The sequence below is a fragment of the Dipodomys spectabilis genome, unplaced genomic scaffold (genome assembly GCF_019054845.1).
Source record: "Dipodomys spectabilis isolate Male_0828 unplaced genomic scaffold, ASM1905484v1 ptg000783l, whole genome shotgun sequence".
Taxonomy (NCBI): Eukaryota; Metazoa; Chordata; class Mammalia; order Rodentia; family Heteromyidae; genus Dipodomys; species Dipodomys spectabilis.
In genome coordinates, this window is record NW_024871460.1 from 16,696,993 (window position 1) to 16,769,081 (window position 72,089).

Sequence of the window (72,089 nt, forward strand, 5' to 3'; positions counted from 1 at the left end):
CAAACAGACTGAGTCCTGTGACACACAGTACTGCTAGCTCATCCAGGAACTGAGGACCACTGACAGCGAGTCTCTAAGAACGAAATGTGAGAAGTGAGCAAGTGATTGACTTGTCAATATTCTCATCTCTCCTTTAAAATCTAACTTATTTATATTATTATACCAGTAACTTACATTCTTTACTGACAAATAAAGGTATCAAGATAAGCAAGCATCTTTAAATGCCTGTAATCTTACTACCTAAATATAACTAGTGCAAACATTTTGGCACAACCTCTCAGAATTTTTTTAAATGCATCGTTATAGATGCAACATTTTTTTTACAAAAATAATATCCCTTTATGCGCGCTATTCTAAAAATCTTCTTAAAATATATGTGAACATATTGGAACATATGTGAACATATTCTATGCACATAAATCAGTATCATTTTAATTACTACATAATATTCATATGAAGAATGTAATGTAATGCTTGACCTGTGTTTCAGTTTCTTTCGTGTTAATAAAGAACTGAAAACATTTAGATAAATGTTTTTATATCTCTTCTTCTATATAATAGCCAAAGACTTTGCTCAGTTTAAATTCTTTCAAGAAGATTTTTGTTGTGGTGGTTGTTTTTATTGTTTAGAAGACAGGAGACATATGACCAGGATAAATATGCAGAAATGTGGTTCTGATATACATTTCTATGGGTACTTTATCTATAGGATGTGCCAGCTCCCTCATTTTCTGGGTGTTATCATTCTCTTTAAACTATCATAGTTTGCTTCTTAACTGTCTTATTTCCCCCTGATTTGCCACCTGGGAGGCAACTGGGGCTAAAGTCATCTTGGTTATAGCACCCATTAGACCCATTAGCTCATCTGTGTCTCTCCTTGCGAACATGTTTCATTTGACAAAGCATTATTTTCAGTCTGACCTTTTTCTTCCTTGCTGTCTTTGTAACTTGCTAAAATATTTGTGGTGAGCATCTGCCTCTCCTTTACTAGCTGGGATGAATCCAGGCATGTAGCTTTCCTTCTGTACTTAAAAACTGTCAGATTCACCATTTCCTGTTTTAGCCCGAAGAATCTGTTGAGCACTCACCTTTGGTCAGAGTGTGCAGTCCTATTGCTGATACAATGAACAATCTGGCAAATTATCTGAGGACCTTACACAGAGTTACGCTTTGCCATATGTTATTTTATATGTATTAAGGTGTTTTAATTGTATATATGAAGGGGGTTCAGTGTCATAGTTAACACATGCTTACAGCATATACTGACAAACCACAACCTCCTTTTTATCTACTCCCAACCTCTAGTACTAATTTTTCTAAGTTAATTTATACCTTTTCAAAATTCATGTATGAGATTCACTGTATTTAATGTTGGTATAATTTGTGGAGGGGAAGGGAAAAAACAAATCGCTTAAATAGGGATACAGGTGGACTCATTGCAACAATGAGATGTACAAGTCATTAGGTCGAAAAACAAACTTTACAACTTTGGCTGGGGGGGGATTGGGGAGGGAGATGGGAAATGATGGGAAGGGGAAACAAAGGAGGAGGCAACAATACTTGATAAGAAATGTACTCATTACCTTGCCCATGTAATTGTAACCCTTCTGTACGGTATTTTCACAATATAAAATAATAATAATAATAAATTCATGTCTGTCAAGTTCACTTCACTGAATACAATGCATGTCCTCCAATTCTATCCATTTTTCTGAAAATGACAAAATTTCCTTATTTATATGGATAAATAGTATTCCATGGTTTATATACCCCATGCTTTCTGTAACCATCCACCCACTGATGGACAGATTGATTCCAGATCATAGCTATTGTGAATAGTGCTGTAATGAACATGAGCACACGGGCTTAGAATGTGGCTCAAATGCTTCCCTAGCAGGCAGAAGGTCCTGAGTTAAAACTGTAGTGTGAGGGGGGAAAAAGTGGGCTGCAGGTATGTCTTTGGTATGCTGGTCTCATTTTATTTGGATATATATTCAAATACGAGATATCTAAGTCAGCTTCTTGTTGTCTAGGAAAAATACATATTCATCCATCCCTCCACTCATTTACTTATCCTGTATCTACCCATGTTTGCCAGCAACTATTCATTTGTAAGTCTCTTCACTCTCTAAGGGAAAAAATTTAGCGAACATTACCCATAAGTAAAGCTTTTGGTTTTTTAAATATTTCAGCATGCTTTATTATTTTTATTTTCATTAAGTAGTTGCAAAAAGGAGTTACCATTCAACAAATCAGGTTATGAATAACATGAATTTTGATCCATGTAACCACTTTCATCATTCTCCCCCATCCCCCAGCCTTATCTCCCCTCAATTTTCTTAATTTTGTGGGATGTGCACTAAATTTTATGACTGTATTCTCCTCCCCCCTTCCTCTCTTTATTCAAGTCAGTCTTTTAATGCTAAGGAGTTTATCAACAAAGACAGATGAGGAACAGGTGGGTGGTGACATGCTTAGGTGACGAGTAACAATATGTTCATGATTTTTAATAAAAGAAAAAAAAATATGATTAAAGTAATTTCTTCAAATACAGGACAGCCAAAAACAAAATCCATCTGTAATTATATAACTCAGAGATAATCAACAGAAACCATACATTTAATTTCTATTTTCTGAGTCTTTATTTTCAGCCTCATCCCAAATAATAGCTGCTGAAGCATCACTTCCAAGGGAGCCTACAGGATGCAATTGAAAACATCTCTAATGTGGTCATTTGTATGAAATGAATGATAATAATTAAGCCCAACAAAGGACAGTAGCCATCTGAGCAATGATGAAAGGCGGAATGAGGGAGTTAAGGAGAGGGAGGGGAGGAAGAAGTAACAAAGATAGAAGGTAAGATCTGGGAAATGAGAAGAAGAAATAAACAGAAAATGACATATGAATGAATGCAAACAGCTAATGGTTTAGAACAACAAAAGGAAACATACAGGAGAAAAAGAAAGAAGAATCCAGCATTACAGCACATTTTTCATCCCTCCCCCTCTCTCTTTTGCCCTCACTCCCATCCATGGGCCTGGGCACTGTCCCTGAGGCTTCTTTTGCTTAAACCTATGGCTCTCTGCTCTCCTTCCTTCCCCTCCTCTCCTTTCCCTTTTCCTCCTCTCCTTCTCTTCTCTTCTTCTCCGCCCTCTTTCTCTTCTCTCCTTTCTTACCCCTCCTCCCCTTTTTTTCCTCTCCCCTCTTCTCTCTCTCAACCTCTTTTTGTTTCAAACCATAAGCTATGAACCTTGTTTTTAATTCTTTTACCTAGTATACTTTGTGTTATTGAAGCAAGAGTTTGCTTAAAAACACTATGGCAATTTCCTTTGTATAACCGTCTGAAGCAGATCATCATCTTAATCCATCTGACCTACTTTGTGGTAAATGCATAAGAACGGGGGATCTGATTGATATAGTTTATACTACTGATTCCCCCCCCCCTCCAAGCTCTTGGTAAAATATGACTAGCAAGGCTCAGAAAATATTTGCTAAACTGGGCTGGGAAGGTGGCTCAGTGGGAGAGCGCTTGCCTTGCATGCCTGAGGCCCTGGGTTGATTCCCCAGCACCATATAAGCAAAAAGAAAAAAAAGCCAGAAGTGGCACTGCGGCTCAAATGGTAGAGTGCTAGCCTTGAGCTGAAGAGCTGAGGGACAATGCCCAGGCCCAGAGTTCAGGTCCTATGACCGACAAAAACAAAAACCAAAAAAGATTTTGCAAATCCAACCTTTCTGTGACTTTTTCAAATCATATTTAATTGACTCCAATATTTTATTGAGTGTCCAAGACTGTGCAACACATTGTGCAAGGTACTTACATTGGTTCAATAAAATTATTACTTACTTTCAAAAAGATAAAAGCTTCTAAAGGCAAAGTTAGACTGCGACAGAAATAAAAAGTAGGCAAGTAAAGTTGAACCATTGTTTGCTGACAAGATGTGGGGGATGAAGCTGACAGCTTCAAGCTGGCTACAGATCTGCAATCCCTTCAACAACTCTTACATCCAAAAGCCCAACAAGCTAAACCCAGCATTTTACTGTTGCTGTTTTAAGATCAAGCACAATGACTCATAAAGGCTGTTTTTTTCCCCCTTTCACCGTCTTGTTCTCTAAAGAAAGGCAGGGAAAGTAACTCTGTTTGAAGAGTCACAATTAAATTGGAGCCATCGCCATATGTTAACTAGATTGTTTGGGAGCTGTTGCAGATCATTTAAAAATCTACCGAGTTTAACTGGACATTTAAACAACATTTAATCGCATTGCCTAGTTTTGGTTTGGTTTGGGTTTCTTTGCCCTTCGTTATTTCTTTTTGAGAGTTTAGTTTTTGTTCACTCGGCAAAAACTAAGTTTTGCTTTAACTTCAGTACTATGTGCACTGCCAAAGAGGAAGATTTTTTTTCTATTCTCTCCAATCATGATGCTTCTTACATTGAAAAAAAAATCATGTTCCCTTCCCCCTGAAATTGTTGGAACAGTAAAGCCACTCCAAATAAGTCTAAATTTCATAAGTTATCCAGCTCCAAAAAATACCAAGAGAGTAATCTTTTGCTTCTTAGTCATCCTGGGAATAAATGTCACAACATATGACATGCTATTGGGAGAGGAGACAATATTAACTAGTTATGTGACATACCTCTCGCCACTCCCACACGTGGGACATGGAGAACAGAACAGTGAACACAGCTACTAATCTAAGCATATCTCTCTTAAATAGTGTCGTTACCTCCCAGAATGGCTGGCCCTCTCATGGTCTCCTTATGTACAAGTAAGCCAGGGATTCCTATAGTCTCTTCCGTACTCTTTTTAAAATATAAGGAATAATTATTTCCTATTTTTCCATCAGAAAAACAAATACCAATTAGAAGTTATGAGCCTGTACATTATATGGAATCAGATGACTTCTCCCTCTGGTTAGATCTTAGAGGGCTGGAAGTCCCTGGTTTTAGGCCTTTGACTGCTTTTATGCTTCCTTCCTTCAAACTACAAATGTCCCTTTCTTCTCTTTCAGCTGTGTCTTTTCCAATTTTTCATCTTTTATTATATGCTTCCTGAACTATTTTTAAGATTTTATTTCCAATCGTTGTAATAGAATTATTTTTTTTTGGGGGGGGGGGTCCAGTCATAAGACCTGAACTCTGGGCCTGGGTGCTGTCCCTCAGCTCTTCAGCTCAAGGCTAGCACTTTGCCACTTGAGCCACAGCACCACTTCCGACTTTTTTTCTTTTTGCTTATGTGGTGCTGAGGAATCGAACCCAGGGCCTCAGGCATGCAAGGCAAGTGCTCTACCACTGAGCCACCTTCCCAGCCCCTATTTTTATTTTTGTTATAACATTTGTAAATTCTAAGCACTCTCTCTAGGATTGTGGCTATTTCTTTTTTTAGTACTCTGTTCTTGTTTCATTGATCCGGTATCTTTCCAAGGATATCAAATAATACTTTCAAAAAGTCATTCCCTGTCTGAATTGGTTTTGTGTCTCCTAGGTTAATTTTTTTTTTCTATTTCTTTCGGTTGTAAATCTTTTCTATATATACTTCCTCAGTTGTCTGTTGTCTTCTCTAAATATACATTCCTCAATTGTCTGTTGTCATTTTAGGATGAGACCAAAAGTTTTATAAGCTTTGCTTTTGCTAGACAGTGATCTGACTGAATCATTTTATTGGCCACTGCCATATTTCAGCATCTTTTTTGGTGGTGGGCTGGGGTGGGGTGTTGTTTTATGCCAGTCCAGGGGCTTGAATTCAGGGCCTGGGCACCGTCCTTGAGCTTCTTTTGCTCAAGGCTAGCACTCTACCACTTTGAGTCACAGCACCACTTCTGGTTTTTGGAGATCAGAATCTCATGGATCCCCATTTCCATATAATCTAATCATTCTTTTTAGATTTTGAAGCTAGGGAAGTGCACATCTTTGGTTGCCACAGTCTCTCTAATCTTCCATTGTTTTCAGGATGTCTTAATCTATATTCTGTAGTATAACAAAACACCTGATGCTGGGTCCTACTGAGATCAGAAAAGTTATCACCGTGTTCCAAGCTCACATTGCTGTTTTACAGGATCTGAACTACATAAAGGACCACTGCTTTAAGCTACTGTAGTATGAAGTCATTTTGTTACAAAAGCCATTTCATACAGCCTTTGAAAATCCCCTTGGTGTGGAAATTTAAGGGTTGAATGCAGGTACATGTGTTCAATTCCCCATCTTTAGGAATCCTTAATTGATTATTTTCTGAATATGAGATACATTCGGTTGGGAATCATAGAGTCATGAATAGATACCCTGTCAAAACTTAGTTCTAAAAATTTATCCATTTATTTTTAAATTCATTTCCTTGATTATTACAAAGCAACAACTTCACCAAATTCATAGCTGTCAGCCTATGGTGATCCCTGTTGGTCAAAGAAGCAATTGCTATGATGATACATAGCACTCCCTGTGAAGTGTATGTTTATTCTTGATTCCTTAACTAAGAAAATTATGCATCTTTTTATCCAGCCTTTTATGCCTACCCAGTGTTCTTATTAGGGAATCCTTTGGCATCATTAACATTATATTAAAATCATTTTCTCTATTTTTTTGCTAATTTTCCATAAACAGGGATAAAGTTTTTTAACATAATAATATCATAGAGTCCACAGTTCAGCATCTTAAATCAAAATAGTAAGTTCTATGATCTAAGGTCTTAATTTATATTTCCTTACATGTATAAAGCCTTGCTTTGTTGGCATTCATAAACTGATTTTAGTTTTATCAACTTTCAAAACATTAGCATTTTTTATCATCTGAAGTTAATCATTTCCAAGTTTGATCACAAAAGAAGTGAATGGAAATACTTCAGTAATCCATTGAGCAAAACAATGAGCCTTCCATATATATGAAGAAAAACTGTGGTGCTTTTGGCTCTGATTATCAAACCAGGATACCACTCTAACCAATAAAACAATGACTGTAATCTATCCTAATATAAAGTCCAGGAATACAATCATAATTACTTACAAGCTTATAATAATTTTTCTCAGCACTTAGATTTTGCTAAATATATTATGATTAAATGTGCTTATTTTAGCCCTAAATTTGATAATAGCTAATTCACAGCATTTTCAGGCCATGTAAAAGATTTCTGAGCAATATAGAGCAGACAATGAAAGGAGAATGCAATCATCTTGTAACCTATTAATAATCTATTTTATTTTTATTTATTTTTTATTGTAAAGTGGGCTTAGAGTTACATAAGTCAGATATTGAGTATATTTCTTTTTGACAATGTCACCCCTTTCCTTGCTTTCTCTCAGTTTTTCCCCTCCTGATCCCCTTCCCTAATAATGTATTATAATCTAACCTATTGAAGTCTATCAATAGCTTGGTGCTTATTTTATATCCATCAATGATAATCACAATTTCCAACCCATAAACAAGAATGCCAATATCTTGGATGTAGCAACTTGTCAGGAACATATGAAAGACATATCATCTGGGAAGCATATAGAAAAAAATCAAGTCTCCATGAGAACAGGTGCTTAAAAATGGCAAAGAAAATAGAACATGGCAAGAGTCCAAAGAAGAAACTGATGAATAATAATAAAAAGCTAGCATATGAAAGCTTATTTGTGTGTGTATATGTGTGTGTGTGAGAGAGAGAGATGAGGGAGGGGTGCCCGTACCAGGGCCTGAACTCAGAGCTTTGTGCTCCTGCTCTTCTATGCTCAAGGCTGTCTAAAACTTGAGCCCTGCTGCCACTTCTCCCTGTTTGCTGGTTAATTGGAGATAGGAGTCTCATAGGTCTGTCTGCCTGGGCTGACTTTGAACAGCAATCCTCACTTCTCACCCTCAGTTCACACCCCAACAAGTATGAAACACCAGGAAGAGTTTTGCCAGGTGCCAGTGGCTCACGCCTGTAATCTTAGCAACTGAGGAGGCTGAAATCTGAGGATCGTAGTTCAAAGCCAGCCCAGGCAGGAAAATCTGTGAGACTCTAATCTCAATTAACTGCCAGAAAACCAAAAGTAGCACTGTGGTTCTAGTGGTAGAGCGCTCACCTTGAGCTAACAAGCTCAGGGACAGCACCCAGGCCCAGAATTCAAATCCCATGACTGACCAAAAAAAAAAGAAAAAAGAATGCTTCCTACTTTACCTCTGCTCACCAATATTATCAGATAGAAACATTATCATCCTTGTTATAAATATAAAGCAACTGAGAAATTAAGAAATTAATTAACAATTAACAAATTAATACTGCACAGCCAGAATGAAATATGGTGGGTGGTTAGATCCAGGTAGCTACACCCCTAACCATTCTTATGCACACCTCATCCCTCAATGCAGCTGTGTATACATTGCTTTATGTAAATTTGGCCTTCTCAAACCCATTTTCCTCTGGCACTCTACAGAAATCCTGCAACACATGAAAATGACTGCATAGGTATAAGTAAATTTATCTGAGGAATTGAATCTGCTTTTAAAATGCCTTTTTCTTGATGCCTCTTCTTAAAACTTCTTGTAGCCTGCTTTTCTCCTTTTGCCTTTTTGTTTGCTTCTGTTTTGACTTCATTTTTATAAAATGTTGATGGCCTATTTAACCACTAAAAGAATGATGACTTTCATGATTATTGCAAGAAGTCATAGTTTCTTTCTTGTTTGCATAGGTGTATAATCAATGCACCTTTTCAATTCTATGGAGTGTGGTCCTCCTTCTAATTGCACTAAATTGGTTGCACTAATCACTTTGAGTTGTTGGCCAACATAGTTATAGATTTGTACCAGGTGTTCTACCAGAAGATAATTGCTTAACAGTGCAGAGTGTTTCAACAGTCTTGATTATTTAAAAGAGAGAGAGAGAGAGAGAAATCCAGTGTAAACTCCAAATGCAGGTTTCAGAAGTCGTTCATTCTTTCACTCATTCAAAGGATGCATTGTGTACCAAGTGTGCATTAAGCTTTAAAAATAAACATTGGAAAAGTAAAAGGCAAGAGACACATTTCCTGGTTTTAAGAATCACAAAATTCAGTGGATATTACAATGAAGCCCAGGATGTCAAGAGTCACCAGGAAAAAGGAGCTGTATAAAAATTACCATAAGACCACCACCCCCCTCAAAGGAATGACTAGCTCTGCTTTGGAGTCATGGAGTCAGAGCCACAAAGCAGATAATGGCACTCAAGCTACATCTTGAGGAATGTGTTTGGAATTTACTACTGTAGGGAAAGATGCAGTTCCCAGGAACATCAACACGCGGTGTGTCTGACATGAGTGGGCTGGGGGTTGAGGAGGGGGGAGCAGGGAGTTCTAGCAATGAGGCTGTTTGCAAATGGATTTGTATTTCAGAACTTAACCTTTTTTTCATTATTAACAGGAAATGGTTGGACACTGTACTTTGAACGAAACACATAGCATATTGTCTTATATCTGTCTGTGTGGAAGAATCCCTCTCAGCCTGGAGTAAGGGCAGGCTAGTTATTCCAGCAGTCCAGGGGAGTCGCCTGGTCTTTCCTCTACCTTGCATGCCCTATGATCTTCTTTGGGACTCATGCTATGAAGCCACTCATAAGTAAATTATATGCATCCTTTTGTCTGACTCACATATTCGGCAAACATTTTTAGTTTAATCACATTGTATGATATAGTGATGTTTATCTATCTGAACTGTTGGAATTCCAACTATGATAATGCCTGCCTAAATATGGTGGCATCCGACATCAGCAAAATTCTATAGCAGCCATGCAACAGTAATAGGAGGCAAAAGGGTTATAAATAAGAGAAAGGGTATATGTTAATAAGATATGGAGAATGTAGATGATAAACTATAGTGAGAGTTCAATGCACATTTAAGTACCGTACTTTATAGCAGGAGCAGGAACTTTTAATAGCTAAAGAGCTAGAGAATAAACATAATGATTACAAGGGAAATGTTTAGAGAATATGATAGACCAAAAATAAAAAACACTATAAAGATCAACTACTTCTTATAGTGATACTAGTGGCATTATGTATTTATGAAAATAGAAATCGGTTTTACCTGATTTTTAGAAGTACCTCTTGAAACAAAAGAAGTGAAAACATTTTCAACTTATGTTCTATTCATTATCTCCAATTCTTCTTATGACTCAAATTGTTCTCAGTTAAAATCGTTTTCTTCCCAAATTCAAGCAAGGGGTATAAGCAATCATTTTTCACCACTCCCTTTGTCTCCTACCATCCTTCAAGGCCCAAAAGGCCTCTAAATTATATTACCAGATATATTCCTAGCAGCAAGATTTTCCCAAGTGGGAAAATTATAAGCAGAAGAAATCAAACATTAGGAAGTGAATGCCTTTCGGTTTTAAGCACCAAGATGATTAATTCTCACATCACACATTCATAAACAAAGGCAAGATCGATACTAGGCCGTGGTGCTGAGACACAGACAAACAACATTTGAAAAAGCATCAGGCTATGAACAGAATTTTTTTTTAAAAATCAAGAGAAAGAAATGACTTGGTTTAAAGATGTTAAATTTTGCCTTGGGCAAAGCTGGTTTGTGAGGAAGGAAAATTCACTTCTATCTTGATAAATGTCTTCCTTCATTCTTTATTCTGATTTACATAAGAGCTTAACCTAATGAAAATCCAGTGCTTAAGATCTATAAAAATGTATCTTCATCCTCATTTTTTTCTTTTTTCTTTTTTTTTTAATTTTTGTTGGTTGTGGAGCTTGAACTCTGGGCCTGGGCACGGTCCCTCAGCTCTTCAGCTCAGGGCTAGTGCTCTACCACTTGAGTCACAGCACCACTTCCAGTTTTCTGGTGTTTTATTGGAGGTAAGAGTCTCATGGCTCCATATCTTAGCTATAGTGAAGAATGCTGTGATAAACATAGTTGTGTTGGTAGCTTTAGTATGGCCTTGTTTGTGATCATTTGGGTAAATGCCCAGAAGTGAGATTGCTATGTCATAGGAGAGCTCTATGTATAGTCTTTTGAGGAATCACCATACTTCTGGTTGAACAAGTTTACACTCCCACCAAAAATGCAGTAGGGTTCCTTTTTGGCCACATTCCCTCCAGCATTTGTTGTTATTAGATTTCTTGATTATAGCCATTCTAACTGAGGTGAGGTAGAATCTCAATGTTGTTTTGATTTCCATTTCTTTTATGGCCAAAGAAGTTGAGATATGGAACCAACCCAGATGCCCCTCAGTAGATGAATGGATCAAGAAAATGTGGCAGAAAAGCTCAAAAGCTATGTACATATGACCATATAAGATGTTGCTAAGTGAAACGAACCCCAAGATATGGATACAAGAGTCTGTCTTTGTTGTTGTTGTTTTTAATGTACTATGTGATTTTTTGGTTTCCTTTGTATGTTCTTCTTATGGTTTATCCCCTGTTGTCACTGTATTTGATCTGGTATTCTGCATCTTGTATATACATTTGTCTAATTTGGGGAGAGGAAGGGGAATAACAAAATGCTGAAACAGGGCACAGGATGACCCATTGCAACAATGGTACCACAATACAGGATACTGGAAATGAACTTTACAACTTTGCAGGGAGGAAGAATGAAGGAGGTAGGAGAAAGGAAGGGATAGTGGGAGAAGAATGAGGAAGGGGTAACAACGCTCAACAAGAAATGCACTCATTCCCTTACTCATGTAACTGTAACCCCTCTGAATAGCATCTTTACAATAAAATAATTTTTTAAAAGTCTTATGGACTTTCCTCCCCGGGCAGCTTTGAATTGTGATCCTCAGATCTCAGCCTCTTGAGTAGCTAGGATTACAGGCATGAGCCACCAGTGCCTGACTTTGTTCCCATTTTTTAAGAAATGAAATAAGCAAGAGTGTGGCAATAGAATGCCACTAATATTGGCAAATTGTATACAGGACCCTTGTTATAATCTTAAAGAAGTCTCCCAAAGACCAGTGATACAGGCTTCTTCATCACCCATGATATTGCTGGAAGGAAGTAGAGCCGTTAGCAGATGAGGCCTAGGAGAAAGAAAGCAGATTGTTAGAGAATTATTCTTTCAAGTGATATTGACACTGAAGCTCCTTTCTGTCTCTCTCTTTGTTTCTAGCCACTGCCATATAAATACATTTCTTCTGCCTCACAATCCCCCTATAAAGTAATACTTTACCACAGTTCCAAAAGCAACAAGGCCAACCATTCATAAAATGTGTAAGACTGTGAAATAAACTTTCCTCCATATAAATCGATTACCTAGGGAAATTTGTCACATTAATGGAAAGCTAATTAACAAAACTCTCATGTCAAAGTGTCCATTTCATCCCTTAAGATCTACAACTTGATACAACTAAACTCTTGAAGGTCCACAGAGAACAAGATATTTTGAGTTTAAAACTCACTCATTTAAATCTATTTATTGTAACAAATGGGACAGCTTCTTATCAGATCAATGAATACATACAAGAATACACATCTGTTCTAAGAGGAATTTCTATCTCAAGCCACTTATTTTGGGGGAACTGACAAGTGTGATTTTCCTGGCCAGCAAGGCCTTGTGCCAGCGCTGGGGCCAGTACATGCCATGTGTCCTTTCTATTGATTGAATCAGAAGCACAACACAATCCAGAAATAAGTTAAAAGGCTTTCTTCTGAGGATTGAGCCGTATGGATTATTGGTTTTCATTTTTTAGTAACATCAAATATAACAATGCTTTTAATTAATTTTTGCTAAAAGGATTCATTGATTGATCCATACATTGGCTTATTTTTTCTTTTGCCAAGGAGCCAGTTGATATGAGAACATTGTTTTTACATAGATATGTATCAACAATATATTAGTTAAATAGCAAGTATTTATGAAGATCATCTGTCTTTCACATACACATACACACCACATTTAAATTTATTTTGTCTGTGAATGTACATGTGAATGAGAAAGAGATTTCTTGATGAGATGAGAGTGTACAAGTCAAACAGGAAGTGAGTTTTTTGACTTTAGAATCAAGGAGAGTTTCAGGTAGGAGTCATTCTGCATAGAATTAATCATCGAAAATATTGATATCACTGGGCTCTGGTGGCGCACATCTGTAATCCTAGTTATTCAAGAGGCTGAGGTCTAAGGATTAAGGTTCAAAACTAGCCAGGGCAGGAAAGTCCATAAGACTCTTATCTCCAATTAACTACCAAAAAAAGTCAGAAGTGGAGCTGTGGGTACAGTACAAAAGCTCAAGGACAATACCTAGGCCCTGATTCCAAACTCTAAAACTGGCAGGGAAAAAATAAACTCAGAAAGAAAAAGAAAAATAATGAAAGTATTGGTATCAAAAATGAAAGAGAATACTTTAGTGAATGCTGATACTAAACTGGGCCTACAGATGCCTTCAGAATTTGAGAGAATCATAACCCAATTTGTCAGCTAAACTAACTAAATATCTAATTTAGGAATGGAATTTTTTCTTTTTTTCTTTCTTTTTTTCTTTCTTTTCTTTTTTTTTTTTTTTTTTTGTCGGTCATGGGGCCTGAACTCTGGGCCTGGGCGTTGTCCCTCAGCTCTTCAGCTCAAGGCTAGCGCTCTACCACTTGAGCCAAGCAACACCTCTGGCTTTTTCTGCTTATGTGGTGCTGAGGAATCAAACCCAGAGTTTTATGCATGTAAGACAAGCACTCTACCACTGAGCCACCTTCCTAGCCCTAGGGATATAATTTTGTATGTGTGTGTGAAAATACCATACAGAGGGGTTACAATTACATGGGCAAGGATATGAGTACATTTCTTATCAAGTATTGTTGCTTCCTCCTTTGCTTCCCCTTCCCATCCCTTCCCATCTCCCCCCGCTCCCCACTCCCCCTGGCCAAAGTTGTAAAGTTCGTTTTTCGACATAAGGACTTGTACATCTCACTGTTGAAATGGGTCCATCTGTGTCCCTATTTAAACGATTTGTTTTTTCCCTTCCCCTCCACAAATTATACCAACATCAAATACAATGAAAGCAGGGGTTATACTGTGGGGGAAGGACATACAAAGCAACAAAGAAATCATCTTATAAATATGTTAGAAATAATTGCAAGAAAGAAAAATATTTGAATACTTATCTTGGGGTTCATTTCACCTAACATCAACTTATCTGACCTCATATAGCCATTTAATCTTCAATAAGGGAGCTAAAAACATAGACTGGAAGAAAGACAGCCTCTTCAGTAAATGGTGCTGGCAAAATTGGTTAATCACTTGTAGAAAACTAAAGCTAGATTCTTATATATCACCCTGCACCAGAATCAACTCCAAATGGATCAAAGACCTCGGAGTCAAAGCAGACACTCTGAAAAAATTACAGGATGGAATAGGAGAAACCCTAGGTCTCCTTGGCACAGGCCGAAATTTTCTTAATAGGGATATAATTTTTAAATGAATAGAGGTGGAGACATAGAGTTCCATTGTGTGTGTGTGTGTGTGTGTGTGTGTGTGTGTGTGTGTGTGTGTGTGTGTGTGGTGTACATATATATCACATTTTCTTGATCCATTCATCTACTGAGGGGCATCTGGGTTGGTTCCATATCTTAGCTATGGTGAATAATGCTGCAATAAACATAGTCGTGCTGGTAGCTGTAGTATGACCTTGTTGTGATCATTTGGGTAAATGCTTAAAAGTGGGATTGCTGGGTTATTGGGGAACTCTATACTGCTTTCCAAAGTGGTTGAACAAGTTTACACTCCCACCAACAATGCAGTAAGGTTCCCTTTCATATTGATTTTCACAGTGATTGCACTAGTTTACATTCCCACCAGCAATATATGAGGGTTTCATTTACCTTACATCCTCACCAGCATTTGTTGTTTCTTTTTTTGATGACTGACATTCTAACTGCAGTGAAGTTCACTTGCTGTAGTTTTGAATTGCATTTTACTCATGACTGAGGATGTTAAACATTTTCTCACACATCTATTAGCCACTTAAATTCCCTCTGAGAATTGTCTGTTCAATTCACTTGCCCATTTATTAATTGGATTGCATATTCTTCTGACGTTTAATTTTTGAGCTCTTTGGGTATTACTGCTATATATTAATTGGACAAAGTTAAAGGGTTCATTGAAAAAAATCCAATTTAACCAGCACAGTCTTCTGTGGTTGTATCATGTCATAGTGTGGAGGATGGAGTGGATAATGCAGTATTAGACCCAGTTGGCGCAATGGCAGCCTAGAATAAAGGCAAGAAACATCCCCTTCCTGACCCTCAACAGCCCACTAAGACTATGACCTTGTGTTTGCATAGCACTAGGCTCCATGCTCAGAAGAGCCCTATAGCATCCAAGCTGTTGCTGCATCTCACTCACTTCTGCTTCCTGTCCTCTAGTGCTGCCTACCCACTTTCTGCTGCAGAGCTCTCAGAACCTCTGCTGGTTTTGAGGGACAAATTATCATTTGCTCTATTAAACCTTTACATTTGATTCATTGGAAGTTTTCAGTTTTAACCATTCCAATATTTGAAATTTTGAGTTTATCTCGATACCATTGAATAGATACAGAGCCTTTGTTCTTTTTTTGTTTGTGTTTGGTTTTGGATTTGCCTACCTGGCATCAGGCTTCATTTGAGGATTCCAGTGATGGTAACATCTTTCCTTTCGAGGGTGAGCACACTTCCCCCTTCAACCTGTGCCACAGAAATCATTCCAGAGTCTTGCGCAATCAGGAAGACCAATTCATTTTAGCTGCAGCTGCTAAGTTGGAGGGTTGTAAAGCCTCGAGCTGTTGTTCAGTCTGACCTTCCTTCCTCTCTGAGAAAGCATGCAGCGGGTCTGTGTGAACACAGAGGACGAAGGCTTCCAGGTGCAGAGAGGAGGCTTCCTGGTGGCCTACTATTCGTCATCTGTTCTATCAGATCATATTGTATTGGAGGTCCAACTACCGCTGGAATTATCATTTGCCATGAAAAAGATGCTAATTAATTCAGGAATGAGTCAGCATCAGAGAAGGAAAAAAAAAACAGTCTCTCATGAATTTATATCTGTTATTTAAAGAAGGAAACATTTTCCTTGTAAAAAGCAAAATTGCCAGTAAATTCTCTCTCTGTTGAATTGTTTGGTTTATTTCTTTGTTTTGAGGTATATAAACATTAATCTTTCCAGATCCGAGTTATAAAGACACGAACTTTCAGAATTATGGAACAGCGACAGAAAACTGGAGGACCCCCTGCCCCTCCAAGAGAAGCAAAGGAAACAATTAACTGGGGAGCTGCTATAATGGCTCTTCATTTTTCAAAATGGCTGCCTCTTAGCAACCCCCAACCCCCTCCACACTGCAAGCAATCATAGTTACTCAACTTCTCCTCCCTGGCTCTACTAGTTTTCCTTGATTCCAATCTACTAGTCTACTCAACCTCTCAGGCCAAATTCATATGCCATATGTCAAATGTAAAGTCATTTATAAGAAATAAGTTGGTGCCTATATTCATGTAGTTGATGTTCTAAAGAGAAACACTAATTTAGCTTTACATGCTCTGACAACAATTTGAGGCTTTCAGAATCCAGAAAAAATGTATTACTAGAATACAATAACCCCTACCATGTACCACAATGAAATACTTTAATTCCAACATTCTTCAGAACTGTAACCTTATCCTACCACACAGATATGAAAGTAATGACTTACCTAGGTCACAATGAAGGAAAATATAAACAGCGCTATCATGAACTGAGTCTAAAATCCATATTCTTAAACACTAGGTTATATTGCTCCTAATTAACTTCTCTGCTTGAGGAACTATAGAGTGGTATTTTTGCTACAGGGACTTTATTTGTAATGGTTCCCCCCAGGCCTTGAGCAAACAGAAAGAAACCTAGAAAGAAACTTTAAAAATGATTTCTAAACTCCTAAATTATTGAAGCTATTGCAAAAAAAAAAAAAAAGTGAGCAAGACTCTAATTTATGCTCCACAGTAGTGTCCTAGTTCTACTCAGTACTTCTATCAGGCAAGAATCATTTCCCTCCTGTTTTCTTCCCCACCAGGCTATGAACTTGTGGAAGAGAGACCATGTGCCATTTGTCTCTGAATCCCTTGAAGTTGACTGCATGGCTCCACCCAAGAAGATACTTACTTATTTATGATGCACTCCTATTTTCTTATTTCAGTCTACTCTTTTAAAATGTTTGTTTATTTTTGGAACTGGGACTCGAACCCAGGATATCACACTTGCTAGGCAAGTGCTTTGCCACTAAATTAGGAAAATTAGTCGCAAGAAACAGGGCAAAATTATGAGTCTTTATTGGAGAGCCAGAGGACTACTTGTAAACTCAGTCTCAAAGACCAGCAGCAGTGAATGCAGTTAGCACGAAGTTTATATAAACAAAAACACACAACGTGTGTGGAATCAAACCCAACAAAAGTGTTATTGAGCAAAGCAAACCAGATGAGGACACTTAAACCTAATAGAAAAGCAAACCATCTAGACAAACAATCAGGGGAAATCAAGGGCCAATTACCTAGGGGAAGGAAGCACAAACCCAGTCTCCTTATCACTACATCCCAACCCTAAAATTTATTTTTTAAGGTTCCTGGTTTTGACCTACTATCTTGATTTGTGAATCACTAATAAGTAAAAAGCCTACTTGTAAAAACACTGCTATGAGTGTCACTAATATGGTTTGCCACTACAGGACTTAAGTGTTATGTTAAGCTAAAACTCACTTATCAGCTACAGAAAAATCACAGGGCTTATGAAAAAGTGAAAGAATCCCACAAAAATCTTAGAAAAGCTTCTGGTAGGATTGTTGCCAGCGAACAAAGAAGCCACAAGGAGCAATTTTTGTTTCTCAAAGCCGTCACAAGATCAATTAAACGGAGAAATCTTTGCTAAGCAGAATATGGCAAATAAGAGCAGGCCCTCTGATCGTTCTCCATCAGGGTCTTTTGCAGCTCAGAGAATGCTCACAGAGTAGCTGAAGGCTTCCTGACAGATGATGTGTGGTTAACAGGAACCATCATTAAAGCATCAGAGTATTTGGATGGAGAGATTAAAGTGCCCAGAGGTCTGAACTTTCTTCCTTGTCATAGACCTTGTCATCTATGAAATAAGGAGAATTGTTGAGTTTTTCAACACAGTCAGGAAGAGTAACAATTTTCTGCCTGGAAATCCAATAGGGTTAGAGGCCCAGAAACCCACAGAAACACTGAGTTGTCAGCCTTTCGATTTCCGGTGGCCCAGAAAAGAGAGTAAATGGCTATAATTTGTAGTGAGAGCCTCATAGCAAATGCAGTGGTAAGTACAACCTGCTGATTCAATTCAAATCAAGGAAAAAAGAAAAGGTAAAGTGATGGCAAAAAGAGATGAGAATTACAGGCTAATGCATCTGCCTCCATATTTTATGGAGAGCTAAGTATTTTCAAGTATAAAACAAAAAGATGAAGAGTACAGTGACTAAAGTCTGATAAATAAAGTGACCAACCACACTTATTTTCCTATAACTATTTCAACTTAGCACTGACAATCATTAATACCAGTAAAGCCCTCAGTGCTGAGCAACTTGTGATAAGTGGTTATCCTAACTCCAATTAATTTACACCTTGCTAACAGTGACTTTTACAAAATTACAAATACTATGACTAACTCAACATCTATGAGCTTTAGTTTCCTCATCTATAAAATAGGGATAATAGAGCTAGGTGCCAGTGTCTCATACCTGTAATCCTACTTGGGAGGCTGAGATTGGAGGATTGTAGTTCGAAGCCAGACCAGGCAAGACAGTTCATGAGATTCTTCTCTCCAATAGACTACTCAGAAAAAAAAGGAAAAAAAAAAAAACAGAAGTAGCAGTGTGGTTCAAGAGGTAGAGCACTAGCCTTGAACCAAAGAAGCTCTGAGACAGCATCCAGGCCCTGAGTTCAAGCCCCAGGAAAGGCACCAAAAAACAAATAAATAAATAGATAGATAAATAAGTATAACAATGTTTACCTATCACCAGTAAAATGAAACCATCAATAATTTTTAATAGTTCTGTACTTGCACAGTTGTAGGGGCTCATCTTAGAGAATCAACTCTAAACACAGTATACCCAAGACAAAAATGCAGGAGGAACTGATTGAGTGATCCCTCTGTATGTAATTTGGCAACAGAAATATTGTATGTATTACTTGGGCTATGGCACTCCTGAAAGCCTTTTGTACCCTTGTGACTGGGACAGCACAACAATGGCCTGGCCACCAAGATGCTTTGAAGAACTGGAAAAAGATAGATTTTTATTTTATTTATTTACTTATTTTTGTCGGTCGTGGGCCTGAACTCTGGGCCTGGGTGCTGTCCCTCAAGGCTAGCACTCTACCACTTGAGCCACAGCACCACTTCCAGCTTTTTCTGCATATGTGGTGCTGAGGAATCGAATCCAGGGCCTCATGCATGCAAGGCAAGCACTCTAACACTGAGCCATCTTCTCAGCCCAAGAAAGAATTTTTAAGAGTAAATTCATTGTAATTTTGTACCCTGAAATGCCAATGACAAATATGCAAGCTCTCTAGCTTATTTTGCCTTAAAAGCAGAACAAAAAATATGGAGGATATAATTAATAGAAGGCATTAGTGGCGATGTGGGGGTGAGGGGGAGGGTGTGTGTGTGTGTGTGTGTGTGTGTGTGTGTGTGTGTGTGTACGCGCACTGCTCCTGGGGCTTGAACTCAGGACCTGACTTTCCCCCATTGGTCATGAGGCTTGAACTCTGGGCCTGGGCGCTGTCCCTGAGCTCTTCAGCTCAAGGCAAGGTGAGCACTCTACCACTTAACCCTCAGTGCGACTTCCAGTTTCCTGGTGGTTAATTGGAGATAAGAGTCTCACAGACTTTCCTGCTGGGGTTGACTTTGAACAGCCATCCTCAGATCTCAGGCTCCTGAGTAGCTACTATTCCAGAGGTGAGCCACCAGCACCAGGCTTGAGGACCTGACCTTGTTTTGCTCAAGGCTAGCATTCTACCACATAAGTCACAGCTCCCCTTCCAGCTTTTTAAAATAAGAATCTCATAGTCTTTCCTGCTCAAGGCTGGCTTTGAACCACAAAGGTCAGATCTCAGCCTTCTGAGTAGCTAGGATTATAGGCATGAGCTACCAGCACCAAGTGCAATTATTTTACAATTCCCACTTGATATCCTCTACATAGTCTCTATTGTTGGAGGTAGTCTTTTGCCTTGCTTAAATTCACGTAGCTGGCTATTTTTATTTGAATAGCTTCACTCTGAGATTTCTATGCTCCAACTGAGTTAATAGCTCCTGGTTGTTTTTTGTTTGTTTTTTGTTTTGTTTTGCTGTTGATATAGGCTATTACTAAGCTACTTCGTATTTGTATTTTTTACTTCTTTTGTCAAATACTTCTAGAAAGTGACCATATAATAGTGTTCAAAGAAATCCATATTTCCGGGGCTGGGAAGGTGGCTCAGTGGTAGAGTGCTTGCCTGGCATGCATGAGGCCCTGGGTTCAATTCCTCAGCACCACATAAGCTGAAAAAGCTGGAAGTGGCGCTGTGGCACAAGTGGTAGAGCATTGGCCTTGAGCTAAAGAATTCAGGGACTGCGCCCAGGCCCAGAGTTCAGGCCCCACAACCGACAAAAAAAAGAAAGAAAGAAAAGAAAAGAAAAAAAAGAAATCCATACTTCCCCCTTGGCCAAGGACCAATACACTCCTAGAATAATACTTTCTCAAGGTGGTATGTCCCAGTGGTTAGAAAGGGCTATTTTTAGCGTAATGTCAAGGAAGCTGTGGCAGATTCATGAATGGCTAACAGAGGTAAAATGTAAGCAATTAAACAAAGACTATGATCAAGGATGATGAAATCTGGGAGGATTCAATAAGCTAATAGAAGCCTTATAAGCTTATATAAAGGCTAAGAGATTTTCCAGAGCAATGAAGCACAACTCTCAGGAAATGAATGAAGACCTTTAAACTATACTTGAGGCAAGAAATGAAAATAATAGAAACAAAATTTCAACATGACTGAGAGAACATAATGTTTAGGCTTTCAGCTTTGCACCTCATCCTGAATGTCAAACACTGAATTAGCTTTTCTCCTTGCATAAATTTTGTACTGGAATCTTATTAAATCTGACAAAGGGTAAAAAACAAAACAATACTACAACAACATTGTTGTTGTAATTATATATATATATATATATATATATATATATATATATATATATAATTGTTGCAGTATATATATATATACATACACACACATATATATACACAGAGATATATCACTGTATTTAAAATCATATGATTTAAATAGCAATAAAACTTAAGAGGGAAATAATGTTGGACATTGAAATAGTCTCATGGAGAGTCTACCATTCCTCATCTTGAAAGCATCTCTAAAAGGTAACGTCTGAGCTGTATATCAATATAGTTCATGTCACTTGATGGTGGGAATATGTTTCACAGTTCTGAAGGTATCATGGTAGAGAATGTACTCACATGATCTAAGAAGACAAGGGTAGAGCTGGGCTTCACACTTGTAATTCTAGTTTCTTGAGAGAATGGGAATGGAAGGATCATGGTTCAAGGCAAGTCTGGCCAGAAAAGTTTATAAGACCCCTTCTTAACCCTTATCTGAACACAGCGACATTGTCTATCATCCAAATGACAACAAACGCCAAAAAGAACAAGTGGATCATGCCTCAGGTGAGCACCTGGGGTGGAAGCTAGACCTATCCTAAAATTAAGTGAAAAACAGGAGTTGTGATTCAGCATAGCAAGTATGAGGCGCTGGAGGAAAAAGAGAGAGAAACAGAGGATGTCACTGTCATATAATGGTACCGCCTATGTTATATGATACGTGATTGTACTTTAAAAAGTTAGTGGAGATGGGAAGCAAAGGGAGTCCATCATTAAAAGGTCAAATTAAATTACAGACCATTATAAAAGACCCTGGCATGGCTTCAAGACATTTACAAGATGACAAAATAAATGCATTGTAACACAGTCAGAAAGGTCTGCAAATGGGAAGGTAAGCATAAAAGTGTGTTCAGTTCTGAAGTATTTTGTCTGAATGTAGCACTCTGCCTGTGCACATCTCTGTTAAATACACAGGCTCTCTCCTTAAGTCAAGAGGTTTATTTGATACATATGCCTCTGTATTCTCATCTGAATGTGGCTCAGTGGTAGAGTGCTTGCCTAGCATGCATGAAGCCCTGGTATTCTAGTCTGTTAGGTAATTAATAGGTAGGTTTAATTAGGTAACTGATAAAGAGAACACTATGCAGTATTCAGGCAGGAACAGAAGTTTATTTACCTAACTGCTACCCAGCCATGCATGATGGAGAAGCAGATGGCTGAAGGAGCAGGCCAATGTCCCACCTGGGGTGAGGAGAAGGTGCGGCCAGGTAAGGAAGGTGTGGCAACACCAGATGCAGAAGTGACTTCAGAGCCTGGGACCCTCCCACAGTCCCACAGTCCGATGGGAGAGCCCAGGATGTGACCTGGGAGGAGGGGTAGGTGACTGCCCAGGTGTGCCAGTTACCTAGATGACAAAGGTAATGGGCAAAGACTTCACCAAGAGGAGGGAGGAGTCTGCCTGGCCTTCTCAAGGTGAACCTTACCCATTCCTCAGTACCACATACACAGAAAAAGATGGAAGCGCAGCTGTGGCTCAAGTGGTAGAGCACTAGCCTTGAGCAAAAGAAGTTCAGTACAGTGCCCAGGCCCTGAGCCCAAGCCCCAGCAATGGCAAAAAAAGGAAAAAAAGAAAAAGAAACAACTACCTCAAAATTGTCCCATAGACAAATAAATCCAAACAATAATATCACAAAAGTCCTAGCCCAAGATAAAGTTGGTCAACCAATCCACCTGGAAAAAAAAAAAAAAAGGCGCGACTCCGAATGACTGAATACACAAACAAGGGAGAGACTCGGCATGGTGCCTTTTTTTAAAACATATCCATGTGGAGTTTCTTATAAAAATTTAAATAACCAAGATGTCTGTACTAACAAAAATGTACCAACCATAGGAGCAAATAAGAAAGAGAAAAACAGATGAGCATTGGAGGGTAGGAAAGAAGAAGAGAAAATAAAGAGGCGTTACATCAAGCCTCCAGAAAAGTGAATGAAGAAAAGAGAAGGAAGTCCCAGAGGCTCCTGCTGATGTCTTGCCATCCAAGAAAAACACCAGGTTCCTGAGTCTTAGAGTCCCACAGGCCTTGTTCCTGAAAGGCACATCAAGGAGGCTTACATAAAACATGCAGGACTGGATTTGTTTATCTCCTACACAAACATTACTTTCCATCTCCCTCAGATTGCACTGATTTGGATGTTTTGTGAGCAGAAACATTATGGCAGAGAATTACAGTGGTTATTTGTTTTCATGTAATTCACAAACATGTACAGAGGCCCTGTTAATGTAGCAGCTGTCCTGCAGGGCCCAGGAATGGGGGGTGGGGGCGGGGAGCATCCTTCCACTGTCAGTCCGACTGGAGCAATGGCCATGGGTGTGAATTCTTGAGGAAATGAGATCAGCCTCCCTAGTACCTGTATACAAGTTCTTCTGAACTGAGGATTAGAAAAGACACTATGTTAAAGCATCACTGTAAAGCTAATTGTGAGTCAGTGTACTCCCTTTGGAATGTGAAAAGGGAAGTGAGAAATTTGGTCAATTCCCAGCCTCCTGAAGGAGGTCTGAGAAAACTAGTCGATTCTTCACATTTTCCAGTGCTATTTAACATTCCACAACAGCCAGTGGAAGGCAGTGCTGGCTACTACTTATTAAAACTAATAGCACTATAGAGAAAAGATACGTGTTTTTAACGTTGTCAAAACATGCATTCCCAAACAAAAAAAATAAATAAATAAAGTTGAATGGAAAGAAACAAAACACTATTTGGGGCTTAGCTAATGCTTAGTATCATCTATAGTTCACATTACAAAGCCTTGAAAAAACAAAGAACATAGACACGAAGCAGAACGCCCACTCAGCAGCGAAATCAATACAGCATCTACCACTTTAGCATTATGCTTTATAAAAACCTCAGCTTTCTCTCCAATGGTCTTGGTGTCTGTATTTTAAATGATTGTAATGATTTTATTCTCAATCTGAGCCAGAACTATGTACCTTTCCCAAACTAGTTTTCATGAGACTCAATTTCACTCACTTTTGCGCAAACAAATCTATCTGCTTAGCAACAGAACTGATGGGGTGGGAGGAAGGTGTCAGGTGCAAAATACATAACCGAAAGATGCCTCCTGGGCTTTCTGGGATTGAACGAGGAGGAAGTCAATTACGCAAAAGTATAACCTAACTTCGGAACTTTACAAGTCATCTGCACAGAACTCAGCAACAAAAGCTAGAATCTGAATCAAGCACGTTACATTAATTTACCACATGCTATGTCACCTTATTCCTTTTGTTTTGTTTTTTACTTGTTTTGTCTGTTGTTTTTATTTTGTTCTTTTTTGTGTTTTTTGTTTATGTTCGAGGTTTTGGTAGTACTGGGAAACCTCACACTTGTTAAACAGGTTCTCTACTACTTCAGTGCTTTCTGATTCGGGTTATTCTTTTTATTTTTGTTTTATATTTATTTTGTTTTATTTTTAGAGACAGCTTTGCCCTTTTCATTCCAGGGCTGTCCTTAGACTATAATCCTTCTCCTTCTATCTCCTTTGTAGCTGGAATTACAGAGTAAACCACTACATCCAGTTTCTTGGGGGGAGGATAGGATCTCCCTGATTTTTGCCTAGGCTGACTTCAAACCACAGTCCATCCATCTCTACTTTTCCCATAGCTGGGGTTGCAGAGTTTCTCTAGTACTCCTGGCCCTTCATCTCATTTTTGACAGAGAAGTGCAGATACTGCTATCCCCACATCAGAAAACTGAAACTCTGTCTGAGCCATTAAGTAAATTTCCCAAACCAGAAGTTAAGTCCACATCAGTTTCCAAACTCTACTATGCTATTTTTACTGAAGATGTCTTCCCTTCTATCTTTTCCAAGAAAAGACATGGAAATGCCCAAATTATACTTGATTTTTTACATAGTGTGTACAGAGTTAAAGAATGGGAAAGAATTCTGAAAGTAATCTGATTAAAAGTCTTATCTGAGATGAATTTATGTCAATTACCTACAATGTATGTACGTGTGACTGAAGACTTTATGGTTTTAGACACAAGTAAGTAAACTGTCCCTATATATTGGCAAAAAGACACTGCATTTCTAACCTTATTTTACTAGCTTAAGCTTTAGCAAAAGACTTGGGACTCAAAGTCATTTGTCAGTATACTGTTGAACTAAGGGCCATAACTAGGAACTGAGAATGCAGATTGGCTAGACTTGGTCCCTCTGAACACAGGATTAGAGGTAGGTAGGGATCTAAAGGAAAATTGAAATGCCATTAGCAGGTGTGAACCCTGCAAGCTTTTTTTTCTTTCATTGCTTGCCAGTACATTAATTTCCTTTAGTTTGTTACTACCATAAAAAGTAATGTAAGGCCAGACGCAAGTGGCTCACACCTGTAACCTTAACTGCTCAGGAGACATGAGGAACAAAGTTTGAAGCCAGCCCAGGCAGGAAAGTCCATGAGACTCTTATCTAGAATAAACTACTTAAAGGCTGGAAGTGATGCTGTGGCTCCAGTGGTAGAGTGCTAGCCTTGAACACAAAGAGGCTCAGGGACAGTGCCCAGGCCCTGGGTTCAAGTCCCAGGACCAGTTTAAAAAAAAAAGAGGAAGGAAGAAGAATGGGGTCAACGTTCAAATCTTCAATATCAGAATATCAGGGCTTGACTTTGGTGTTGCTTCTTTTCCTTTCATTTTCTTCCTTCCTCTCTTTCCTTCCTCTTTTTCCTTCCCTCCTTCCTTCCCTCCTACCTTCCTTCCTTCCCTCCCTCCCTCCCTCCCTCCTTCCCTCCTTCCTTCCTTCCTTCCTTCCTTCCTTCCTTCCTTCCTTCCTTCCTTCCTTCCTTCCTTCCTTCCTTCCTCCCTCCCTTCCTTCCTTCCTTCCTACTTCCCTCTTTGTTTTGTGATGCTGGAGCCTAAACTCAGGGCCTCATGCTTGCTAGGCAGCTGGTATACCACTAGAACCACGCCCCAGTCTCTGCCCTATGCCTCTGATTAGCATGTCAAACTTTGTTAACCTAGGTGAATAGAGGGGGAAAAAAGATTCTAAAGTTCAGAGGGAGAAAGAGACAGACTTATATATGTAAGAAGAGATGTGACAACAAGTAAGTCCACCATTGTTATTCTATGTGATGGTGTTGCTTGAAGTCAAGCCAAAGGCAGCCTCAAGATTTTCTACACTTCTTCTAACCAACTGCCCAACAGAGGACACTGGCAGGAGGAGTCCTCAAGAAAGTACAGGCCTAGTTGCACTGGGTAAACTCAAGTACTACTTAGGAATCAAGGTAAGTTATCATATAGAAGAAACTGGATTTACAACTGTTGGCTCATTTTGTACCACATTTGCTAATGTACACTTTGTCACAGGAAAACTCCTACAGTCTTAGAAATTCTAAGCTGCATTTAGGACAACATTATGCATATTTTATGCAGCATACACTAAGTCAAGTTATTGAAATGTAATGCAATCATACTGAGGCCCAGGTACATTAAATAGCTTTTTGAACACAGGGCTGCTCACATGTTAGGCTGGTGCTCTACTACTAAGCCACACTTCTAGCCCTTCATTGCCCTGGTTTTTTTTTGGTCGGTCGTGGGGCTTGAACTCTGGGCCTTAGCGCTGTCCCTCAGCTCTTCAGATCAAGGCTAGCGCCTTACCACTTGAGCTACAGCACCACTTCTGGTTTTCTGGTGGTTTATTGGAGATAAGAATTACACAGAGTTTCTTGCCCGGGCTGGCTTTGAACCTCGATCCTCAGATCTCAGCCTCCTGAGTAGCTAGGATTACAGGCATGAGCCACTGGTGCCCGGCTGCCCTGGTTATTTTTGAGATAGGGTTTCACCTCCTGCCCTGGCCTGTGTCTGGAACACTAGCCTAATTTTTCACTTCTCAGTGTAGCTAGGATGACAAGCACTTGTCACCATATCCAGCTTCATTCTGTTAAGATGGACTATCACAGGTTCATCTGCCCAGACAGGCCTTGCACGTGATCCTCCCATTCTCCGCTTCCCAGATAACATGAGATCACATGTACACCTCACTTTGTCCACCAACTGGTGGAGAAGGGGATCTGTTAACTTTTTTGCCTATACTGGCCTGGAACTGCTATCCTCCCAGTCTCAACCTCCCAAAGTAGCTAGATAAGTAGGAACCATTAGCATTGGCTTCAAATAGCTTATTGAAGGTCAAAATCTGGAGGCACCAGAGGCAGACATTGAAAGCAGTCTACTGACTCCAAGAGCCTGAGGTTCTCTCGCGGATTCACTGTCGTTTCCACCCCAGCCTGCAACTGGGTGGGTCCTTGCTACTTTCCAGTGTATTTCTCTGGTGCTAACCTTCCTATCGCTTTCCTGAGTCTCTTAATTGTCCTGCACCCCTTCACTTCCCTTGTGAGGGTCAGCCCTCCATCTCCCTGGTGCCACTTTACTTAGCTACTATTTGGTTAATGAGCTTTCTCATTCAGTGACTCATCAGCTGGATGATTTTCTTCTAGAATTTGGAGCTTGGTACCTTGTCTTGCTTACTTCCTCCTGTTAGCCTACCTTTGGTCCTCAGCTCCACCCAGACCTGATCTCCTCCCGGCCCTAGAGTTCCCTCTATACAGCCGGCCCCTCCTTCTCTCGGCCCAGACCCACCTGAGATCCCATCTACCTCACTTCCTACCCCCTGACTCTGCTGCTACACAGATAGTGGAGGCCACCATGTGCTCTCTCTCCAGGGGAAAATATGGCTCCTCTAATAAACCTTGTCATAATCTTTCTCCTGTGCCTGCCTGCCTCCCCGTGGTCCCCTGGGATGGATGTGATGGATCCTTTCACCTCCAAGGTAAATTACTACCTGCCATTCTACTCTGCTTGCTGAAGTTAATGGGATTAAAAGTAATCTTTACCAAGTTCCAAGATGATCACAGTCATGATCGGTTGATTTATTTAGATGTGTTTGTCAACAAGAAATTTTGAAAAGGTCTTTAGGCTTTCTTCCAGGAAAATAAAAATAAAAACTTCCACTTGAGGCTTTTGACCCACAGCCTCTTAAGAATAGGTTCAATGAGATGAGACTAGGACCTATATAATTTAAAAGCACATTCTATTATTGAGAAACTCTCCAAGGGATAACCATTACTGTAGCTACTCTGTACTGTAGCTTGGCGATAGAAGTAAATTTGACACATACTTGGATTTTAACCTCCCAGACCTGCTCCTGGGACTCCATACAGACAAACAAAAGCTTTGAAGTTTAACAGTAAACATGTTTGTGATGATACTAGGTAAGACGGCAAAACTTAAAACTATGTCTTAGAAAGAAGTAGCATAGGGGCTGGGAAGGTGGCTCAGTGGTAGAGCGCTTGCCTTGCATGCATGAGGCCCTGGGTTTGATTTCCCAGCATCATATAAGCAAAAAGAAAAAAAACCGGAAGTGGGGCTGCGGCTCAAGTGGTAGAGCGCTAGCCTTGAGCTGAAGAGCTGAGGGACAGTGCCCAGGCCCAGAGTTCAGGCCCCAGGACCGGATCAAAAAGAAAGAAGGAAAGAAGTAGCATAAATCACGTACCTTCAAGGTAAAAGTGAATCCTTTTTAAATAGTAAGCGAGATTTATGCTTACCCATGGGCATCTTGATTCCTTAATCTGAGTGCCAGTGACTCACGCCTGTAATCCTAGCTACTCAAGAAGCTGAGATCTGAGGATCCAAGTTCAAAGCCAGTTCAGGCACACAAACCCAAGAGACTTTTATCTCTAGTTATGCAGCAAAAAGCCAGAAGGTGTGGATCAGGTGATAGATTACCAGCCCTGGGTTGAAAAGCTAAGGGATGGAGCCCAGGTCTTGAGTTCAAGCCCCAGGGCCATCTTTCTCCCTCTCTCTCTCCTTTTCTCTCTATCTCTCTGTCTCTGTCTCTGTCTCTGTCTCTCTCTCTCACACACACATACACACACACACTTGATCATGCACGCATCTGCCTGAAAAGCTGAGCTGTGCGACCAAGTATTAGAAGTTTGGAAAACCTTCTCCCAACATACTCTCAGAATGCTGAGAGTTTCCTGGAAAGTTCAATCAGTCCTGGCTTAACAGAAATTAAGATATCTATCCCACCAGTGGTCTAATTCAACCCTTAAACTGCCTTTGAGCCTGGGGGTAGACTAAGGTTTATGCAAATTATAAGGTGTTTACTGTTTGGCTCTAGTTACCAAGATGAGGAAGTCACCTACCACTTGTATACAAAATATGGTTACATGTTGATGTTTATACCTCACCTGCACATACTTCCCCATACAAAACACAATAAAAACTTTGGTTAGTAGAGTCTTGGGATCTGAAGCTGGCTGAAGGCTGCACAGGTCCCCTGGTACTCCAAACCACATTTCCACAGCCATGTCTCCATTGCTGCCTTGTCCCAGGTCGCGTCAGGTTGCCGCATCCACGGTGGTCTGCAACACACATCCACTGACCAGTAAACACAAGTGTACGCCATTCTATTGCTTCACTGAATCTGGCTTTTTCCTAGCTCTCCCCACCTCTAAATTCCTGAGTCATTCCTCCTTGTTAATGCTTTGATATTTTACCTGATGACCCTTGGTACAGGGTCATCCTAACATTCAACTCTCAGTGGTCTTCAGTGAACTCTACATGCAAATAAAGAGCAATGTCTAGATTACTGTTGAGAAATTATATTCTAGCATATATTTTTTAATATAAACCATGTTTAACAATATAGATGTAGCGGTAGATATAAAGATTCACATTTATATAGATTTGATTAAAGTTGTTAAGTTGTTTTTCCTGCTCATTTTCATTGGTAACTTCAGATGACAAGGATGGGAATCAAGATCTGGGGAGAGTACATTGCCGCATTTTTTTAAACTTACAAATCCTTGATTTATTTCGATTATTAAGGCACCGCATTTAATTAATAAGGACAATGTTAAAAGAGGATCTTCAATAACAAATGTTCAAGGGAAAAGCTCCTATAAATATGCCTATATTTTTCAAGGATGCCATTCATCTATACATGAATGCCGTTTTTCTCCTACTTCTTTGAAAGACAACTCAGAACACAGTATGAATATTGCTTTCTGGAGTTACATAATGCAGAAACCTGAAAGAATACATTCTTGGCAAAAGGAGTAGAAAGGTGGGGAGGAGAGACACTAACGGTGTGAGGAGACTGTCTCCCCTGTAGACGAATGCGGCATTAAAGGAGAGTAAGAGAAGCTAAACTGGATTCTGCCAGCAGATCTCAACATGTTTTTCTCCAAAAGAGACATGACAGATATTCTGATTCACAACATCCCTCTGTGGGCACACCACCATCTGATTTAAAACAAAACAAAAAGAACTGCAGAGTAATCATCCATAATCACCTATCAGTCTATTAGGGATGGTTACAGCTCTCAAAAGATTTCAGCATACATAAGATTAGCTTCCAGTTATAAGCAATTCCCCCAAGAAGTGCTTGTAACATTCTACCTCTCATTTTCAGTCAAGCAAACATCTCAAAGGCAAGAAAAACTGACTAAAGCTGAATTGGAGCAGCAATCCACTCTAATACGTGTTTGTTTGGTAGTATTTGTTTCTTTGTTCCGGTACTAGTGCTTGAACTCAAGGTCTGGCGCTCTCACTTGGCTTTCTTGCTCACAGCTAGCACTCTACCACTCAAGCCAGGCCTCTCATTTTTTTATATCATTTTAAAACTTCAGTTCTTCTTATGAGCAATAACCTACATGAAGCACACTTAACTGTGACTGTGCACACCTAGATGGAACAATCGTCTATCAGAGTATTGTACAAAACAGTACGGCTCTAAGGAACATTTTAAGCACTGGGTAATATAGTGTAATTTGATTTTCCAAAGTCTACCTTAATAATGGCAAAGGAACTGTATCTGACCTGCCTGTCCCCCACCCCACTGTGACCCTCCAATTACCATACATACAACTGCACAACAACAGACAGGAGCCTTGTGTGTTCATCACCTAACTTCATCCTGACTTGCTTGTCTTTACCCAACTCAGATTTTTAGTTTATCCCAAATGAACCTATTTTTGTCCCCTTTGGCTTCTGGTATTTGGGCCCATCAATGTTTTGAGACTCTGTTCTCCCATAGACTGGTTTCAACACACCTGCTTAGGCCTCCTGCTTATGCAGGCTGAGCTTGCTTTCTGATACTCAATATTTATCACTGTCCGTGGAGGGAATCCTAACCAATGAAGTCCCAGACCCGCCCTAAGGAAAGGACTGGAAATGATGAGTTAGGAATGGGGAAAAATTGAAGAAAGAAGTAATCAGGTGAGAGCAAAATTACAAGAAAGCAGACCAGAAACAGTGAGAAAACTTTAAATTTGGAAAAGAAACAGTACCTTAAAGTTGGTACCTTGAGTTGGGGCTGGGAATGTGGCTTAGTGGAAGAGTGCTTGCCTAGCACACATGAAGCACTCGGTTCGATTCCTCAGCACCACATGGACAAAAAGAGCCTGAAATCCTTCAGCAAAAGAAGCTCGGGGACACTGCTCAGGCCCTGAGCTCAAGCTCCAGGACTGATGAGAAAAAAAAAAAAAAGAACTGAGTTGACAGTGCAGTTTTATGTGAACAGATAAATTCATGTATAGTTTACTAAAGTTGCTAGCTTAAGTAAATTACACCCACATACCATGTAGAAAAAAAGAAAATATAAATGCAAACTTTAGTATTTATTTTAACCTCTCCATACTTGGAAACTTACTGATTTAAAACAAAGCAAAACAATAAAAAAAAATCCTCCTCCATATATCTTTTAAAGATATGATTCTGAAATATTCTTGTAGTCCCTTGCTTGTCTCCATTAGAAGGAACATTTCTGGTTTTAAAGCTTTTACAATCATTGCAGAAAATTCTCTCACTGCATGCAATTGTTCAAAGTTCAGGCTTTAAGCACAGTATCTTATGATTCATAAATCAACCACAGTGTGTTTTATGTGGTCATTTTTTTCTTTTAGCTCAAATTGTATCTTGAAAGGTATTACAACTTGATTGGTGTTGTGCTTGATGGAAATAAAGACACCAATACCTTACTTGCAACATCCTTCCCACTTTTATGGAAACTTCTTGTCCCTGTTTACATTTATGTGACTTGCTTGGCCCCTCTAAGCATTTCCATTTACAATCCCTCGTATTATTTTCATAGCTTTACCTATACATCTTTCTACCTGCTATCGTTCAAGTACTGGTAATATGGATTTAAAGGGGCTTCACTCTCCTACAATATTCATTTTTCATAGTTGTCTGCTGCTGACTGTTAACCTAGAAATTCTCCAAACCTCTTAAACTCCATCCTCTCTTTCCCACTTGATGTTTCTATCCCTCCTCGCTTATTCTTCCCCTACCTTAATCAGGGAGTATAAGTAATTCAGATTAAGAACTGCCTGAAAAATATCCTCACCCTATCAAAGGCATCACACTACTTCACAAGCAGAGTTAGTGTATTAGGCATCTGCCTGGGCTCTAACAGGCAACTGCTAGAAGAGCACTAAAAAGTACCTTCATGGCCTCCACAAAGCCCAAGCAACACTATTTTTGCAAGAGGTTAATTCGTTAGAACATGAAGAATCTTCCATCCAGCTCAGTTAGTTCGTAAGTCATGTGATTAGACAGGAGTAGACATGTTTTTAATCAAGAATCTAATCACATCATATCATGTTCAAACCATCACCATAACAAATTACTTGTATTACTATCTTTAGATATGACCTTTATTTTTTTCTAAATTCTCTGTGTTTCACATCTCTCTACTTGGAAATGTGGTAGCATGGACAACATTTTTTTATTGGTGAGGTTAGGATGGCCACCATTTACATGGCAGATAATTACTTGACTCTACCAGTGTTACAGACTGAAGACTCTTGTTGCCTAAAATTCATAGGTCAGAGGTTGTAGCCCTCACCACCAATGTGACTGTGATGGTAATTGTATATGGATTTTTGTAAAAGAATTAATTTTAGTTTAGGTCATGAAAGTGGTTAATGCCCTTAGAAGACAAGATAGGTAGAGATTCCCATGGTATTCTCTCTCTCTCTCTCTCTCTCTCTCTCTTTCTCTCGCTCTCTCTCTCGCTCGCTCGCTCTCGCTCTCTCCAACCAAGGAAAGGCCATATAAGCTTTCAGCAAGAGGCAGTAGTCTAAGCCAGAACTATGAGAAATAAGTGTTTGTAAGTCACCCAGTATTTTGTCACAGCAGCCCCAACTGAGTAAACCACCTAGTCACAAGTGCAATAATCATAAAAATCAAAAATAATAAACTATAGTTGCTCACCTAATGGCCAGTCCTTAGCACACTTCCGTGTGCACAGAACTAGCCTTGTTGTTTACTCGTTGGTCACTGAATGAAATTAAGACAGGAAACAGTAAGTTTATAGTCAGTGCAACTTAAACTTATATAACAGGTAAATGATCTTTCATTTGAGGGAACTAAACAGAATATTCTCCACAGATGTAACTTAAATTAATGCTTGTTCCATAAAAATCCAAGCTGAATTTTTTGTTTGGATGGTTTCGGCTCCAGTGGAGTTAATAAAAGCCGTTCACATTCTTGTGGCTTGAACATTGAATTGTTTTATTTCCTCACCCTTCCATGCTTTATCTGCGAGAAGAAATCGCAGATACTATGTAAAGATTTCAAGGCCAATTAGGTTATTCAAAAATTATTTTTATTTCCTGCTCTGTATATTGATGGTTTCTTGCTCATAGAACTTCCTGATGATTATGGTATTCAATAATCTTTCTCTTATTCTTTCATGTAAGGAAAAAGGCTGCTCCCAGGATTTAACATAAATGGACACCCTCTTGCAAGCTCCTAAAGTGGGTTGTCTGTACTTGTTCTGACAGAAGTAGAACTTAAAAACATTAGAAGCTAACAAGAAACATCTGCCTTGCTGAACCAAACAATCTAAAGCTCTCAGAATTAGAACAAAATTGGACACAATGTGCTGTAGTTCACAATGTGTTCCTCCCGAGACCCAAGCAAACTTGGTGAACTTATGTACGTACACAGATTCCCTGGATTTGTATAGTTTTTATTTCTTGACTACATATAATTTTTCCAGAGCTTTTAAAAGTATGTCTTTTTCTGCTTTTATGGGTAATTGCCTATTATTGCCTGCAAGGATAATCGAATTATTTTTTATCACTTCTTCCTGGTCATTAAAAAAGATAAGTGGCCCTAGAATAATAACCCCTCTAGCGTTCTTCTAGACAACCTCTTCCTCACTCAAATCACAACAGGACCATGTTTCATTATGTGTTAACATGTCCTTTCCAATCTGTTCTCCACATGGGAGTTCAAAGTGATTTTTCTAAGACATGTCACCACTCAGCCTGAAACCCTTTTACTACCTTCTCATTAAACTTATAGGAAAATCAAAATCTTGATTGTTCCCTCAGCTCTTTAGACTTAGTAGTACCAGTTTCTTCTGTATCTGTACCCTGGTTACAGTGGACACTTGTTAGGCTTTCAAAGAGAACAACATACCTTTTGCCTTAGGGCCTTTATACAAACATGGGCCACTGGTCTGTATTCTGGAGCTTAAGTTTAACTAGCTTCTTATTGACTTCCTTTCTTCTTTCTGAACTTCTTTTTTTTTTTATTTTATTGTCAAGGTGATGTACAGAGGGGTTACAGTTACATAAGTAAGGTAGTGATTACATTTCTTGTCTAACTTTTTACCCCCTCCCTCATTTTTCTCCCTCTTTCCCTTTCCCCCAACACCCCTCCCCAAGTTGTACAGATCATTTCCAACCTATTACATAGGTTCCAGCCTTCTTAATAACATGTAGCACAACTAAGTATTGTCTGTCTCCTCAGTTTGACTATGAGTTTCTTAAGGGCGGGCTTGGGTTGTCCTGCTCATCACTACATCCTCTGGTATGCATTATAGGTATTCAGTGAATATTTAGGGAATGAACAATTAAATGAGGAAGCAAGCTTTTGAATAATAAACTGACTTCTAAATCATGTAGCATTTTTCTACTGAAAACAAAAAGAAAACATTGTTTTGATTATACAAGTTTTATTTCAGAAAAGCATTGTTTTCCCTTTTCAGTCATCTCAGTAAAAAGAGCCAGCACACACACACACACACACACACACACACACACACACACACACACACACACACACACAAATTGACAATGCATAAAGTTTCAGTTTGATGAAAGGTGTGTCACTGATCAAAACACATGTTATTCATAAACCACTTCGTTGAATGGCAACTCCTTCATACAACTATTTAAATACAATAAAAATATATTTTAAGAAAGAGAAAGTTTGTGCCATAAAACTTGGATGATAAATCTACTATGCTTAAAAGCTTCTAATTTTGGACACATGTGACATATTCCCTTGGGATAATCTCCCATTTCTCATGAGATCACAAAGAACATCATAGTTTGAACAGTCTTTGAGCACAAAAGCTTATGGAATAAAAGAAGACTGTATCCTGTGATAAGCTAAAAAAATTTTTTTAACAATTGAGCATTAGAGAAAAGATATATAGTATTTTCTGGTTCTTATACTGCAAATACTCCCACTGTGGCCAATTTTAAGCTGTGTTTAATAACTAGCCTAAAAATTCCTAGAAATTCAAGAACTGGCTCCCTCAAAACTCTATAAGCATATCTAGCATCTCACTGAATACAAAATTTCACAAATATATTTTTATATTTTCACATACACATATAGGATATAGAATAAACCAAGTTCACTTTTAAAATACATGCTGTGTTGCAATATAATATAGAATAAATAAAGATAAAAACACCTTGTAGGTGAGCAGGTTCCTTTTATGATCATTTGATTTATTCATGTTATTCATATACACCTCATGCCCCACGAAACTTTATAGCTTAGAATCAACCTGTGTCACTTTATTGTAAACTTTTAAGTAGTCACATGGAAGGTATTGAATACAACAGTAGTACTTTCCTTTGAGTTGCTAGGAACAACGAACGATAGCTTAACCCCAGCTCACTGCCCTCACTCACTCATTATGGAACGTACTTTGTGTGTTCATCAGGAGCTACTTACTGAGCTGTTAGGTTCTGGGAATTCAGACAGATATGACTCCTAGCTTTGAAAAGCTCATAGTCAAATCAGAAGATGGACAAGAACAACTTCTGGCAGAGGAAAAAAAGAAATCTAGGACAGAGATAATCACAGGAGCCTAGAGAATACACAGGATGTTATATAACTCATCCTACATTGAAGTTACCTTCAATGAAGTTTAAGCTTAAAGGATAGAATTGGCCGTGGAAACAATGAAGGGGAAAGCATTCCAGGAAGCAAGAAGAACAATTACAAAATTACATGAGGACCGGGCATAGCCGTGACTGACTTAACTGTTGCACCAAGGATAAGAAGAGATGGGAGGAATATTGAGAACTGAGGGACAGGGGTGGGGCAAGACTCAGGGCTGAAAAGATCCACCTGTGCAGTGCAAAGGGGTTTTGATTTCATACCAAAGACAACATATTGGGAGGGGGAGCATCAAGGCTTTTCACTTGATGAATAATTGGATGCTGCTTTAGAAAGATTGTTAGAATAGGACAGCAGTAAGGATTTTATGTTCAGTGGGGTGAGAAGGAGTTGAGAAGTTTTCCCCTGCTTCCTGAACACTTGAATTCTTTGTCGTTCTCTTTTTTATTTTGAAGGGAAAAAAATGGTGTCACTCTTGTCTCTTTGCTCTCCACGTTTTCTCAAAAGAGCATTCAACATGAGTCAGCATTTTGCATCATAAACTTAAGGGTGGAAAAGGCACAAGGCTTGCGAAGTAAAGAGATCGGCTCTAGCTAGGCACCAGTGGCTAACATCTGTAATCCTAGTTACTAAGGAGGCTGAGATATGAGGATCATAGTTCAAAACTCCATGAGCCACCATTCTACCACCCACCCACTCACTGCCCCCACCCCAAAATAAAGACTAGAAGTGGAGCTGTGGCTCAGCCTTGGGCACAAAAGCTCAAGGCCAGTGCCCAGGCCCTGATTTTAAGCCCCAGGATAGTACACATTTTTTTAAATCAGATCTAACTTGGTCCAGTGGCACACATGCCTGTCTACCTATGTGAGAGGCTGAGATCTGCAGTCATACTTCACAAGCCTGGTGAGAAGTCTTCAAGATTCCATCTCAACAGAAAGAAGCTGGGTATGTTTGCACACACCAGCCATTTCAGACAGAATGGGTGTGCCCCCATCTTAAAAATAACCAATGCACAAAGGGCAAAGGGCATAGATCATTGGTAGGGCACCTACATAGAAAACCGGAGGTCTTGAGTTCAAGCCCCAGTACCACAAAAAAATAAAATAAAATAGATAACCAGCATGTGTTTAAGCTTGACTAGGGGAATATCATGGCTGTTTTAGTTAAGCATTGCTAAAAAATGAACCACCTCAAACTACAATAATCACCATTGTTACCTCTCAGAGTTCAGACGATTGACATTTAAATTCATCTATAGTACTTCAGTCTCCTCATGCTGTAGCTAGTTGTGGTGGCCTCAGTACTTACATATCTAGGGATCCTTGCTGACTATTGGTTGCAAGCTCTTTGAGAACTGTCCAGGAGACCTCTCAATGTGGCCTGGACTTCCTCAGAGCACAGTAGCCAAGATTCCAAGATGAAGCAACCTGATCTAGGTATTCACAAAATATCTACCATAGTCCGTTCCTTAGGAGTGAAGCATTACGGCCAGTCTATTCACACAAAGATGAAATTAGAGTCCGCCATCTGATGGGACATTTTACTGGTTTATGATAGAACCATCACAATCATTTTCATGTTTTGACTAATAGAAGGCATATCCATTTTGATTTTGGTGCAGAAAGCAAGTATGACAATACTCAATCGTAGCTGACAATTTTAGAATATATCTAGAGGTCTTAAATCTTCCCACCTATAATTTCTGATAAAGATTCAGGTCTGATAAGGCTTTGCTTTAAGATTATTACTTGAGCAAAAGCTTAGAACATGTCATAAAAGTTCCTTCGAAGAAGCAAACATTTCAAATACACTAAGAAGAGAGCTCAAGACCATTCTCTCAGCATTCCAATATGAGAAGAATCTGAAGATCATTAGTAAAAAATGTTTGTTGTATGTGTGTGCATACACAAACATATAAAGTTGTAAAGTGATAAATAGTTATTATATACTATGGATTAAATAATTTTCAAATTATCCTTTACACCTTCCAGAAGTAATATTAAAAAAAATACCACCTCTACTTATTATATGTATAGATACCTGGGATCCCAGAGTGACAAAACTAGATTTCAAAAACTTCCCTGAAAGAATTTTCCCTTAATAACATTTATTTTTGTCCAGATATGATAGACTTTTCATATTTACTCATGATGAGGAATATATGAAGTTTACAAATCTTTTAAGTAGATTAAACTAATATAATTTACAATATCTAAGATAGGTAAGCTTGTTTTTCATTTTTTTAAGTTCTGATAAGAAGAGTGGCATATAAATTCATTAGCTGTCAATGCTAAGACAAAAGGGAGGTTATTCTTTCTACCTTGTTTTAATAGTACTACTGAAATAGAAGTAGAAAGCACCTGTTTTCTTACTCCTTTATAGATTGTCCAGTTTCTCAATCTGTTCTTCAACAGGGCAATTGAGATTGAAAGAACAAAGTCAGAGACTGTTCCCCAAATGCCGGAATACATGATAGCACTACATTTATTAACTTTCTAGTCATCAAATGGTTCTCAAATTTTAAAGCTCACAAAATTATCTGTGGAGCTTATTAAAAATAGATTCCTGGGTGTTATCCCAGAGATTCTGGTTCAGCAGTGTTTGGGGTAAGAACTGAAATTAATTGAGTGCCTTACATGTGGCCATCACTACTTTGGGCAGAAAGAATATATTTGTGATTAAGACAGTCTCTGCTCTCATGAATCTGACATTTCACACAGAGTGATGGATAGCAAATGAGTAGACATAAAATATTAAGCAATGATGTCTTATAAAAGAAAAAGAAGCATTCTAAGTATTTAAGTGGAAATATTTTCATTGTTATAAATGTAACTTGTCTAAACAAAAAAAGAGTGTGCAATAGAAAGCACAAGTCCCTGGAGAGATAAAAATGATTAAATCGTGCCCATTTCCCTGGGCTACATCTTGAGAAGAAAATAATAGGAAACATCTTGAATATATTCATGCAGAGATTCTAAGACCCAACTATTCATTAAACAATTATCTTCTGCATACCACTGCCAACAACTGTTCCAAGAGCTGGGAGGAAGACAAAGCTCCTGCTGTCTTGGGGTTTACATTTTTTATAGTGGGGTAAAATTGCAAGTTTTGAGTAAATAATATAACTTCAGCTAGTGATAAATGCTATAAAGAAAGTTAAGCAGAGGAAGAATAATGTTCAAGTTTGAGTTACAAGAAATAAATGAAATCAAGAGTGAAAGTGTTTCTTGGCAAATAAAAGCAGAGAAATGTATATCAACAACAGTAAAACAGAAAAAGAGCAAAGAGAAATGTTCGCATGACTGAGGGAATGAAGCTCATGTCAGCTGACCTTGCATTCTCACTCCAGTAAAAAGTCTTGTTAATAGGAAACTGGGATGAGGTCTAGAAAAATTGGAAAATCTGACTGAAAGTCCACTAGATAGGTATTAAGAGATAACTGAAGAGCTGAAAAGCTCCAGAAAGCATCTAGACCCTGAAAAACTTGATGCTAGCCTTTTCTATCTCTCTCCTGAACCATTTCTATGATATCTGTCCACATTCATCAAAAACCCTGATAGGTTGTCTCCCACCTAGTTCAGAAGCCTGAACTAGGTGTCTTGTATTTCCCTGACAGACGGAGCTTTTCCAATCTGTTATACTCACCATCCTTAGTGATGAGGATGTTTTTTCCAATTTTAAAGCATTTTAATTGACATATTCTTTGCACATACTAATGGGGCATAGTACAATAATTTGGTACATGTGCACAATGTATAATGATCAAATCAGTGTAATTAGCATTTTATCTCAAACATTTATCATTTCTGTCTGTCACTAACCTTCAGACTCTTCCAGTTATTTTGAAATATGGGATATTTTTTCAAATTATGACATTAAAATCTCATCTTTTCCATTTTAAAATCTTTTCTACTAAAGAATATATAAAAAACCTATAAATTTTATAATATATTTATGAAGCAACATTATCTGTAACTAATGTTCAGGTTAAAAAGTAGAACTCCACCAAGATGCTGTGGAAACTAGTTTAGAAAGGAAACTCTGGGAGGGCCTACTGGATGATAGGCATTAGTGAATCTTGAAGAGCTGGGAAGTATGGCACTCCAGACAGAAGGAGCAGCCATGGTGGAATCTCTGAAGTAGAAAAGTCCTCGATATGTTCTAAGATTAGCCAGAAGGCTTGTATGATTTCAATAAACAAGACATATGACTTAACGTGAGACCAGAAAAGGCACTACCCATGGAGCAGATATCTGGGCAATGTAAATCATGATAAAAAGTGTGGATTTTATGTTGAGTATGATGGAGCTGCAAAATATGTTGAGTGAATGATGTGTTCAGATATCCCTTTTGAAATGATAATTCTGGATTTTATATGGAAGACAATAGAAGGTGATCCCAGGGGGAAATAGTGAGACCAATCAGGAAGTTTCTTCAGTAGTCACAGTAGGAGACAATGATAACGAGGGAGGTTTTGAATCTGAGCAACTAAATGCATAGTTGTACCATTCACTGAGTTGAGGTTCCTGAGGAAGGGGCAGATTTCAAGGAACACATAAACATAATAGTAAGTTTGGCATGCATAGTAGATAGTTGAGTGAATTGATCAAAGAAGAAATGAAGTGTTAAAGATATCTGTTCAGGGGAAACAAGACTTAATAGTGAATATAAGGAAGCAGGGATTCATAAAGAAAAAAAAATTAGTCCTTTGTTCTCTAAAAGTTATAGATAAGGATTGAGGTATATATGAGAGGAAAAAAATAGACCTAGGCAAAAGATGAAAAACAAGTCAATGAGTTTTCTCTGAAAACAAAGGAAGAAAGTTTTCCAAGAAGAAAGTAATAAAAAGTAATGAGGGGGTGGATTTGATACATTACGTACATGTGTGGAACACTATAGACCCTCCTTGGTTCAATCAATATATGCTAAAATGCAAAAACAAACAAAAGAAACAAAATTACAACAACCAAAAAGACTTAAGTAGAGGAATGACCTTAATAGAAAGCTACCAAGAAAGTAAGAATTTACCACTGTGACAAAACTAATGTCCTTAGTAATCTTAGTAACACTCAAGAGATCAGTTTCTCTGAGCAGTGGGAATGAAAACTTGTTTATAAAGGCTAACCTGGGGAGAGGAATCATGGTCAGAGACAAGTATAAAGAGGATTACTTTTTTTAAGATTTTTGCTAAAAGAGGCGCAGATAGCTACATAGGTAAAAGTGATATGGAAAATTGTTTTAAAACTAGATAATAAGGCTGGGAATGTGGCTTAGTGGCAGAGTGCTTGCCTAGCAAGCCTGAAGCCTTGAGTTTGATTTCTCTGTACCTTATAAACAGAAAAAGCTGGAAGTGGCACTGTGATTCAAGTGGTAGAAAAAAAAGCCTAGGGACAGTGCCTAGGCCCTGAGCTCAAGCACCACAACAGGTCCAAAAAAAAAAAAAACTAGATAGTAGATCTGCATATACCAAAAGGAACAATCCAATAGACAAATACTTTGATAATGGAAAAGATGGGAATAGTATAATTGTAGCACAACGTTTAAGTTAAAGGGGATAGAAACCAGTACTGGATTCATTTTTATACTACTAGGACAAACAGATTATTTCTGTCTTTCTCTTCAAACCCAAGGGAAAATAATTGCCTTCCTTAGAAACAAGGCTAGTTCATCCTTAGTAACAGCAGAATGGCACCATCATATCGATTTTTTATGTACCCCTAGGTTATTCTCATAATGCTTGACCCGTAACTACATTTGGAGAAAGACTAATTTAGATAAAGATTTTTCTATTTCAGGAAGGAGAAGAGATTCATTCATGTGCCGATATAAGATCGGAGCTGGAGAATGAAATGTGAAAAGATATCTGGGTGCTGATAGCTCACATCTGTAATCCTAGATACTGAGGAAGCTGAGATCTGAGGTTCACAGTTCAAAGACAGCCCAAGCAGAAAAATCCACTAGACTTTCAGTTCCATTAAGTACAGCTGTGGCTCAAGTGGTAGAACACTAATCTTGAGCTCCAAAGCTCATGAACAATGCCATGACCTGAGTTTAAACCCCAAGAGTGGTATGTGTACGTACACACACACACACACACACACACACACATCACACACATCACACACACACACAGACACACACAAGCCAGATTTGAGGTCTTGACCCCATCTAAAATCTGAATTATTCACAGTGATTAAAGCCAATGTTACAATTTATGGGACTATCTAGATTTTAGATTCAAAACTATAAACAACTAATTTATTTCCCACTATAATGTGTTTCTACTTACATATAGTTAGAGAATCCAACAGACCCACAGAGAAAGTGCTAGTATAACAGTAATGTGCTTAGAACAAATTCTGTTCTCATTATATGCTCAGAACCATTAAAGTGAGATTTTTACAGCTCATGATCATTTTAAACACCATGGATTTACGAGTATGGCTGTTTCTACAGTTTCAAAAAGTTTTACAGAAAAGTCTATAGCTTCTTGCAGTCCTCTAGTATGGAGATGATGTAACCACACTCTTTTATTGTGGTAGGAAGAGGAAAGGATTGTGAGAAATTAAGAACAGAAAATACAATGTAATTGTGCTAGGCTTTGAAACAACATTTTCTTTAACATCTGTTGTATCTTTATCATTGAGATATGAGAATTATTTTTTCTTCAGTTTTCCTTTAGAGGAGAACTTTTCCTTTAGAGGCAGTGCCTTTCCATAAATACCTTTCATTTCTTCAGTCTTCTTTCGTCTCAGCTTGGCAGTGTTTTATAACTAGGTCTTTAAAATGTCCTCATGATGTGTCACATTTTTTTAATGTTTACTCATAACATACATCATGGCTAAGCAGAAAAGAGTGAGGGGAGGGCCACATTTCCTTCCTGAGGTCGATATTGCCTGCAATTCTATTTTGTTGAGAAAATAAAGGCAGTGCTACAACACCCCTTCTAGATTGTCTGCCTTTAAGTAGGAAAGCCAACTCTTATTGTGATAACATCTATGTCGTAGAAGGGCCATGCTAGGATGCCTTCACATGTCAGGAATGACTAGTCAGGATGCTGATCCATGTATTAGCCAATTGGTGAATTGTTATTGATCCTTGTAACTTCAAGTTATAACATTCTAAACCAAACTTGAGTAAAAATGCATACTAATAAGTGAAAATATTTTCTTGTGTTTTTAGAGTTACCTGTCCTATACTTTTAGATGTGAATGTCCCCTTCCACAATCCCAGTGTTTTTCCGTGCAATAGTAGAGCACCTCAGTATAAGCTTTTACCCAACCAGCCTACCTCTGAATGTTCACAAAGCCCCCAGACTGCATTCAGGAGTCCAAAGATCCAGCTGATCTATTCCCAAATCACTTTGAATCTAAAACTCATAGAAGTTCCCTGGAGGCAGGTGGAAAGCCAGCAATAATGTTGGTTGAGTTTCTTCAGAAGTTAACTTGTTAAAATGCAAATAGTTAATCTCTGTGTACCCAAGTCAATCCTTTGGTCTCACATGTTTCTACCATTTATGGTCATTTATCGTGGGATTTTATTATTGAGTTTTTAAGACCTACCCTGTCGCTTGAGTTTTCTAAAGACCGGCTAGTCTAACTCAATAAATCTGTATGGTTTTGAATTTGAGGGCATCACAACTCTTCTGTTCTACAGGGTCACTGAATTCCTAATACAATTTATTTTACCTTCTCTTATCAACCTTCAAGTTCTATAGTGGAGATGCCAGAAACTAACCAAGTGTGACTAAAGACTATTAATATATTTTGTCACTTTGGGTGATAATTTTTGTGGACAAATTCACACACACGAACCCACACAGACACACATACACAGGAGAAGAAACTGCAGATTTTACCACAGAACAAAGTAAAGGTATTCTTTTGTAATGAAACTGCTGTGTACCTTGGTAGCTAACTGCCCAATAGTGGATTTGAGCATTAAGTTACTTGGTAAATCAATAGCTGTCAGTCACAGCATACAACACATCTCCAACTCCCAACCTTAATAGTGAGCACAGCAGCGTTAGCATAAATGTGATCATCATTACCAAGTAGGTAAGAAGACCTGTAACTCTTACTTATTTATAATTGTAGACCTTTATTATTTCAGCATTGTATTTTATTACAAATGCATCCTTAGTAGGCTTAGACATGACTATTAATAATAATCACAAAAGCTTTGCATTCTGGCCAACGTTTCCTTATTTGATATGTATAGAGTTTTAAATGCATAACTATGGCAAAATATGCTCAAGGTTATTCACTACCAATGTTTACCCTATAAAGTGCCTTAAGGCATTTTTCAGTATAAGGATATTATATCAAATAATATTTTCCATTGCTATTATTATTGTAATAGCTAGAACACCTTCAGAGTTTTAAGGTAGGAAAAATCACTCAGCAATGTCTTCCACAAATAAATAGAAATGAGAGAGCAAATAAAAAATTTATGTCTATTATAGATAAAAATCACATTTGTGTTTAATAATTTAAACACTGTACATACAACATTACACTGTCATTAATTTTTTAACTTTCTTCTTCATACCTGTTTTCCTTTGTATTTTATATTTTGAAGGTTAAGCATTGATATTGTTTTCATTCTATTGAATTAGCAGCACAAATTATACATGGATATTCTTTTCCCTTTAGGAAATATAAAAATAGTAAAATGCACAAAATAACATGTAAAGCTCAATTAAGTCCCAAAAGGAGAAGACCTACCTAGGTGTAATCCAGGTCAACATATATTATGGGTATTTATTCTGCAGGGTAGTGGACACATTCAACACCCCCAAAAGCCTCCCCCTGCCATATCTGTCCAGAGATGGACAGTTATCCCTTGGTTTCAGCAAAGGATTTGTTTCTAAGACCTCTGCAGATATCAAAATCTAGGGATGCTCTGATAACTCATATAAAATGATGTGACCTATACTTATTCTCCAGTATAATTTAAATTATCTCTAGATTATTTGTAATACCTGATACAGTGCAAACGTGGTGTGAATAATTGTTACATTCAATTGTTCAAGGAGTAAAGACAAGGCATGTTCAGTACAATTATATTTTCATTCCATGGGTGGTTGAAGCTATAGCTGTGGAGCCTGTGGATACGAACAGCCATCTCTACTCTCCCAACTTACAGAATAATTGCCACCTGGCTTGGTTTTCGGTTTACCACATACCTGGGCTTGCACCCTCTACCCTGGAGCTCCTCTCCACCCCCTATATTAATTTTATGGACATTGAATGTGTACTGAGTCATTGAGTCTGACTTCCTTCACTTCACATTGCATTTTGCAGGGTTGTTGTCATGGGTATGTAGATGGCATTTCTTCATCTTTATTGCTCACTCTATTATATGAAAGAATACAAGTCAGCCGGGCTCCAGTGACTCATGCCTGTAATCATATCTACTTAGGAGGCTGAGATCTGAGGATCGCAGTTCATAGGCACCATGCAGGAAGTCCATGAGACTCTTATCTCCAATTAACTATTAGAAAACCAGAAGTGGGGCAGTAGCTCAAAGTGGTAGAGCACTAGCCTTGAGAGAAAAAGCTCCAGGATAATGCCTAGACCCTGAGTTCAAGCCCCATAACTGGCACAAAAAAATGCAAGTTAATTATGCATTCTATTTTGGATGAATATTTGGATTATTTATAGTTTGAAACTAAAAAGCTGATACACTACAGGTATTTGAAACAATGCATTTTTTCTTTTATTTTTTTTTATTGTAAAGATACTATACAGAGCAGTTACAGTTACATGAGTAAGGTAATGAGTACATTTCCTATGGAACATTGTTACCTCCTCCTTTGTTTTTACACCTTCCTGTAAAGTATTGTAATGTCAGCACAAACATAAGTAGATAGGTAATTATATCTAATTTCTGACACACCTTTGTGGGCATATCTGTTGAATATGCACCTAAATGAATTCCTCAGGCACCAGGCATGTGTGTCTTCAACTTCCAATAGATTATATCAAAGTGTAATGCCAATATATACTCTTAGAATTAAATCAATGACCAATTGATCTTCATCCAGACTTCAATTTAAATTTGTCTTCTTTGAGTATCCTTTCCCAGCCATTCTAAATAAAGATTCCCCCCTGCACCCATCCACTTGCCCTGAGTCCACCAGTGATTTGTTTTCTTTGAGGTCCTTCTCATTACCTTATACCTTTTCCTCCACTGGAGGATGAGCTCTATGAATGTAGGGACTTCCTCTTGCACATAACTATTGTCTGGAACACAAGAGATTCTTAACAAATGTTTGTTGAGTGACTATTATAAATAACATTCAAAATTCAAATAACATCAATAGAAAAGAACTTTACAGAACATAAACTTTGAATGTCCTCTTCTAAGAAGCAATACTTTTTAAATCAGAGTTTCATGATCCATGAAATGTGTTTAATATCTAGCATTCAGAAAATAATTATCCATTTAGATCCCTCTGTAATGTGACCACATGACACATGTAGAATGATTTTGCCTGTTTCATGAACACAGGAAGCACCATTTCATAGCTACTGTGAGAAAACAGGTGCTTGTAAATCAAGACTTCTTGTTTTTTAAAATATAATCCATAATAATCAATTGACATGCCTGCTATAAATAATAATGCATGGTTTCTCAAGGATTCAAGCATGTAATTGATCTTCTGCTCTGAAGAAACCGTGGGGCTATGGGTTTTTTTTAAATATTTCTGGTATCCTGAAACTAACTATATTGTCTTGCTTTTAGCCAGCACTTCAAATAAAATTCATGAATTTTTATTGTGCAGCCAACCTTTCTGGAATCAAGAAGTAGTAAAGTATGAATCTTGCAACATGCTCAGCCTCATCTTTGTACTTCTACTGAAGGGTCACAAAGACAAAAATCAGGATGTCAGTTCTTTGCAGGACCAGACCCAATCCTGAGTGAATTTAAATTTTTGAGCAGACAATGACATATTAAACCATATTTCATTATAGGCTGATCTCCCTCAAGTCCTAAATTACTAAGTCCCAATCTTAGCAAAAGATCAGGAAGGAATACTCAATGTTTAAGTTCGTTACTGGTACATCATTTCTTCTTCATAAGAACTATCAGTGATCCTACCAATCTGACCATCTTATTTGGACCAGGGATGACTGCCTGACTCAAAACTGGCAGTGGCCTGTCCAGTGACATCATACATCTGTTTGCATGGTTACTCAAGAGAATGACCAACTAAACAAACAAGATTATCTCTCTTAGAGAGTTTAAGTGCAGGACATAAGCAGCATTACAAGAAAGTTGGCGAGAGATGAGATAAACATAATGTGATTTTTTTAACTACAAAACTCAGGCAATACAAATCATAGTTTAATTTCTTCTGTAATCCGGCAAGTATTAAAATTATTCATGAAGCTAGGAAATAAAAAATAAAAGCTATGAGCATAATCTTGTGCAGAGATCTCTGATTAAAAACCTACACATCAATTTCTGTGAAGACGGCTACAAAGCCATCAGTTGGGAGAAAAGGCAGAGTAGGCAGAAGTGCAGGGGAAAGGCAAGAAGCATAAGCTATGCTGCATTGGAAGCTGGACAGTTTTAGAAGAAATAAGGAGAGAGCATAAATCAAGGGGTGGCAAATAGGTTTTAATTAAAAATGGAATAGCTCCAACCCCAAAGAAGTTTCTGATTTGGTAGATCTGGAACATGATCTAGGAATTTTCATTTTATATATCTAAGTCTGAAATACCAGTGAATTATCTCCTAAGAATCACTGATCAAAAATCTCCTGAGACTGTATATATTTCTTAAAACTTCAGAAAGAAAAAAATCTACCAAACATACATTGCTTCTTGGTTTTTATAATCATCTTCATATTAAATACGATTTCTATAAGTGATGCATTTTAGATATTTCAAGATAAAAGGCCATTTCCATCTTGATCTCAGTGGACTGCACCAGGCTTGTATCCACTGTTCCCTTGAAGAATTCTGCACTCATCAAAATCACTGACTCCAAAATGGGCCAAATTCTGTTCATGTCGAAACCCACACATATGCCCACCCATCCATTTTCCCATAGGGAAATAGTAAGGAATGAGCACTACAAAGCTTGTGTGGAATATTGACTCGTAACAGTGCTGATTCCCACGTCTTGATTTAGGTAGGAATGAAAGGGGGAACTTCCTGTTAGAGATGGTCCAACCCAAAATCAAAAACCTGTTCAAGTCAAAGTCCACAGATGAATATCAGTGGAACAAACAAGTCCAAAGACAAATGTCAAACCTAGAGGCAGGAATCAAACAAGACCAAGATCTCATAGATAGAAGAAAAGTGCCAGTAGAAATACTGTCCAAGTGAAAAGGTACCAGACTATTTCGGATCAAATGGCACAAGTGCCATCAGGTGGTTGCAGTTTAAATGTATTGGCTGGTGGATTCATGATGAATGAGTGATTCATATTAGCCTCAAGGCTCTTATAAATCAACCCTTCTCCTAACAATTTCTTTCAGATTCTTGTAGCATGGGAAGTTGGCAGAGATAGTCTTTGTTCAGATATTGTACTATTTATGGATAGACTCTCCTATGCCATTTGACTGATAGGTGTTGTCTGCTTGTGAAATGTTGTCTTAATACCCTTATCTGTAAAATGGGAATGATAGACAGCATGTAACTTAGTAAATATTAGCAGAATTAACATATGAAATAATATAATCATCCCTAGCACTTGCCACCACTGTGACTGCTGTATGTTATCATTGCCATTGGTTAGCTATTTCTTATACACAGTTAATTATTTCTGACATCTTTGTGCTAGATCTCTGGATACTCATTCCTCCAACAGGCCAGACCCCATGCTGGCAGCTATTAAGTCTCCTTGTAAGTGCTGTGTTTCAAGTTGAACTTTTTCCAGCAATGAGCCTGTCTGATTCTGGTGCTTTACTCACCACTTACTACTTCCTTAATATTCTTGAAAATATTCTTGAAGGCCTAACTCAAATTCTTCCTTCTTCATAAAGCTTTCCATAACCTAAAGGGTTCTTCTAGTTCTCTGGAATGCCTACTATACATGATCTGAATAATTAATCTACCAATTAATCATTTACTTGTTGGAATCTTTTCAGTAGGCCTCATGAATTGTTGTTTTAAATTGCCCATTATTTATTTAATTTATCATAATCTATCTTGTGTACTTAATAAAATGGTACCCTCTTGATAATAGCAACTATGTCTTATTTGTCTTTGTATGCCTCACAGCTAAGCACCATGCTTTGCACAGAGCTCAATAAATAAGTGTGATTTGATTTGAAATGCTTAGTTAGAATACCATAAATGACTGTACCATTCCACTTTCTGAGGAAGTCATTAAGATTTAAAGAGGCCATTAAGGACCAATCCAATAACCGAGAAGAGACTAAATTGCTTACTTTTAGGCAGATGTGCTAACTTTCTAGGCCACTAAGGCTCTATTTAAGCAATTTACTAAGAGCAGATTACCAAGTGGATCCAGGTAGTTCAAAAAGGTTAATACCCGTTACTTCCTACTAAGAGGTGAGTCATGAAAGCCAAGCCCATCTATTGCTTGTAATATATTGAGAATCATAGTGAAGTGGAGTAACCAGTTGGGTAGAACTGATATAGCTGATATAGTCCTGTCAACTGTAAGATTGCAGTACTCTGCCAGTATCAGTTGCTATTGACTTGCTATTGACATCATTCTTTCTTTCTACTACATATTCTGAAGTGCTTGTCTAAAAGATGGAGAATTAATTCAGTTGCTTTCTGTGTTAACCGATGCCAAAACTGCACCTAATGGTGTAGTTTTAACGCAGAAAATGTCACACCTGCTTGTGGAATGACCATTCTAATTGAAAGTGAGGAGCTAGGGAGAGAAGTGAAATAGGAAGCATATGGACAAGTGTGATACATGTTTTAATAATAACATTTGCAAGTTTTCTGGGAGATAGAGGAGAAATGAGGAGTCTTGTGGCTTTGGAGGATAAGTGAGAGTAGCAGATATGATGGTGGTGGTTTAAAGGGTTGTTAGGAGTTCTTCAAGGAAGACAAAGAGAGGAAACACATTCCATACAGCTAGAGATACAAGAACAACAAAATAGTTTGACAGGGAAATGGCAACAATTATGGAACTACAGGACTTATGAAGACCACTGAGAAACTTTAACCTATACCCTATATTTTATAGACTAAAAAAGTATTGAAAAGATGAAGACTAGTTAAGGGACACATTTTCACACAAATGGGAATGAAAAAAACAACCTTGAACCTGCATCTGTCTAACTTATATTAAGTCTAGCATTTTGCCTACCTTGATAAATTGAATATTTAGTAGAAGTTCAAGGCCAAAAGAAGATTTGGTAAACAGCTTCATGGAGCATTCTACTTTGTTTACAGTTTTTTATTCACTCAACCAATCCTTATTAGCATCAACTCTAGTTAGTTCACTAAAACATAATAAATTAAGACTGCAATAGTCTTAAGCAGATGTGTCTGAAACAGATGTAAAATATGACCTCATGGAGCAAGCAAATTAGTGGAAATTATGGACAAATATGCAGGTAGTTATAATCAGGTTGAAGTGTTGTGACTGAGAAGGTAGAAAAGGCTATGGGAGTATGAAGGACTTGGGAAACGTTAGTGCAGAAAAGAACATTTCTCCCCAGGCAAAACTGAAGGATGTGAAGCCAACAAGATGTTCTAAGAGTCAATGGCACACATAAAGGACCAATGGTAACAAAATTCCAAAAAGTAAAGGTGCATTGTGCATAAGAAGAACTAAAACTTCAAATGGGGCAATGTCATTCTTTCTGATGGAGGTATAGAATTCCAGTCTGGTTGGCTGCCTTCTTCCCTATGAATCCCTTGGCCAACTTCCATTAGCACCTTCATTGACTTTCACAAAACACTGTGCGTTTTTCCCCAGTGTGAACTGCAATTGTTGATTTAGGATCTGGTTTTCCCACCAAACTGTAGGATCCTTGAGGTCAGGAATGATGCCTTGGATCTCAGTTGCCTCTTCAATATGTGGTCTTGTACAAGAATGTTTGGGAGTGAATATATACACATTCAAATAGACTGAAAATGCTCCCCAAAGATATCTAAGTCCTAATCCCCAGAACCTGCAAATATTCTTTGCACATATGATCCAAATAAGGATTATAAGATGGGTAGATTATTATCCAAGTGAGTCTAAATGCAGTAAGACAGAAGCAAAGGGGAAGTTGGCCACAGACAGAAGAAAGCCATATGACTACAGAGGGAGAAATGGGAGTGATGCATCCACAAGTCACCAGCAGCCCACAGAAGATGGAAAAGATAAGGACTAAGATGATTCTCCAGGGGAGAATCTCCAGGGATTTTTATTTTATTGTAAAGATGCTGTACAGAAAGATTACAGTTACATGAGTAAGGTAATGCGAACATTCCTGCTGAGAATTGTTACTCCCTCCTTTGTTGTTCTCCCACAATCCCTTCCTTCCCCCACCTCCCTCACTCCTCCTTCCCCCTGAAGTTGTAGAGTTCATTTCCAATATACTGTCTTGTGGGTATCATTGTTGGAATGGGTCATCCTGTGTCCATGTTTCAGCATTATGTTATTCCCTTTCCCCTCCCCAAATTGGACAAATCTGCTTGAAGCCATCACATTTGTAGTCATTTGTACAATACCCACAGAAAACTGAATCAAAACAGAGTTATGTATGTTTTCTTGTAAAGAATTTTTTGAGGTGGTTCGGCTTTTTTTGTTTGAATCAATTCATTTGGTTAGATTCGTAGAAGTGAAGTTGCCAAGCAAAACATAGGAACTTTTTAAATAATGTAGTGAAGATCACTAAATTGATTTTAAGAACCAGTTTTTATAAACACCATTAATATGAGAGGTTCTACAAGTCATACCCTCTGCATCACTGAATATTTTCATGAATTTGAATGCATGCCATCATATTCAAACTAGTATTCAATCTAGTTTTAATTTACATTTCTTTGGTTGTTAATGAAAATGAATATTTTGCTATGCTTGTTTATTGGTTTTATTTTTGTGTGTTTCAAGTTTATTTTTAGAAAGACCTGTGTGTATTATTTCTAGAGAAAAAGGTATTGATTTTTATTTGTTAAATCTAATAAAAATGTTTTATTTTAATTCTATTGTTCACCAATTTATTTATTTAGGATTTAGTTTCTTTCCTATTTCTAAATGGACTATATAAAACTTTAACTATGAAGTACTGATCATTTCCTTGCAGCTTTTATTCTTTTGCTTCTAAGTTTAGAAAGTTCCCTTTTCCTAAAAGAAAGCCATAAAGAGTACATCTTATATTTATTTGTTAGCTTATCTATGGCTTGACTTTTAGGTTGAAGAATGAGATTATTTTCACAATGCAACAATGCCAATTGTTGTAGCCTTACTAAAGCATCGTTTTTTTTTTTTATTCAATTGCTATATCATACCTTATTATGTATAAAGTTTTCATATATTATGATGTCTTTTGTAGCTTACATATTATTTCTCTGATCCAATGGTCTATTATATCAATTTCATATATTTTCAATACTGAATTCTAATTTTTTTTTGTTTTTTGTATGTGGGTGTGTATATTTGTTTGTTTGGGAACAAGATTTGACTATGTAGCAAAGACTGGCCTCCAACTCTGGATTCCCCTGCCTCCACCTCCTGAGGGCTAAGTGGTGGCATTTAAGATCATGCCCCACTCTTGAATTTTAAAATTTGTTTTCAAACCTTGTAGCTTCATTACCATCTGTAACATTTTTTAAAGTACTTCATTGCATTTTAATCATCCATACTTCCATTGCATTTTAATCATCCATAACTTCGTAAGAGTTGTTTTAAGAATTTTATGTCGCCGGGTGCTGGTGGCTCACGCCTGTAATCCTAGCTACTCAGGAGGCTGAGATCTGAGGATCTCGGTTCAAAGCCAGCCCGGGCAGGAAAGACCACAAGACTCCTATCTCCAATAAACCACCAGAAAACCGGAAGTGGCGCTGTAGCTCAAGTGGTAGAGTGCTCGCCTTGAGCTGAAGAGCTGAGGGACAGCGCCCAGGCCCAGAGTTCAAGCCCCACGACTGACAAAAAAAAAAAAAAGAATTTTATGTTATTTTAAGGGAGATTTTTATTTTCATTTATTTTTAAAGACAAATTCATCTGATTTTCTCCACACTAAAAGGTATAGTGACAGATCCATGGTAAGTGCTTATAAATAGTAGCTATTATTAATATTACAAAGAATAACAAAACACACTGTAGTATATTTGCTTTCTGCACTATATAGGGTAGTTTTCATATTTTTTTCAATTACAAAAAAGAAAGCCTAAGCATGTTACCTAGCCTTCTTTTAGAGAATAATATTATATAAACATCCCTCTTCCATATTGCTGTCTCTCTCCTTCTCCCTTCCTCCTTTTCTCCTCTCTCTCTTCCTCCTTCCCTTTCTGTGTCTTTCTCTCTCTCTTTCTCTCTAAGTAGTATCTGTATTAAAAGACATTAAAACATGAGTAATGGAATAACTCTTCTCATTAATCCAGACTTCTTTCCAGAACTGTTCTTCAGTTCTTCAAAACCACTGACCAACACTTGATCTATGAACCTTGAAACCACAAATGCAGTAAAATCCAGGCCAATAGTAAACTGCGACTGGTAAAGAAACCACTCACTTCTACATTGTGTGTATCTTTCAAAGTATATAGCATTGCTTATTCGCTAATTTAACACTTCCTTTTAATCTCTTGCTATACTTGGCCAAGTCAATCTTTAGGAATCACCTACTTATACAGTCTAATGTTGTTTATTCTATTTCTGTTTGTATCTTCTATGAGCTAAGTGTGGGTACAAGAATTAATGAGTGAGTCTATATTCAACCATTAGGATGCTCAGACAGAACAAGGGAAGCAGACATGTAAATAACCAGAATGGAACCCTGACGTAATGGCTCACTTCTTTCAAGTTGGATTGGCAAAAGTTTTTATTTGAGGTTAAGGCACAGTAGAAACCACAAGAATCCCTTTCCTTAGCCCTAATTCATTAAATTTGAAATAACAACTGACACCTCTCATGATGATAAGACAAGGGAATTAAAACTGTGACAACAGACTTTGGGAGAGGCCCACAGAAAAGACTGTATTTGGGGCTGGGAAGGTGGCTCAGTGGTAGAGCACTTGCCTTGCATGCCTGAGGCCCTGGGTTCGATTTCTCAGCACCACATAAGCAAAAAGAAAAAAGCCGGAAGTGGCACTGTGGCTCAAGTGGTAGAGCTCTAGCCTTGAGCTGAAGAGCTGAGGGACAGCACCCAGGCCCAGAGTTCAGGCCCTACGACTTGACCCCCCCCCCAAAAAAAAAGAAAAGAAAAGACTGTATTTAAACTGTGTCATAAAGAATAAGAGGTTGTTTAGGGTTTGGCCATGTGTGTGTGTGTGTCTGTGTGTCTGTGTCTATGTCTGTGTCTGTGTCTATGTCTGTGTGTCTGTCTGTGTCTGTGTGTCTGTGTGTGTGTCTGTGTCTGTGTGTCTGTGCCTGTGTCTATGTGTCTGTGTCTTGTCTGTATAAAAGGATGGAAAGCATTTCAGGAAAATCTTCTGAAGCAAGAAATATCACCAAAGTTTTTGGAGTTGAGTTTTATACAAATGTAGAAAAGATAAGATAGCACATAGCAAGTCAGTCTTTTGCTAAGCTAGAGAAAGAAATGCAGCACATTTGCATTTCTGTTGCCAGCAAGAGCCACATGAAGTCCTAAAGTAACTATGTAAGGTGGCTCAGTCCTTTCTGTATCTCACCAACATCATTTAACTAAAATCATTCTTATTGGAATACCAAGTCTCCATATTGTGAAAAGATAATGCTATTAGATATATAAAAAAAGGTTGATAGACAATGATTAAGACTGTGACAGCAGTGATGAAATTAAAGCAAAAAATGATGGAGACTTGAAAAAGGGAATTGGGAACCATACATTGCTATATAGAATGATTACCAAGAAAGTTCCTAGATTCTCCAATGGACCAATCTGTGGTCAGTCAATGATAAGGAGAGGGTAGTGAGGAATCTAGGACCATTTTATGCCTCCATATTTGTCCAATTGCATGGGGAAGATGAGCAGTTAGAAGAATATGATAGTCATTTCTACAGGAGTCTATGTTGAATTTGAGTCTAGGTTATTCAGGAAAATGGTTCAAAATAAAAATGTGTCTGATATGCAAAAGTAAGATGTGGATTTGGAAATTATGTTTGTTCCTATTGACCTTTTATTCTACTACTATTCTCATAAATTTATAGCTGAATCTGTGTGCTCGAAAGGATGATCACCTTATATCCATGCTCCAAATAGCAATGTTTCAATAGTCAAATGACCATATATGAGGGTGAACTAATAAGACTGTACACAACTGAAACTTCCTATTACCCAATGACTTCATAAGCATCATGGAGTAATAGAGAATGCATCACTCATGTTTGTGATGCTGGTGTAAACAATCCTACAATATTGTTAGCTGTATAAAAGCTATACTATAGCATACATATTTATTGCTTGATTGGGATAATAGGCAGTCATTTTATTGGTTTCTATAGCTACTGTACAATGCCATTTATCATTATTTTAGGGTTACTCCTATCTATTTTTAAAAAATGACTTTCTTAACCTATACCACCTAGGTTTATGGAGGTCCACTCAATGATGTTCACACAACTAAATTTCCCAAAGATGCATCTGATATATCATCTTAGCCAATATTATTTAAGTCATTTATAAACTTTAATATTAGAGAAGAATTGAGTGACGTGGTTGTGAACTTAAGATGATGTCTAGATGTTGTCAGAGTACAGATTGTGAAGACCACCATGATATTAGCTTGTGAGAACATGCCCACAATATGAAAACGCATCCATAGATTTTCCTGATATTGCTCGAATTCTATTCTTTGAAAAGACAGATGAATTTTAAGTGAATTTTTAAGTATTTTGTATTTATCAGCCTACTTCAATATGGCTGTCACAGCCCCTGTTCCACAGAAACCATTATTAAGATCACCAATAGTCTTTGTGTTACAAGTTCAAAGGGAATTTTTTTCCTGACCTTATCTTAAGCAACTTTCTCAGCTTTCCAAAGGGAAGTGCTTTTCCTTCTTGACACAGTTTCTTGCTTGGCTTGGCTTTCTCCTAACTCACTAGCTAGATCACCTCAGTCTCCATGGCCACTTCCTTCTCCAGTATTTCACTCCTAAATATTATATTTCTCAGACTCAAGGAAGGAGGAGAAGGAAAAATGAGGGGGAATGAGAGAGGGAAGGAGGGAGAGAGGAAAAGAGGAAGGAAGAGAGGGAAGGAGGAAGGAAGGAAGGAAGGAAGGAAGGAAGGAAGGAAGGAAGGAAGGAAGGAAGGAAGGAAGGAAGGAAGGAGGGAAGGAAGGGATTGAGTAATAGGGAGAAGGGAAGGTGATGGAAAAGGAGAGGAGTTGGAAAAAAGGGAAATCGGGAAATAAAAAAGAAACTGATCATAGAAAACTAGAAACCAAGGGTTTGGTATTCAGGAAAACTTCAGAATATATGTAAAGACTGTAGCTTCAAAGCTGGGCACTTGGTGGCTAACCTTTGTAATCATAGCTACTCAAGATCAAGGTTCAAAGCCAGGGCTGGGAAGGTGGCTCAGTGATAGAGTGCTTGCCTTGCATGCCTGAAGCCCTGGGTTCGATTCCTCAGCACCACATAAGCAGGAAAAAAGCCGGAACTGGCGCTGTGGCTCAAGTGGTAGAGTGTTAGCCTTGAGCTGAAGAGCTGAGGGACAGCGCCCAGGCCCAGAGTTCAGGCCCACCACTGGACCAAAAAAAAAAAAAAAGGTTCAAAGCCAGCCCAGGGCAGGAAAGCCTATGAGACTCTTTATCTCCAGTTAATCACAGAAAAAGCCAGAAGTGACACTGTGGCTCAAGTGGTAAATGCTAGCCTTGAACAAAAGGAGCTCAGGGATTGAGCCCAGGCCCAGAGTTCAAGCCTAAAGAGAGGGGGGGGGGGGGAGGAAAAAGGAGGGAGGGAGGGAGGAAGAGAGAGGAGGGGAGGAGCAGAGAGGGGAAGAGAGGAGAGAGAGAGAGAGGAGGAGCTTCAATTTTTATTGGTCTTTAACACTGTATCAGAGGAACTTCTGTGAGAAGACATTTGGGATCTGCCTTGTGACACCAATGTTCATACAACTGAGAGAACTAAAGCTGGCAATTATGGCTGGCAATCATGGTTTTGCAGCTCTTGTGGATTTAATAACCCTTAATTTGCAAATGTTTGTGACAGAAAGACTGCATCTTTGAAAAAATCGAAAACATGAAACCATAACTAATTAACAAACACCCTATGTTTGATTAAATATCAGAGAAAGAATGAAAACCTGAAGAAAACAAATAAATGATTCTGCACATTTTAATAAAAACAATGAGGGAAACATGGATCAAGCTGCTGTCAAGAATGCTGGGTGAGTGTTCAGAACTATGCTTTCTCCCCTATGTCTCAAGGGAAGAAACGAAATCTCTCCACCTGGGCTCCTGGACCCACTTCTTTCCAGCTCCTCAAGAACCTCACCTCAAAGGCAAAGTCCTTTTTCTCCTGTTTTTCAACACCTTGTTCTTACCACAGGTTCCTTCTCAGAAGTCTAATAAACCTCAACTTTCTGTTTAAAATAAAGTTGGCCCTCGATATCCATGAGTTTCACATCTCTGGATTCAACCATCCTTGAGTTGGATATATTTAGGCAAAAAGAAAAAAAAATTCTGCTTGTCATTTTTCCTATAACATTCATTCTGTATTTGGGACTATAAATAAGATAGGGATGATTTAAAGGATACAGGAGAGGTACCTAGGTTATATGCAAACACCATGCTATTTTCTATAAAAAAAAATTAAAATGAAACTGTTGAGCCTGCAGATTTGGGTAGCCTAGTGAGTCCTACTGGAGCCAATCCCCTGTGAATACTAAGAGATGACTACATACACACTTGGAAAACCAAGTGAACTATAAAGATTCCACTCTTAGAAGATCACAAGTTGGAGGCCAGTTGTACTATATTGTGAGCAGTGAATTCCAGGTCAGCTTGTATTATAGCATGAGACTCTATCTATCTATCTATCTATCTATCTATCTATCTATCTATCTATCTATCTATCATCTCTCTATCTCTTTAAAGTCTCTCTCTACTCTCTCTGGATCTCTGTCTGTCAATGTAACTATTCTTATTACTCTGTTGGCTCTGTGCTGACAATGGTTACCTCTGCCATCCTAATTCCCTAGCTGTTTTTATTTACCACCTTGACCTCTATGGAGGATCTGACCACCTCGACATCTCCTTAATTGGAATCCTTTTTCTTTTAGTGACCAAGATATTGTCTCCCAAGTCCCATGCTTAATTCTTTCTCTATTTAGTTGCCAGATCTTCTCATACCCTGGTCTTAATGTTGGCAATGGTCAAGGATTATATCTCTTTTTCTTTCTTCCTTCTTTTTTGAAATTTAAGTTTTACTGTAAAGGTGAATACAGAGGGGTTACAGTTACATAAGTCAGGCAATGAATACATTTTTATTTCTTCCTAAACTAATGTTCTCCTGTGTGATCTCATCCACATGTCAGTAATACCCAAATCCACACTTCTAGGTCAGATGTATTTCCAGTGGTCCACAAGTACCTATTTTTACTGCTCCCTGAATAACCCCCAGTCTCTGTGTTTACTCGTCTTCTGAACTTTATCTTAACCATAGCCCAACTTCTATCCAGTTTTCCAAACCAGGATTCTGGGAATCAGCATAGACTCTTCCATCTTCATTTCAACCCATGAAGTGCTGTCCATTATACAAATTCTCACCCCCTCACCCCACTAGTCACCTCTCCCCTTTATATGTGGGTATTGTCTCTTTGGTTTGGTTTAGAGGGTCTAACTATGTAGCTCCTGCTGTCTCAAGCTCTTAATTCTCCACACACCCCCATCCCTGCCCCCCACACATGTGGAGTCTACCTTTTCCAAACCATTTTCCAATCTCTCTCCTACTTGTCAGTAATGTGGCAATTGCTTTACTCATGCCCACTGAAACAGTACTCTAAGGCTTTTTTGTTCGTTTGCCTCCAGTTGAACAGCCCTTTTATCCATCTATCATATCAGAGTCAAAATGTTTTTTATCTCAATCTGTGCAGGTCTTTCTCTGAGGCCCACTTACACAATCGTGCCTGCTCACCCCCATTCCTTAGCCTGGAGCCTCTTGGTTTTTATTTACTCCCAGAGCATTTGTGGGCTTACAGGCACATTTCAAGGTTAACTTTCTCTGTGGAGATTTCTTAAGCCTCTCAACCCCAGAAAACGATGAGTCATTTTTATACTCCCATTACATCGTTCTCTGACATCTGTCATGCTACCCAAACACTCCATTGCACCTAAAAATAATTCTACTCGATTCTAAGTTCTCTTTGCTCTATTTTAGTGGCCTTGATGTCAGGAACTAGAACGTACTTGTTTGTCCTTCTACTCCCACTACAAATATTGTGGCAACCTTAGAATCTTGCTGAATGAGTGAGTAGCACTTTCCACTGTCCACTGTTAACAGAATACAAACACTATGCTGAGGGACAGTGCTTGTTGTCTAAAATGGATAATAGAGTACATTAGCAATTCATTGCGTGAACATTTGTTCCTATTCCTACCTTCAAATCTGGCCCTACCTTATACTACAGTCTTAACTGTAACAAAAAGGAGCCATATTAAAATAACTTCCAATGAATAATATTGTCCAAGGCAGATGCAAAGTGAAGGCTTTCATGGTAGCTTAGAGACTTATTTGTACAATATAGACTAGAGACTTTATTGTACAATATAGTGAGATCTTCCATTTGCCACCTTAGGCATTGCTCACTTTGGAGAGTTCCTTCAGACTCTATTTTCACAGCTGTAGGCCCTGAGTTATCTACATCCTGCTGGTGCCTATGACTGTGGAGGACAAAGAGCATGAGATGCACCATTTTACACAGACCCTCTGAGCTTTATGAGGTATCCTTGGTCTTGGCCAAGTCTATGCTATGATCTAACTAACTACTGTACTAACTACTGCTACCCAGGATTCCTGAGCTGACTTCACTCCTGTTCCTTCCTGAATTATTGACTACCTGAATCTGACCCATATCTTACCCTGTTTTGTTTCTTCCCAGTGCTCATTTCTGGAAGACACAAACCACATCTTACAAGCAAAGGATACCTCTAGGTAAGAAGGAAGTCATTGAAACTTGGCAGGAATAAAAAGAACACAGAACCAGGCGCTGGTGGCTCACGCCTGTAATCCTAGCTACTCAGGAGGCTGAGATCTGAGGATCACAGTTCAAAGGCAGCTCAGGCAGGAAAGTCCGTGAGACTCTTACATCCAATAAACCACTGGAAAACCGGAAGTGGCGCTGTAGCTCAAGCAGTAAGAACGCTTACCTTGAGCTGAAGAACGCAGGGACAGCACCCAAGCCCAGAGTTCAAGCTCACAGTCAACAAAAAAAAAGAAAAAAGAAAAGAGAACACAGACACAACATGTATCCCTGCCATCAGAGGTCAGAAATCAGGATTTGTAAGGAATTACTAGTTTGGAGGAACCCTCAAAAGTCAGTAGAGAATAGAGCTGTTAATGATGCAATTGTGAAAACACACACAGCTCAGTCTTGATATAACTCCTTGAAATCAACAATTACCTGATCCAAGGGGTTCAATGTTGATGAAGGAAGACCAGTGTGAAGGATTATAAAGCACATAGCTAGGCAGCTTGTACATAGGATGTGATTACTGTTCACTCTACTATTAATATCTTATACTTGACCCCTCAAGGTCACCAGTCACTTTCTCTTTCCCTGAAATTTTTTTCTCACCATCTGCAAAAGATTAAGCTCAACAACTCCATTAGGTTCAGCTTCTTTGAAAATGTTTATAAGATGTTCATAGATAACTCGAAGTTCACGGTGAATCTTTACACAGAGCATTATCACAGAGCATTACATACTCAAACTTTTCTTCACCATATTTACCATAGTAACTTTGTGACTTTAAACTTAGTCCTCCTCCTCTCGTGAGTTGTGCTTTGTTTTACTAAGCATCTGTCCATTTTCTCCAGCTATACCTCTTTACTATGCATGACAGCCTTCTCTTTCTCCACCAAGCTTTAATTTCTAGAATTATATTGGTCCTCCTCACTCTGCAGGACTAAAGTGTTATATCTCACCAGGGCTTAAGGAAGATGCTTACATTATTGTTAAATTGCTAAATATCCAGAATGAATCAATTCCAACAGGTTTCCTACTAATATAATGATGACATAATAGCTACGCTTTGTTTCTCATAAATGTACACACAAGAGGAAGTGGTGCTGTGGTTCAAGTGGTAGAGCGCTAACCTTGAACTGAAGAGCTGGGGCTGGGAAGGTGGCTCAGTGGTAGAGTGCTTACCTTGCATGCATGAGGCCCTGGGTTCGATTCCTCAGTACCACATAAGCAGAAAAAGCTGGATGTGGCACCGTGGCTCAAGTGGTAGAGTGCTAGCCTTGAGCTGAAGAGCTGAGGGACAGCACCCAGGCCCAGAGTTCAGGCCCCACGACTGACCAAAAAAAAAGAACTGAAGAGCAGAGTTCAAGCCCCAGGTCCACAGAAAGAAAGAAAGAGAGAGAGAGAGAGAGAGAGAGAGAGAGAGAGAAGGAAGGAAGAAAGAAAGAAAGAAAAAAAGAGAGAGAGGAAGGAAGGAAGAAAGAGAGAGAGAGGAAGGAAGGATGGAAAGAAAGAAAGAAAGAGAGAGAGGAAGGAAGGAAGGAAGGAAGAAAGAAAGAGAGAGAGAGGAAGGAAGGGAGGGAGGAAGGAAGGAAGGAAGGAAGGAATACACAAGAGAACACATAAAATATATTTTACTTATGCATCCAGTAAAACAAAGAGGTAGATTTACAGGATGAATAATCTTACTAAAAATTAATGTCTTATCACAAGAAGTCCATAAGGAAACCAAACATCCTTTTAAATGTTGTCCTACTTACACCAGAGATTTAAACATATATTTCAAAGAAGCTTAGAAGAGAACAGAGAGAACTTCGTTCATTTTTGTCATGTTTGTATATTCAATTTCAAACATTTGGCCAGCAATTTCAAAATTTACTGCATGGCACACAGAGTCATTCAATATAATATTCAATATAAATTTAGCAACATGGGTTCCTGCAGATGGGTAACTGCATAATGTTCTCTCAAACTAATAGTTCCTCTCCCTCCCCTTAAAAAATACTTGGAGGGTTTTAAAATTGAAATCTGACCTATCATAGGAATAAAAATGTTTTATTTTTCTTGTGTCTCAAATTTTGTTATTGACTTACATGACAAGTACATGAATGAGAAGCGTTTCTGCTTTCTGCAATCACTACTCATCATAGTAGCACATCACTCAGATAGTTAAGACTGGGATCTGCCTAAGCTATAGTAAGTGTATTGTTAATACTTAATGTTAGTAGTAAATATTTATTTTCATTCCTAAAAAAAAAGTCCAGAAAACTTTGAAGTTTAGGAATGGATTCTTTTAGGTACTTAAGTTTGGGGTAACAAATTCACAGCATTATATTAGATAAAAGCATGATTACTTGCATGTTCAGTGTTTTTTGTATGTGACTAAAGTGATTGGAGAAAAAATAGAATAAATATGTACACATAAATGGTTATACTTACTGAACAGATTTTTTAAATACCTTTGCAATTGCTAATGACATTTCTTTCCAAAGACCTGTCAATTTCTAGGCTCTTAATGCTTGGTTGAATTGTTTTTCAGTGCTGGTCCCAGTCCCCCACAATTATCTTTCAGTGTTGTGAAGGGTTATTTAGTGTTCTTAATGAGTTTCTTCTGCATCTCTTCCACTCACTTCTTTTAAGTTTTATACCAGCAAATGATTAGAGAACTTACAGATCTTCTATCCCTCTTATATCTTTCAAGAGTCACTATGAATTTATACTTTATACTACCCTTTTTAAAGCCATGAAATTTAGAATCAGAAGACTGGCAAGCCAGTTTTATCATTTACCTGCTTTGCAAATGTAAGTAAATCATGGGTCTCTCTGAATCTCAGTTTCACCATCTGTGGCATGGGATCCACAATTATGTCTCCTTTACCTTCCTAATCTTCACCAGTAACCAGTGGCTTACTTTAGGCATATCACTTAACTTTACTGTGCCTCCATAACAATAGTACCTGTTTTGTAAGGTTACATTCCAGTAAGGTTATTTAAGGATTAACTGAGATAGTACATGTCAAATGTGTAATGCAAGTACATATTAAATGTTCTCAAAATGTCATCTCTTGTTATTACTGAAAAGATAAAATGAACCAGCACATCTAGCATAGGATAGTGGAAAAAGCCCAGAGTCTAACAACTGTGGTTTCAAATCATGCTCTGTCATTTATTGGCTGCGACATCTCATATAACTTACTCCACTTCTCTAGGCCTTAGTTAACTCAAAGTCAAAATATAAATATTAAGAGCAGAGTGAGTATTCAAGACATGATGGAATTCTGAGTATCATGACAAAGTAATTTTTAAAACAATCACTACTCAAAGAGTAGATGGAGAGTCAATTGTGTATTCAATATGCTTGACTAGAGTGTCAATAATCTTAGGTATTATGCCTTCACTTGCTGTAATAGTTGGACCATGATAAGTCTACATAGTTCCTTGTCTCAGGGTTGTGAAGTCAGATTTACTCTCATATATTAGGAGTATAAACCTCTCTTAAGTAGCAAATTATACCTGTGTTATATCAGACTGACCATGGATGGGTATCTTTCTTTCTCCCCATTGTTGCTTCTACTCCATTATTCCTCTTTCCTCCATTTCATTTCCTTTCAGCTCTGTTCTCATTTCTATGATGGTTAATTCTATATGTCAACTTGTCTAGGCCATAGTACACAGTTATTTGGTTAAGTATCAGTCTAGATATTGCTTTGAAGACATTTCTTGGATAAGATGAACTTTTAAGCCAGTATATGTTAAAAGGGGGATACATAGTGTAGGTGGGAGTCTTCTAATCAGTTGAAAGTTTTAAAAGATAAGTACTGAAGTTCTCCCATGATAATAGAGTTCTGCCTCCAGACTGTCTTCAGAACTAAGCATCAATAACAATTCTTCCATTGTAGTCTGCCAACCTGCCCTGCAGATTTCATACTTGCCAGTACTCATAACTGCATGGATCAATTACTTTAAAACTAAATATTTTTCCTCTCTAGTATACACATATACACAAACACAGAGAGATACACATACTTGTAAGCATAAAGACACTAAAATGACAATGGTAGAAGATAAGGTAAAAATGATAACCAAGAGAATAGATGTAAATACAGGTCAAGTAGCTTATAGAACTTCAAATGACTCTCTCAGTGAGTTAGTAAGCCCTGACATTTTTGTAGGTGTGATATGGTTCCACATAAGTTACTATTCAAAATAATTTAATTTTTCTGTGTCTTTTTTGTAAGATCAGTATTACAGACTGATCTTAGTTGCATTCAATTACTAAGAAATCATTTAAAATACAAATGGAAAAGTTTTTATAATCCCTGATTTAAATGTTTTATAATGATGACAAGCAATAAATCAATTGTTGGCACTATTTTTGAATGAACATTGACAGAATTTAATTCATGATGATTTAGGTTGCTCACCAAAGTGCCCTTCAAATTCTCAGTACTAGTTGTCATAGCCTCCCAGATGTTTTCACACCCTCATTGAAACTTGGCTTGAAGAGCTTCTGAAAGGAAAAATGGCAGGGATTCAGCACACACAAGATTTATTGTGACTCAAGTCTAGACAAAACTAATCAGGTCTTGGCATGAGACATTGATATACACTGTATTGAGATGTGTTGTTTCCCTGATAACACTTGAAAAAGAAATCCCAATGCTATTGACATAACCAGACCAAGCTACTTGAGATACTGAAGGGTTTTTTTTCTGCGTTCGATTTTCATTGTGAAAATAGGTCATGGGTATTAGATATCTTCTCAGAAACAGAACCAATGAGATGGATTGATGCATAGTTAGATGCTGGGTAGGAAAGTAGGTAGGTAGGTAGATAGATAGATAGATAGATAGATAGATAGATAGATAGATAGATAGATAGATAGATAGATAGATAGATAGAAGGTGATAGATGATATAGGGTTATTTTAAGATATTTTCTCTTGTGACTGAGTGTGGGTTCTAGGGGCTGCTAAGCTTGAAATTGGTGGGGCAGGTCAGCACTCTGGAAATTCAGGCAAGAATTGCTTGAATTGCCGTCTGGAGTCTAAATGTCAAAGAGCAGAAAAGTTGAAACTTAGAAAAGGTTTCTGTGTTGTGGTACTGGGAAATTTCAGTCTGTTCTTCAGGCATTCAACTGATTGGATGAAGCTCATTCACATGGAGAATAAAATATTTCAGTCAAAGTCTTCTAATTAAAATGTTAAATTCTATTTTTAATGAACCTTTACAATAACATCTGCACCAGTCTTCAATCAAACAGCTGAATATCATAAGCTGCTCAAGTTGACCTATAGCATTAATCTATACCACTAACCATCATATAAAGTTAACCTTCAGTTCAAAGGTCCTTTGCATGACTGGCCTCAGGACTCAGCAGATGATTAATTCCCAAATTCTCCAACTAATTTGGAAGTTTTATGATATTCCAAATACATTCTTATTGTTGCTGAAAATAAAAGCAGGGATCACATTTCAAACTTCCATTATTAATAAGTACAATTAGGATAGTTAAATGAAGAAGGGTAACATTCTTTTACTTCTCTGTCCTAAACTTGCTCATCTAAATTATCTTTAAGGTAATCCCTAGATTAGACTCACCTATTGCTATGAAGTACTTGCGTGCTTTCAACATTCATACTACTATCTTATGTGATGGTATTTGAAGGTGGGCTTTGGGGAGGAAATTCAGTCTCGAGAAGCAGGGCTCTTAGGAATAGTAGAGCCTTTATACAACAGACCCCTAGAGATCATCACTGTCCCAGTCTATCATTAGAACTTACAGGAAAATGAAGGCTATCTATGAATCAAGAAGTTAGCCCTTACCAGATACTGAACCTGCTAACCACATAGATGTTAGGTTTCCCAGTTTCCAATACACTGGGAAAAAAGTTTATAAACCATTCAGTCCATGGTATTTTTTATAGCAGCCTGAGTAGACTAAGACATCTATCAAATGTGAAGAGTTACCTGATAATATACCAGGTGAGTGTTTTTGTTTGTTTGTTTTTTGTTTGTTTGTTTTGTCAGTCATGGGGCTCGAACTCTGGGCTTAGGTGCTATCCCTCAGCTCTTCAGCTCAAGTCAAGTGCTCTACTGCTTGAGCCACAGCACCACTTCTGGTTTTCTAGTGGTTTATTGGAGATAAGAGTCTCACAGACTTTCCTGCCTGGGCTGGCTTTGAGCCTTACTCCTCAGATCTCAGCCTCCTGAGTAGCTAGGATTACAGGCGTGAGCCACCAGCACCCGGCACTAAAGTATTTTAAATAAGTTAAGGATGTTACAAATGTGTAAGTGTATACTCATGGGACCTGAAGCTCTTTTCTTTTCATATCCAAAACCACAGTATTTCCACATTAGTGTTTCTTGCAAAAAAAAAAAAAGAAAAAGAAAAAAAAATCTTCCTTCGAGAATAATGTATAAGAAGTTCTACACTAGCCTGTTGGATCACATCATTTTACTTTATTTCTGTCAGCTCTGAATCTGTTGTGGCCTGGTACTAAGAATCCCTCATGCTATAAAATTGCAATACTCACTTTGAATATCTATTCTAATTCAATACTGACTATGGGTTTTTTTGATTTTGTGTTTATGTTTTGGTCTTTCGTGTGGGTCCAGGAGCTTGAACTCAGGGCCTGGATGCTGTCCCAGAGCTGGTTTGTTCAAGATTTGTACTTTACCACTTGGGCCACAGCTAGACTTCTAGCTTTTGGGTGGTTAATTGGAGATGCATCTCATGGACTTTCCTGCCTGGGCTTGCTTCAAACTCAGACTTCAGCGTCCTGAGTAGCTAGGATGACAGGAGTGAGTTTCCAGTGCCCAGCCATGTTGACTGTTTTTAACCAAATAGGTATCTCATTTTGGAGAGGCTCTTTTGTTCTTGACTTCCCTTCTTTTTAGGGAAAGGACACCTATCTCAGCACTGAAGATGACCCTGCTCAAGGTTCACTGCCTCCCTGAATTTCCAAGTCCCAATGGACTGGTCTCCTGGTAACAGCTCTGTAAAACTCCTTTAGGTTACACCTGCCACCTCAACCCTTCATGTCCCTTGAGACTGGGTAAACCTCCCCATTGCCAGTGGAGTCTGCAGGTCTGACTAGGTCCTCACTTTTCCCAGAACACCTGTCCCCCAACATAACTCACAAAGTATTATTACCCTTGTATAAATGGCCCTGGTTTCTCTCCTCTGTAAAATTAGGAGGTTGGACTAGAGACGACCCTTTCTGTTCTGACAGCCTTATGATTCTATAAATGCCTTTTCTATTTAATGGGCCTTGACGGCACTGCAGAGAAAATAAAATCACGCCAGCTCCAGAATAGATTATAGCTACTCCAACATTCCTATGTCTAGATCTCTTGTCTCCTGATACATTTTTCATCATTCCTTTGGAGTAATGCTTCTATGTCTTTGAAAGTACTTTCCCTAAATACTATAGTTATTATCAGTTCACTTAATTTTTCTAGTCAGATCATTAAGGAATGTGGTAGAGATTTTTCTTCTGCATTTCTTACATAACACAAATTGAACTAACATGGAAAGCATTGCTAAGCAATTGCTTCCTGCCCTTCAGGAACTTGTCACTGAACCTTCTGGCAAAGACCCAAGCAGGCCTTTGGTAATGGGGCCTTTGCTAGCTAGGGCATCTTTTGGCAGATACTTACTCCTCCCTTTTGGTAAAAATGATTCATTTTTACAACATATTTATTAGAAATCTTGTTCCCTGAAGCTTCTATGTAAATAGAGGATTATGAGCATAACTAATTTACATGAGATACAAAACATATTCATGAAAGCATAACACATTATAAATGATACACTGAACAAAAGTTAATGTAGTTTCCATTGCATAGCCAAACAGTCAAATCCTCTTGTCATCTACGTTTGCTTTTACAAATAAAGTTCCTGGGGCTGGGAAGGTGGCTCAGTGGTAGAGCACTTGCTTTGCATGCATAAGGCCCTGGGTTCCATTCCTCAGCACCACATAAGCAAAAAGAAAAAAGCCGGACGGAAGTGGCTCTGTGGCTCAAGTGGTAGAGCGCTAGCCTTGAACTGAAGAGCTGAGGGACAGCGCCCAGGCCCAGAGTTCAGGCCCCATGACCGGATCCCCCAAAAATTAATTAATTAATTAAAATAAAGTTCCTGGGGCTGGGAAGGTGGGTCAGTGAGAGGCCCTGGGTTCGATTCCTCAGCACCACATAAGCAGAAAATTTAAAAAGCCGGAAGTGGCACTGTGGCTCAAGTATAGCGCGCTAGCCTTGAGCTGAAGAGCTGAGGAACAGCACCCAGGCCCAGAGTTCAGACCCCATGACCGGACCCAAAAAAAAATAAAAAAATAAAAATAAAGTTCATAACAATTTATTTTTCTCACTGAACTATTCTTTTTTTTCTAATCAGAAAACTTTCAACACAGACTGTTATAGGAATGATGATATCTGTAGTGCATACATAAACTGAATCAGAAAATGATGGAGATTGTTTTCCTTCCCTAAACTGAATTAAATAAAAAACATGATCAAACCACACTTGGCTGTACAGAAGTCAGTCATTAATATTGCTTAAAACTTTAATAGGAAACAGCTGATTCAGTCGACATAGATAGATATGGTCTCTGTAGAGTTGAACTTATCTGTCTTATACCACATTTGAAGTTATTCCAATAGCTCCAAGCAAAATAGTGACAGAGTAATTGGCATTAAACAATATAAAAGATATGTATTCTTTGGCTATTGTAAGAGCAACTAAGTACATTGAAATACTATCAGCCAAAAATATAATTTCCAAAAAGAACATTACCGGTATAATAAATGTTTGTGACCTTTAAGTCTTCTAAAGATTTAGTATCATTATAGGAGGAAAGATTAGACCTTCACACACTGACCTAACCTTAGACAGGGAATGCTTGTGGTAAGAGATCACCTTAAAAGATCAGTAAAAAGCTTTCCAGGTCCCAAGTTTCTCGCACCTGCTGAAATTCCAGCCTGAAATTGCCTCTATCCACCTGTTAAATTGCCAATACGAGAGAAGAGAAGCCATATTTGGCTTCAAGATGGATTCACTTGAGCCGGGCACTGGAGGCTCACACCTGTAATCCTAGCTATTCAGGAGGCTGAGACCTGAGGATCGCAGCTCAAAGCCAGACTGGGCAGGAAAGTCCATGAGACTCTCCAATTAACCACCAGAAAACTGGAAGTGGCACTGTGACTCAAAGTGGTAGAGTGCTAGCCTTGAGCTGAAGAACTCAGGGACAGTGCTCAGGCCCAGAGTTAAAGCCCTCCCCCCGCCCAAAAATGGATTCACTTGTAAATTTCTTTCTTTGAAAAAGGATGGAGGAAGTTGAGGGTGAGAAAAATACAACGATGTCAGGAGGTGGAAATCAGAGGATGAGAATTTAAGTAAAGTTGGGCAGGGAGCGGGAAATAAAAAAGGAACTATCAGGTGGTGAAGACACATTTTATGGAATGTTGTTGTGCACAGGGTCTATCCTGACCTTCAAAATACCTGCTTTAATTTGAAGTAGATAATGTTGTAACATATTTAGAGTGACATTGAGAGAGAGAAGAAAAAATACTTGATGAAATAAGTAAAATATACATCACCCAGAATTCACCTCTGATCTTAATTAAAGGCCAAATGCATTTCTTCGCAAGACTTCAGGTAAAAATGTTATTTTCTTGTAGATACTTCTATTGGTTCTTCTGTATGTTTTATAATACTTGAGCTCTCTACACTGATTGGCTTGACCTCTCTTCTCTTTTCAAAATTTACCTTTCTTCGTTTCTACCAGACTCTTCTGTAACTTCCTTCCTACTTACCAGTCACTCTTCCTCACTTTTCTCTTATTAATTGGCTCCATCTTCCCCTTCCATCACTTGCTCCTGAAATGCTACTGTGGCTCATATTCTCTAAGGCAAAATTTGATCCTTTCCAGAAGCAATCATCAATTGTCATTTTTTTTTCTACTGAGACCATTTTGCTTCCTTGGGATACATAATTTTTTAAATGTAAAGGTGATGTACAGAGGGGTTAGGGGTTACAGTTACATAAGTAAGGAAATGAGTACAATTCTTGTCAAACATGGTTACCCTCTGATCTGATGTTTAGTGGACTAGTAGACATCTCTATCTAGGTGTGCTGGCTCAAAGTGATACTCACCACTTTCTGTCTCCTCTCCCCACCACAATCCCTCTCCTGTGTTCCCCATCAGAGGGGAAAGTGCTACCATTCATTTGAATATCCTAGAAACCTGAGTTCATAGGTTATGTGAATATGAAGCACCCTTAAAAGGCTCATGTGTTGAGGGCTTAGTCTCTAGTTGGTGGTGCTATTGAGGCAACTGGATCGAGAAGAGGCTAACTTCATCAATGGATTAATCCACCGATAATTTCTGAACCAAATAAACTATTAAGAGGTGGGCCAACTTCGTGGAAGTAGGTTACTAGGTACATGTTTTGGGAGAATATACCTTGACTCTCCTTGGTTGCCCATTTTTTTCCCCAATACTGGGGATTGTGCTTGCTAGGCAATTATTCTACCACTTGAGCTGTCCTTCAAACCCTCAACTATTAGGTATTGATTTGGGGGATTGGGGGCTCACACTAATTTGGATATGGCTGGTCTCTTATCACAATCCGCCAACCTCCTCAAGTAGCTGAGATGACAGCTATGTACCACCATGCTCAGCTCCCTCATGTCTTGTCTGCCCCCCTCTCTCCCTCTCTGTTTTCCTCCTGCTTTCCCTCCCACCCTCCCTCTCCTCTTTCCCTTCCTCTCTCTCCCTTCTCTGCTTTGCTTCAGACTACCTTCCTACCACCATAAAGTTATGCCTTATCAAAGGGCCACAGCAAAACCTCCAAAACTGTAAGCCAAGACAAGCAACTCTACATTAATGGAAAGAAGACAATATTGATAATGGCAAATAATGAATTGTAAAGACAGTTTATATTGGAATTTGAAAAATATTCTTTGTACTTAACATCTTAATATGATAGTGACTCAATAGTTCAGAAATAATACATTAGACACTGAAAATTTTTAGTATGTATACCAAAGGTCTGGTCATCTGAGTTACATTCTCTGCCCTCTGAACCTGATTTCATAGTAGGCATTAATTCCATCACCTCTTAGATTGATGCAAGGAGCTGTTTAAGTTCATGGACAATTGGAGTCTCTTAGCATAGCTGAAGCAAGGTGATGGCCTGAGCTTGCAGAGGGAGAACACTTTGAAAAGCCTTCTTTTCTAAGGTTTTCTGCTAGGTAGAAGAACAAATCTATTTTAAATAGACTAAACTAGTGTATGTAACTTATAGATCATTTAAGCCTGGGGTCACAAAAAAGCTCAGTTTACCTAAGATAGTAAAAATATTAAACATTGATAATTAAATAGCAGAAAATGATGGTTTGGGTATCAGGATAGTTTTTTAAAAGCACATTATCCAATATCTTGAATATTAGATGACAAGATTATGTAGGCTTTCCTCTTGCAGTGAAGTTACGGCTTGGCCTAAGACAAAACATCAAAGATTCAATCCTTTTTGTCTGGGTTCCAAAGCTTATTGTGCCAGATGTGAACTAATGTTGAAACAAGTTGTCTGTCTTCCTTTTCTCTCTTCCGTGTTAA